This window comes from Artemia sp. Qi Xiang Cuo, chromosome 2, assembly GCF_049724085.1.
Source record: "Artemia sp. Qi Xiang Cuo chromosome 2, ASM4972408v1, whole genome shotgun sequence".
Lineage (NCBI taxonomy): Eukaryota > Metazoa > Arthropoda > Branchiopoda > Anostraca > Artemiidae > Artemia > Artemia sp. Qi Xiang Cuo.
Genome location: NC_142795.1, coordinates 57512227 through 57584315, shown reverse-complemented (window position 1 = coordinate 57584315; position 72089 = coordinate 57512227). Strand labels below are relative to the sequence as shown.

The 72089-nt window shown below is 33.8% G+C and overlaps 1 protein-coding gene and 1 pseudogene across 1 annotated transcript; one reads left to right on the top strand and one right to left on the bottom strand.

Moving 5' to 3' along the window:
• Nucleotides 1-31151: 31151 nt before the first annotated feature.
• Nucleotides 31152-31995, top strand: LOC148955422 (translocation protein SEC62-like). The gene has a single exon (XM_089108185.1). It carries the CDS (start codon nt 31191-31193, stop codon nt 31845-31847), a length of 657 nt encoding a protein of 218 aa, XP_088964311.1. The 5' UTR covers nt 31152-31190; the 3' UTR covers nt 31848-31995.
• Nucleotides 31996-55602: 23607 nt separating this feature from the next.
• LOC148955421 (profilin pseudogene) lies at nt 55603-55983 on the bottom strand (annotated as a pseudogene).
• Between the last annotated feature and the right edge of the window lie 16106 nt (nt 55984-72089).

Below are 72089 nucleotides of genomic sequence, written 5' to 3'. Positions count from 1 at the left end.
ATCGTTAGAAGAACAAACCATTGCATACATTTGACTTAGTTAGCTGCCTGAATCTTTGAGACTCGTCTCTTACTACTCCAAATAAGAAAAAGACATTGGTTTTTTCCTGTTTGTAATCAGGGTTTTATAATAAAGAACGACCTCTTGCCTATACTAAATTTTATACGCCACTTAATTATAGTATAGGTTAGTAATTCCACAGATAGCTTGGCACTGGAACATCGTAGAGAGTTGTTTAATGGCTCATTTTAAAGCAAATTAATGGGGTTAAAATTTTTTTGTAGTTATAAAACAAATTATTTTTAAATAGAATCATTTTTCTCACGAAATTACATTAAAAGAAGATCATTACAATAACAAACCATTGCATACATTGGACTTAGTTAGCTACTTGATTGTTTGAGGTTCGTCTCTTACTATTTCACAAAAGAAAAAGCCGTAGGCTTTTTCCTGTTTGTAATTCGGGTTGCAGTGGTAGCTAGCAACCTAGTCCAGGTTGTAGTGTTTTTACATTAAAGAACGATCTCTCACCAATAGTAACTGATATACGGTGGCTCCAGGGGTAGCTACATCCGGGTTGCAGCGGTAGCTAGCAACCTAGTAAGAGACGATCACGTCCAATGTTAAAAAATATAAAACCCCCCAACTCCTAAGAAAAGAGTCAGATCAAAACAAAAAATACACCATTAGAACCGCCTTATCTGAATCCTCTATAAAGGAAACTTACCGCCCTTTGGCTTGAATAACAAAGAAAATATATTGGCTTGAAAATCAAGAAAATTGACATTTACCACGTTATTCTCCACAAACGGGATATTTTTTTTCTTTCCGCTTGATTTTTCTCCTCAGCTACTGGGCACAGGAAAATCATAGAGAGCTGTATAATAGCTCATTTTAAAGGAAATTGCAACATCTAGTGCCTTTTGTAATTAAAAATAAAATACTTTTTAAAGTAGAATCAATTTCGTCAAAAAAAATGCATTTTTGATGTATTTTCATACTGCAGTCTTTTCAAAGATATTTGAATTTTGAACCAATCAAACAGTTCATGGTAATGAACTCTATAGTAATAATAGCTACTTGTCTCAATAGTATATAATAAAGATCAAACTCTTCCCTATACTAACTTGCATACGCAACTTCACTATAGTTAAGATTACAGTATTTATGTTTTTACATTAAAAGACGATCACTGACATAACAAACCATTCCATACATTGGACTTAGTTAGCTACTTGATTGTTTGAGTTTCGTCTCTTACTATTTAAAAGAAGAAAAAGCCGTAGGCTTTTTCCTGTTTGTATTTATAGTTAAAAAACGAACTCAAGTCCAAAGAAACTGAACACTGTGGTTCATTCATATTATCTTCATTATTTTAGCTAGATACATAAAGGCTCGATCATCGAATTTAAGCTGAAACTAAGTAAAGGACTATTATGCCTACATATATTTATAGTGATGTATAAGATTTCCCATTACATCTGTAAACTGTTCCACAGTTGCCGGTCCATACCTTGGAAGCTTTTCACTAAACATGCAACATTTCTTTTGGATATTACTATGAAATTTTGCGAAAGCATCTCTAGCTGACTTTTCAACAAAATCTATTCTTTCAGAGATAATTTTAATCTTTTATTTTAAATATTCTTCGTAATCCCGGTAAAACATTCGTAAAATTTTTCTCAATTTACAAAGATCAGCCTGTGCGTTCCTTGCAGCTTGTGTAAACTGCAAAAATATCCATGGTATCCGAGCAATAGTTTGATTATAATAAAGAACGACCTCTTGCCTATACTAAATTTTATAGGCCGCACAACTATATTATAGGCTAGTACAGTTATATTTAAGGTCAATATATCGAAATTTTCCATTAAAAGACGATCATTGGAAGTAAAATCCATTACATACATTTGATTTAGTTAGCTGCTTGATTGTTTGAGGCTATTCTCTTTCTATTTCAAAGAAGAAAAAGCCCTAGGCTTATTCCTGTTGGTAATCAATTAGAAAGAGTTCTGCCTTTAAAATGAGTACGTATATAAAGGATTATCCACAGTAATTATAATAAAGTATATCAGGGTTGCAGCGGTAGCTAGCAACCTAGTAAGAGACGATCACGTCCAATGTTAAGAAATATAAAAACCCATAGTTCCTAACAAAGGAGTCAGATCAAAACAAAAAGTACACCATTAGAACCGCCTTGTCCGAAACCCCTGTATAGGAAACTTTCTGTCCCTTGGCTTGAACAGCAAGGGAAATATATTGGCTTGAAAATCAAGAAAATTGACTTTAACCACGTTATTCTCCCCAAACGGGATATTTTTTCTCTTTTCTCTTTTCTTTTGTATCCAGAGATAGCTTGGCACTGGAACATCGTAGAGGGTTGTTCAATAGCTCATTTTAAAGGAAATTAATTGGGTTAAAAATCTATAGTAACTAAAATAAATTATTTCTAAAAGACAAACACCAGTGTCTTGGACCACTCGGCCAGGCTGCCTCTCATAAATAACTATATATGTGAATCTGGGTTGCAGCAGTAGCTAGCAATCTAGTAAGAGACGATCAGTCCTATGCTAAGAAATATAAAAACCCAAAGCTCCTAAAAATAGATAAAGTAAAGAACAATCTCTTGCCCATAGTAAATGATATATGGTGGTTCGAAGGGTAGCTACAAGCTATTCACATTGGAGCGGTTTTACAGCAGCAGCTGTAACCCGGAATCTCTTTACTTAAACAACAAAGAAAATTTGTCGGCTTATTATTGATCCGGGTTGCAGCAATAGCAAGCAACCTAGTAAAAGACGATCACTTCTAATGTTAAGAAATATAATAACCCTTAACTCCAAAAAATAGAGTCAGATCAAAACAAAAAGTTCATCATTAGAACTGCTTTGTCCAAAACCCCCATATAGGAAACTTTCTGTCCCTTGGCTTGAACAGCAAGGGAAATATACTGGCTTGAAAATCAAGAAAAGTGGCAGCTACTAAAGCATTCTGCCTAAAGGTCCTTTTTTTTCTTTTTCTTCTTTTCCACAGATAGCTCGTCCCTGGAACATCGTAGAGAGTTGTTCAATGGCTCATTTTAAAGGAAATTAATGGGGTTTAAAACATTTTGTAATTCAATGAAATTATTTTTAAAATAGATTAAACTTTTTTTTATAAAAAAAATACATATTTTATGTTAAAGATTGATCAATTACGTCATAATTATCAGTTATAGCCAGGTCGTCTCTTACTATTCCAACTAAGAAAAAGCCATAGGCTTTTCCCTGTTTGTAATTTCACATCAAACAAAGAACAGATTAGATCAGACCGAGATAAGATCTGATCAGACTGACAGCAGGTTTTATCAGACCGAGAACAGATCATCCGGGTGGCAGCGGTAGCCAGCAACCTAGTAAGAGACAATCACTTCCAATGTTAAGAAATATAAAAACCCCTAACTCCTAAAAAAAGAGTCAGATCAAAACAAAAAGTATGCCATTAGAACCGCCTTGTCCGAAACCCCTATAAAGGAAATTTACCGCCCTTTGGCTTGAATAACAAAGAAAATATATTGGCTTGAAAATCAAAAAAATTGGCTTTAACCAGGTTATTCTCCACAAACGGGATATTTTTTTCTTTCTTCTTCTTCTTCTTCTTTTCCAGTGGTGGTGGCTACTACAACATTCTACCTAAACGGCGTATTTTTTTCTTTTTTTCTTTTTTCCACAGATTGCTTGGCACTGGAACATCGTAGAGAGTTGTTCAATGGCTCATTTTAAAGGAAATCAATTGGGTTAAAAATCTTTGGTAACTAAATCCGGGTTAAAGCGGTAGCTAGTAACCTAGTAAGAGACGATCACGTCCAATGTTAAGAAATATAAAAACCCATAACTCCTAAAAAAAAGTCAGATCAAAACAAAAAGTACACCATTAGAACAGCCTTGTCCGAAACCCCTGTATAGTAAACTTTCTTTTATTTGGCTTGAAAATAAAGAAAAGTGGTGGTAACTAAAACATTCTGCCTAAACGGCATAATTTTTTATTTCTTTCTCTTCCACAGATAGCTTGGCACTGGAACATCGTAGAGAGTTGTTCAATGGCTCATTGAAAAGGAAATCTCTAGATCTAGTGCGATTTTACTTAATTTTTTTTTAAATTAATTTTTTTTTACGAAAAACTTAATTTTTTGTATACAATATTGATCAATGACGTCATAGTCGTTGGATGTAGTTAGTACATAAAGGCTCGATCATCGAATTTAAGCTGAAACTAAGTAAAGGACAATTATGCCTTCATATATTCACAGTGATGTATAAGATTTCCCATTACATCTGTAAACTGTTCCACAGTTGCCGGTCCATACCTTGGAAGCTTTTCACTAAACATGCAACATTTCTTTTGGATATTACTATGAAGTTTTGCGACAGCATCTCTAGTAAAATTTTAAAATTAGTTTTATTTTTGGTTATGCTCTAACTACCCGACACGGGATTTAATATGTATTTCCAGACCAAAAAATTCAATTTTTTTACATATCTTATTTTTCAGTTTAGAATCGCTAAAGTTATTATGTCAACTGCAAAAGTATTTATGATCTCTGAGCAATAATTTTAATCTTTTCATTCAAACTAACAAAATACCTGAAAATTTAAAAATTACTTTTATTTTTTGTTAGGTTATGGGTACTTGATACGAGACTTAAGAAAAGATAATAGGATAATTAAGATAGTAATAAGATGCCTTCTAAGCGAATTATACGTAATTTAAAAAAACAGTACTACACAAAAAAACGAGATAGCATCTTTAAAAGAGAAAAGCAAATTATATTAAAAGACAATCACTGAAATAACAAACCATTCCATACATTGGACTTAGTTACTTGATTGTTTGAGTTTTTTCTCTTACTATTTAAAAGAAAAAAAAACCCATAGGCTTTTTCCTGTTTGTATTTAAGGTTAGAAAAGGAACTCAAACTTAAAGAAACTGAACCCTGTGGTTCATTCATATTATCTCCATTATTTTAGCTAGGATGTAAATAAACAAGTTTCTTTTTTAAATTTTAAATTTAAAAGATAGTGCTTTTAATTCAACACACTAAAAGTGCTCCCCGAAAGGGAATCGAGCTCCGTTCTTCCATGTAACAAGTTGGCATGCTTACCATTAGACTGTTGAAGACTTATAAAATAAAAGTTACATATAAGTTATAGTAAAGAACGAATCATGAAGCATATATAAGGACCAAAGGTGTAGTATTTTATAGTTACGTTAGTATCTTTTCGAATTTTCAATTTAAGAGATATTTAAATTAAAGATCGAACTTTAGTCCATAGTAATAGAAGCAGCATAGTAAAGATCAACCTCTAGCCTATTTAAATTTTAAATTAAACGATTTTAATCTAACATAATAAAAGTTCTCCCGAACGGGGAATCAAACCCTTTCTCCCGCGTGAAAACTGTTTATGCTCATCAACGGACTATTGAAGACTTATAAAATATGAGCTACATATAAGACATGATAATAATCCGGGTTGCAGCGGTAGCTAGCAATCTGGGTTGCAGCGGTAGCTAGCAACCTAGTAAAAGACGATCACCTCCAATGTTAAGAAATATAAACCCCCCAACTCCTAAAAAAAGAGTCAGATCAAAACAAAAAGTACACCATTAGAACCGCCTTGTCCGAATCCTCTATAAAGGAAACGTACCGCCCTTTGGCTTGAATAACAAAGAAAATATATTGGCTTGAAAATCAAGAAAATTGACTTTTACCACGTTATTCTCCACAAACGGGATATTTTTTTCTTTCCGCTTTTTTTTCCTCCTCAGCTAGGTGGGCACTGGAAAATCATAGAGAGCTGTATAATAGCTAATTTTAAAGGCAATTGCAACATCTAGTGCCTTTTGTAATTAAAAATAAAATACTTTTTAAAGTAGAATCAATTTTTTCAAAGAAATTGTATTTTTGATGTATTTTCATACTGCAGTCTTTTCAAAGATATTTGAATTTTTATGCAATCAAACAGTTCATGGTAATGAACTCTATAGTAATAATAGCTACTTGTCTGAATAGTAACCGACACTCCTGGAAACAAAATTTTCTTTTTTTGCTTAATCGCTGAAATTATTATGTAAACTGCAAAAATATTTATGATGCCTAATCAGTAATAGTAAGTTCTTAATTTAAACAACAAAAATATATGAAAATTTTAGAATTAGTTTTACTTTTTGTCTCCTGGAAGAAAATTTTTTTTCATCTCAGTTCAAACTTATTATTGTATCCTGGAGCCAAACTTTTTTTGGTTTGTAACCCGTAAAGTACGTATCTCCGTATTATTGTCTTATAATTGCAATTATTTTAATTTTCAGTCCAGAATCGCTAAACTTATTATGTAAACTGCAAAAATATTTATGATGTCTAACCAATAATACTAATTTTGTAATTCAAACAAGATAAATACCAGAAAATTTAAAAATTAGTTTTTTTATGCTAGGTTTTAGATATTCGACACGGGATATTATGTACTTAATAATTTTAAACCTTGAAAAAATATGGTCTCAATTTAAATTAAAAAAATAAAGAATAACCAAAAACAATATTAAAATAGAGCAATCCAAATTTCTACTAATAAAAAACTTTACTACACAAAAAATAAAGCTAACATCCTGAAATATCAGAAAAGTTTATTTAAAAGAGATAAAAATGCCACCGAACTCAATAAAGCTCGAGCACGCGTAAGGATTGCTACTAAGATGTCTTGTGATCAAGGATTTAAGAAAATGAAATATGACAGAGCAAAACAGAGGTATCTTACGGATCAGGGGTATCGAGAAGGGAAAATTGAGACAGCCAAACAAAAGAACAAGGAACGGTATGATAACCATATAGATTACCGAAACAAACATAAGAAAAAAGTTGCTACCAGAATAATGGGTAGATACTGGGGTGACAAAAGCTATAATGAAAAAATTAAATTCTCTGCGAGGTTGTACCGAAGAACACATAAGGACAAAGGGAAAAAATACATTCAGAAATACAAGAAGATGGCAAAAATGTAGGCTGATCTTTGTAAATTGAGAAACATTTTACGCATGTTTTATCAGGATCACGAAAAGTATTCAAAATTACAGATTAAAATTCTCTTTGAAAGAGCGGATGCTGTTGAAAAGTCGGCTAGAAATGCTTTGGCAAAGCTTCATAGCAATATCTAAAATAAATGTTGTCAGTTTGACGAAAAGCTTCCAAGGTATGGATTGGCAACTGCGGAACAGTTTATAGATGCAATTGAAAATGTTCGACAACACAGTGAATATCCGGAGGCGTACTTCTTAGAAAATTCGTATATTAATTTTGGAAGGAGCAATTGCAGTTTATGTAGCAGCAATAAAAATATATATACAAGCATACCTATCAACAGCGAAGGAAAAGCAATGTTTTTGAATTATGGCGAAAACGAGCCTGTTAAGGGTTATTAGTAAATTTGTTTGTAATACTAATGATTTAGAACAAATTCCTGGAACACCGACTCAAGAAAAAAGCATTTCTAACTGTGTTTTAAACAGTTCTTTTAGTTCTACTGAATATTTGGCAAAAAATTCTCTGTGTAGTAGAACTAACTGTCCTGAAAAGTACGAGACAACTATTGAAAAATGCTCTAAAACTAGATCTGACAAGGAAATTATGATGGCTGAAGTCATCTATAACAATCTGAGTTAACATTCAAAACCAAAAATTGGGCAGCAGGTTACTTGGCAATGTCACCCTTATATCTGCAAGCTCTATCCGACGGATATTGAATTATGTCAAATTCTTTTTGATATCCTTGAAAATAATATAGCATTAAAATTTTCAACTGACAAAGTGGTTAATTTCTACCTTGGCGGCTTGGATTATTGTGAAATGAATTACAGGGACACAAGAAAGAATGGGCATTCGTTATACTCTAGCCCAAATGAGGGATGTCAGAGCTATTTGCGTTCTCTAAGGGCACTAGCTCCACATTTTCCTGTCTTGAACTGTTTCATTAATAGCGTATATAAGGCAGTATCAAAATGTAAGATTATACAACATATTAATCTACTAAAAGTCGAGGGCTCGTACAAGGAACTAAGCCATTACATAGAAGAAGTGTCAAGTAAACTCTTTCGTAATAATAGTCAAGACTTCATTTACGGTGATAGCAATATTAGAGTTTCTGTGGATGAAAATACAATAATAAAATTATTTTGTGAGAGCCTTGATAAGGTAGCTAACATCAGGGATGTATACCCCACAATGCATTGTGACAGTTGTGAGCAGATAAAGACAAAATACCAATTGAAGAGTCTAAGATCCCTTTCAAATAAGAAAGGTTTTGATATAATGATGGCCACGATTTTAGAACACCTACAACAGGACATACCCAAAGATGACAAAGAACAACTAATTCAATGTACAGGTTGGAAAGAGGATGTCATAAATTCATTCTCTGTCTGTGATTACTGTGCTGGGAAAATGTTGAAAAGTCAGGAGAATGCCCGATCAGTATTAAATAACCTTCATATAGACTGTACACCGGAATGTATAAAGTGTTTAAATAATTTTGAAATGACAATGATTCGATTTGTAATGCCTTGTCTTACGATCGTCAGATTAGGGCAAGTAACTGCATTGAAGAGACCTAGAACAGAACTTGTTGACGCTCTTAAGGGGAGAATAGTATATCTACCTGTTGATGTTCATGCAAATGCAGATATTCAGCCTGAAAAACTTCTTAACATTGATAGTTTTGTAGTCATTGTCAATGGTCAGCCTACTTACAAAAAGAATGTTTGGACTGCACTAATAGATCTTAGAAAATTCCATGAAGCACTGTTGTGGTTAAGAGAGAACAACAGTCTCTATAAAACAATACATGCATACACCCTAGATGATTTAAATAAAATACTTGAAACACGTCTTGCTGAAAAAGCGGTTGGTGTTGATAATTTACCTGAAATACCGGAAGCTGCAATCCTTCAGAAACTGACAGAAAGCGCAAAATCTACATTGGTTGAACATTTTTCTGTCCAGCCTCTCAATTCAGCGGTTCCAAAAGACTTCATTGAAGATTTTAAGCAGATGAAAGATCTTGGTACTGACCAATTTCAAATCAAGAAACTAAAAGGTGAGAGCGAAGACTTATTTCAGGAAGAACTTGATCTAAAAGTGTTTCCAAATCTTTTCCCGAAAGGCAAATATGGCTTGCGTGACAAGGCAAGACCATTTCGGATTAGGAATGCAGAATATTTTAAATCAAGGCTTCTTAGCAGACATACTAAGTTTCGTCTTGACAAACAGTTTCTTTTTCACAGCTTCCAATTGCAAGAATTCTCTTACATGTGTAATAGCGTCGGTCATGTGTTGCGGACTGTGAAACCAAATCAAAATGCTCGTCAATTTATAGACAGGCTTCATTCCCGTGATGGAGAGATGGAAGCGACTTTGTTTTCTGTTCAATCAAAAATCAGAGGATCTCAGCAGTATTTTCAATCTCTTTCCTATAAAGTAAAGTCAATGATTGAGCAATTGGGTCCACCGACTTTGTTTCTGACAGTTTCATGTGCTGAGTGGTACTCTCCTGAATTTATTGACTATTTACGGACTGTCCATAAGAACTTGCCTGATGTAGCAAAAATGACCCCAGCAGAGTTGACGTGTCTAGATGCAGTTGCAGTTTCCATGCACTTTGACAAAAAATCGACACCTATATTTAATGAGCTAGTTTGTTCAAAGACAAATCCTTTTTTTGGTAAAATTAAGGATCATTTCTGGCGTATCGAGTATCAGAAACGAGGTGCGCCATGTACATTGTGTATTGTGGATTGAAGATGCTCCTATCATTGGGAAATCAACAGCGTCTGAAGTGATTCAGTATATCAATAGTATTATAACTTGTGAAATACCAAATAGATTGACTAGTCCAACTCTTCACAAACTGGTCAAAGACCATCAAGTGAACCACTGTAATAAATACTGTCAAAGAAAATATAAGAGAAAAAGAGGGAGATGGGTTACGTATTGTAAGTTTGGCTTTCCTCGTCCTACAAAGGAACGAACAGAATTATATGACATCCTTGACTGCTTGGCTCATGGTACAAACCGTAAAAAGCCAAGAAAAAGAATATATCATCTGCTTCGAAGAGATGACGAGCGTTATATAAATGACTATTCTCCTGCCTTACTTATTGCTAATCAAGCAAACGTTGACGTTCAATATATTGGCCATTTGGGCTCTAAATTACCGTATTACATTACCGATTATATGACTAAAGTAGAGAGTGTCGAAATAGAAGTAATGTGGGAGAAAGTAAATAATGCATGCAAAAGTCTTGGTCAACGAACTATGTCCTACTTGTTGAAGTCCATAAGAACCGGTCAAGTTGGAGCAATTGAAGCTGCTGATAGGCTTCTTGGTACTAAATTGTATAGTATTTCTAGGCAATTTAGATATGTTGACCTTGCAAAAAAGATCGAGGTGAAGAGGACACTGAGAAGGTATGAAGAGCTTGAAAAGCTTGCTAAAAACGATCCACAGAGTAGTGATTTGTACATTGCCCACTGGGTTATTGATATCTACCCTAAAAGACCGGAACATATGGAAAATTTACATTAAAAGACGATCACTGAAATAACAAACCATTCCATACATTGGACTTAGTTAGCTACTTGATTGTTTGAGTTTCGTGTCTTACTATTTAAAAGAAGAAAAAGCCGTAGGCTTTTTCCTGTTTGTATTTATAGTTAAAAAACGAACTCATTATAATAAAGAACAAATATAAAGTTATAAAGATACAAAGGGATTAAATTTTCTCGTATTATATTATAACATATAACGTAAAAAGTGAATGGAGTATTTATACTCGTTTATCTTTCAACAAGAATCCGGGTTGTTATAGTAAAGAACGACATCTAGCCAATGTTAACTGGAAAATAAATGGGGATTATGCAATTTTCATCGGCATCATAAAGCTAATAAAGAACAAACTATGGGACATATTAGACTTAGTTTGATGCCTGACCCTTCAAATTTTGTCTCTTACTATTCCAAATAAGAAAAGGCCATAGGCTTTTTCCTGTTTTTGATTTTTCTGGGCTGCTTTCAATTTCATAAAGAACGAATATTAAGTTACTGTAATCCGGGTTGCAGCGGTAGCTAGCAACCTAGTAAGAGACGATCACGTCCAATGTTAAGAAATATAAAAACCCATAGCTCCTAAGAAAGGAGTCAAATCAAAACAAAAAGTACACCATTAGAACCGCCTTATCCGAAATCCCTGTTTAGTAAACTTTCTGTCCCTTGGCTTGAACAGCAAGGGAAATATATTGGCTTGAAAATCAAGAAAAGTGGCAGCTACTACAACATTCTGCCTAAACGTGATAATTTTTTTTCTTTTTATCCGGGTTGCAGCGGTAGCTAGCAACCTAGTAAGAGACGATCACCTCTACTGTTAAGAAATATAAAAACCCCAAACTCCTAAAAAAAAAGAGTCAGATCAAAACAAAAAGTACACCATTAGAACCTCCTTGTCCGAAACCCCTACAAAGGAAACTTACTGCCCTTTGGCTTGAATAACAAAGAAAATATATTGGCTTGAAAATCATTATAATTAAGAACAATCTCTTGCCTCTACTAAATTTTATAGGCCACTTAACTATAGTATAGGTTATCTGGGTTGGAGCGGTAGCTAGCAACCAAGTAGGAGACGATCACGTCCAATGTTAAGAAATATAAAAATCCATAACTCCAAAAAAAGTACAGATCAAAACAAAAAGTACACCATTAGAACCGCCTTGTTCAAAACCCCTATATAGGAAAATGTCTTTTCCTTGGCTTGAACAGCAAGGGATATATATTTGCTTGAAAATCAAGAAAAGTGGCAGCTACCACAGCATTATTTCTAAACGGTATCTTTTTTTCCTTTTTTCCTTTTTTTTCATCCACAGATAGCTTGACACTGGAACACCGTAGAGAGTTGCTCAATGGCTTGTTTTAAAGGAAATAAATTATGAGACGATCATTGGAATAACAAACCATTGTATTAATTGGACTTAGTTAGCTGCCTGATTCTTTGAGACTCGTCTCTTACTACTTGAAAGAAGAAAAAGCCGTAGGCTTTTACCTGTTTGTAAATAGGGTTTACATAATATGGGTTGTCTAACAGTTCGTTTAAATAACTGATCGATACATACATAAAGGATCGATACTGTAAATGGGAATTTTTATAATAAAGAACGACCTCTTGCCTGTATTAGTTTATATTAAAGTTATTATATTTGGCTAGGAGGTAGCTAAACTGAGTATCTTTTTTAATTTTCAATTTAAGATATATTGCTTTAAATTTAATACATTAAAAGTTCTATCCGACGGGGAATAAAACCGCGGTCTTCCGCGTGACCGGCAAGGATAATTACCACTGTACTATCGGAGATTACTAAAACATAAATCAGATATAAGTGATGATATTAAATTTCTTAATACATCTTTTTATATGTTAATCCGGGTTGCAGCGGTAGATAGCATCCTTCTAGTAAGAGACAATCAGATCCAATGTTAAAGATTTAATAACCGATATCTCCAAAAAATAGAATCAGATCAAAACAAAATTTACACCATTAGAATCACCTCGTCCGAAACCCCTATATAAAGAACTTTCTCTTCCTTGGCTTGAACAGCAAGTGATTCATATTGGCTTGAAAATCAAGAATAGTGGCAGCTGCTATAGCATTCTGCCTGAACGGCATCTTTTTTTTTATATACATCCGGGTTGTAGCGGTACCTAGCAACCTATTAAGAGACGATCAAACCCCATAGTAAAAACTAAAGTAACCCATAGCTCCTGAAAAAAGATTCAGATTAAAACAAGAAGTACACTATTAGAACCACCTTCTAATAGTGTAGTATATAGGTTCGTCCCATATAGTACGTAAAGGTTCGATCATCGAATAAAGCTGAAATTAAGTAAAGGACAATTATGCTTCCATATATTCACAGTGATGTCTGATATTTTCCATTCGTTGCAGCGGTAGCTAGCAACCTAGCAAGAGACGATCACGTCCAATGTTAAGAACTATAAAAACCCATAACTCCTAAAAAAAGAGTCAGATCAAAACAAAAAGTAATCAATTCAAATCAATTTTTTACGAAAAACTTAATTTTTTATGTACAATATTGATCAAGGACATCATAGTCGTTTAATGTAGTTAGTACATAATAACTACCTGACGTGAGATTTAATATGCATTTCCTGACCGAGAAATTCAATTTTTTTATATATCTTATTTTTCAGTTTAGAATCGCTAAAGTTATTATGTAAACTGCAAAAATATTTATGATATCCGAGCAATAATTTTAATCTTTCATTCAAACGAACAAAATACCTGAAAATTTAAAAATTAGCTTTATTTTCTGTTAGGTTATTGGTACTTGATACGAGAAAATTATAATAGGTTAATTAAAATGAGCTTGTTACTTGCAGTAGGTGCACGTGTAATGCTCCAAAAAAATATTTGTGTTGCTAAGGGGCTAGTAAATGGATCAATAGGAACAGTAACAAGCTTCAAGTTGCTACCAAACGGAGAAATAATTGGAGTTCTTGTAAAATTTGATGGACTAGAATTTCCGTTTGAAATTGGCAGAGAACAGTGCGCTTTGAAGTTTTGAAGCATGTCTGTTACCAGCGAAGACTGTTTCCTTTTCAACTGACCTTTGCCATTACAATACACAAGTCCCAAGGACTAAGTTTACAGTATGCAATTGTTGACGCGGGTAAACAGTGTGCTTCGGTCCAGGTATGATGTACGTTGCTCTTTCCCGTTTGACCACTAGTGCAGGTTTACATCTAGTAGAATTTGATAAGACAAAGATTTATTGCGATGTTGATGCTTTAATTGAGTACAACCGTTTGAGACAAATTTTTATAATAAAGAACGACCTCTTGCCTATACTAAATTTTATAGGCCGCACAACTATATTATAGGCTAGTACAGTTATATTTAAGGTCAATATATCAAAATTTTCCATTAAAAGACGATCATTGGAATAAAAATCCATTACATACATTTGATTTAGTTAGCTGCTTGATTGTTTGAGGCTATTCTCTTTCTATTTCAAAGAAGAAAAAGCCCTAGGCTTATTCCTGTTGGTAATCAATTAGAAAGAGTTCTTCCTTTAAAATGAGTACGTATATTAAGGATTATCCACAGTAATTATAATAAAGTATAGTAAAGAACAATCTCTTGCCCATAGTAAATGATATATGGTGGTTCGAAGGGTAGCTACAAGCTATTCACATTGGAGCGGTTTTACAGCAGCAGCTGTAACCCGGAGTCTCTTTACTTAAACAACAAAGAAAATTTGTCGGCTTATTATTGATCTGGGTTGCAGCGAAAGCAAGCAACCTAGTAAAATACGATCACTTCTAATGTTAAGAAATATAATAACCCTTAACTCCAAAAAATAGAGTCAGATCAAAACAAAAAGTTCATCATTAGAACTGCTTTGTCCAAAACCCCCATATAGGAAACTTTCTGTCCCTTGGCTTGAACAGCAAGGGAAATATACTGGCTTGAAAATCAAGAGAAGTGGCAGTTACTAAAGCATTCTGCCTAAAGGGCCTTTTTTCTGTTTTCTTCTTTTCCACAGATAGCTCGTCCCTGGAACATCGTAGAGAGATGTTCAATGGCTCATTTTAAAGGAAATTAATGGGGTTAAAAACTTTTTGTAATTCAATGAAATTATTTTTAAAATAGATTAAACTTGTTTTTATAAAAAAAATACATATTTCACGTTAAAGATTGAAAAATGACGTCATAATTATGAGTTATAGCCATGTCGTCTCTTACTATTCCAACTAAGAAAAAGCCATAGGCTTTTTCCTGTTTGTAATTTCACAGCAAACAAAGAACAGATTAGATCAGACTGAGATAAGATCTGATCAGACTGACAGCAGGTCATATCAGACCGAGAACAGATCATCCGGGTTGCAGCGGTAGCTAGCAACCTAGTAAGAGACGATCACGCCCCTTAGTAAATAATGAAATAGTTACATTGAAAGACGATCATTGGAATAAAAAACTATTGTATGCATTGGAATAAGTTGGCTACTTAATCATTGGAGGTTCGTCTCTTACTATTTCAAAGAAGAAAAAGCAGTAGGCTTTTTCCTGTTTGTCAGGTTGCATCCGGGTTGCAGCGGTAGATAGCAACTTAGTAAGAGACGATCACGTCCAATGTTAAGAATATAAAAACACCTAACTCCTAAAATAAGAGTCAGATCAAAACAAAAAGTACACAATTAGAACCGCCTTGTCCGAAACCCCTATAAATGAAACTTACCGCGCTTTGGCTTGAATAGCAAAGAAAATATATTGGCTTCAAAATCAAGAAAATTGACTTTAACCACACTATTCTCCAAAAACGGCATATTTTTCCTTTCTTCTTTTCCACAGATAGCTTGGCACTAGGACATCGTAGAGAATTGTTCAATGGCTCATTTTAAAGGAAATTTCTAGATCTAGAGCCATTTGTAATTAAATGTGTTTTAAATAGAATCAATTTTTTTAGAAAAACTTAATTTTTCATGTACAATATTGATCAATGACATCATAGTCGTTTAATGTAGTTAGTACATAATAACTACCTGACGTGAGATTTAATATGCATTTCCTGACCGAGAAATTCAATTTTTTTATATATCTTATTTTTCAGTTTAGAATCGCTAAAGTTATTATGTAAACTGCAAAAATATTTATGATATCCGAGCAATAATTTTAATCTTTCATTCAAACGAACAAAATACCTGAAAATTTAAAAATTAGCTTTATTTTCTGTTAGGTTATTGGTACTTGATACGAGAAAATTATAATAGGTTAATTAAAATAGTAATAAGATGCCTTCTAAGCGAGTTATACATAATTTTAAAAAATAGTACTACACAAAAACAGAGATAGCATCTAGAAAAGAGAAAAGCAAAGGTATTGAACCGACAATCCGGTTTGAGTAGCTAGCAACCTAGTAAGAGACCATCACGTCCAATGTTAAGAAATATAAAACCCATCCGGGTTGCAACTGTGGCTAGCAATTATAATAAAGAACGACCTCTTGCCTATACTAAATATTATACGCCACTTAATCCGGGTTGCAGCGGTAGCTAGCAACCTAGTAAGAGACGATCACGTCCAATGTTAAGAAATATAAAAATCCATAGTTCCTAACAAAGGAGTCAGATCAAAACAAAAAGTTCACCATTAGAGCCGCCTTGTCCGAAACCCCTGTATAGGAAACTTTCTGTCCCATGGCTTGAACAGCAAAATCCAGAATATTGGCTTGAAAATCCAGAAAAGTGGCAGCTACTACAACATTCTGCCTAAACGGGATATTTTTTTCTATCTTCTTTTCCACAGATAGCTTGGCACTGGAACATCGTAGAGAGTTGTTCAATGGCTCATTTTAAAGGAAATCTCTAGATCTAGCATCTTTTGAACTTAATTTATTTTTTCAATTAATTATTTTTTACGAAAAACTTAATTTTTTATATACAATATTGATCAATGACGTCATAGTCGTTGGATGTATTAATATTACATAATCTGGGTTGCAGCGGTAGCTAGCAACCTAGTAAGAGACGATCACCTCCAATGTTAAGAAATATAAAAACCCCTAACTCCTAAGAAAAGAGTCAGATCAAAACAAAAAGTACACCATTAGAACCGCCTTGTCCGAATCCTCTATAAAGGAAACTTACCGCCCTTTGGTTTGAATAACAAAGAAAATATATTGGCTTGAAAATCAAGAAAATAGACTTTTACCACGTTATTCTCCACAAACGGGATATTTTTTTCTTTCCGCTTGATTTTTCTGCTCAGCTAGCTGGGCACTGGAAAATCATAGAGATCTTTATAATATCTCATTTTAAATGAAATTGCAACATCTAGTCACTTTTGTAATTAAAAATAAAATACTTTTTAAAGTAGAATCAATTTTTTCAAAAAAATTGCATTTTTGATGTATTTTCATACTGCAGTCTTTTCAAATTATAATAAAGAACGACCTCTTTCCTATAATAAATTCTATAGGCCACTTAACTATAGTATAGGCTAGAACAGTTATTATATTTAAGGTCAATATATTAAAATTTTCCACTAAAAGACGGTCATTGGAATAAAAACCCAATACATCCATTTGATTTAGATAGCTACTTGATTGTTTGAGGCTAGTCTCTTACTATTTCAAAGAAGAAAAAGCCGTAGGCTTTTTCCTGTTTGTAATCAATTAGAAAGAGTTCTACCTTTAAAATGTTTTACGTAGTTACATTAAAGGACGATCATTTGAATAACAAACCATTGCATACATTAGACTTTGTTTACATTAAAGAACAAACTTCCAGCCCATTGTAGCTAAAATAAGATTATAATTAATGTTAAATTATAATAAAGAACGACCTCTTTCCTATAATAAATTTTATAGGCCACTTAACTATAGTATAGGCTAGTACAGTTATTTTATTTAAGGCCAATATATTAAAATTTTCCACCAAAAGACGGTCATTGGAATAAAAACCCAATACATAGATTTGATTTAGTTAGCTACTTGATTGTTAGAGGCTAGTCTCTTTCTAATTCAAAGAAGAAAAAGCCGTAGGCTTTTTCCTGTTTATAATCAATTAGAAAGAGTTCTACCTTTAAAATGAGTTACGTAGTTACATTAAAGGACGATCATTTGAATAACAAACCATTGCATACATTAGACTTTGTTTACATTAAAGAACAAACTTCCAGGCCATTGTAGCTAAAATAAGATTATAATTAATGTTAAATTATAATAAAGAACGACCTCTTTCCTATACTAAATTTTATAGGCCACTTAACTATAGTATAGGCTAGTACAGTTATTATATTTAAGGTCAATATATTAAAATTTTCCACTAAAAGACGGTCATTGGAATAAAAACCCAATACATAGATTTGATTTAGTTAGCTACTTGATTGTTAGAGGCTAGTCTCTTTCTAATTCAAAGAAGAAAAAGCCGTAGGCTTTTTCCTGTTTATAATCAATTAGAAAGAGTTCTACCTTTAAAATGAGTTACGTAGTTACATTAAAGGACGATCATTTGAATAACAAACCATTGCATACATTAGACTTTGTTTACATTAAAGAACAAACTTCCAGCCCATTGTAGCTAAAATAAGATTATAATTAATGTTAAAGATTGATCAATGTTACAGTAAAGAACGATCTCTGGCCAATAGTAACTGATATAAGGTGGTTTATATTATCTACAGTAAAGAACGATCTTTCACCCTTAGTAACTGATATATGAAGGTTCCAGGGGTAGTTACATAAAGGACCGATATAGCTCATCATAATCCGGGTTGCAGCGGTAGCTAGCAACCTAGTAAGAGACGATCACGTCCAATGTTAAGAAATGTAAAAACCCATAGTTCCTAACAAAGGAATCAGATCAAAACAAAAAGTACACCATTAGAACCGCCTTCTCCGAAACCCCTGTATAGTAAACTTTCTGTCCCTTGGCTTGAACAGAAAGGGAAATATATTGGCTTGAAAATCAAGAAAAGTGGCAGCTACTACAAAATTATGCCTAAACGGGATATTTTTTTTTTTTTTTTACAGAGATAGCTTGGCACTGGAACATCGTAGATAGTGGTTCAATGGCTCATTTTAAAGGAAATCTCTAGATCTAGCACCTTTTGCACTTGATTTTTTTTAATTAATTATTTTTTACGAAAAACTTAATTTTTTATATACAATATTGATCAATGATTACAATAAAAGACGATCATTGGAATAACAAACAATTGCATACATTGGAATTAGCTAGCTACTTGATTGTTTGAGACTCGTCTCTTACTATTTCAAAGAAGAAAAAGCCGTAGGCTTTTTCCTGTGTGTAATCAGTTTATTATCATAGGCAGCGCGCTAGTACTGCCTGAGTAAAGAACGTTGTAGGCACAATGTGGTTTTTCTTCTTCAGTCAGGCACTTCGTATCGAAGGAGTTGTCGTATCCGGTTTGCAGCGGTTTTACAGTGAAGAACGAACCTTAGCTCATAGTAACAGAAATACGAATATCTAGGTTGAAGCGGTAGCTAGCAACCTATTAATTACATAATACGGGTTGCAGCGGTAGAAATACAGATTGCAGCGGTGGAAACACCAAATTAAAAGATGATCATTAGAAGCACAAACCATTGCTTATATTGGATTTAGTTTTATAATAAGGATCCGGGTTGCAGCGGTAGCTAGCAACCTAGTAAGAGACGATCACGTCCTATGTTAAGAAATATAAAAACCCATAGCTCCTAAAAAAGGAGTCAAATCAAAACAAAAAATACACCATTAGAACCGCCTTGTCCGAAACTCCTGTATAGGAAACTTTCTGTCATTTGGCTTTAACAGCAAGGGAAAAATATTGGCTTAAAAATCATGAAAATTGTTACAATAAGGAATGAATTGTAACCCATAGTAATTGAATTATTAAATCAAACAAATCTTGGTCATAATAAGGAGCTGTCTAATGGCTCATTTTAATGGAAATTGCTGTATATAGAAACCTTTTGTAATTAACAAAAATGATTATTATCATAGAATAAATTGTTACAATATTGTAAACATCTAACTCTAGGCCATAGTAAGCAATTTAATTTTGACAATAAAGAATTACGACAGAAACCTAAATGGTAGTATAAGTAAGCTACATTTTGTTACAGTAAAGAACTATCTCTCGCCCATAGTAACTGATATATGGTGGTTCCAGGGGTAGCAGCAATCCTGGTTGCAGCGGTAGCTAGCATCCGGGTTGCAGCGGTAGCTAGCAACCTAGTAAGAGACGATCACGTCCAATTTTAAGAAATATAAAATTATAATAAAGAACGAATATTTTACCGATTATCTACTAATAACCATATATGACGTAATAAGTGACATGAAGTAATATCTAAAACCTATTGTGCACTAATAACCATATATGACTTAATGAGCGACGTGACGTAAAAATTGAAAAAAATAATTTTTATTTTATTTTCGTTTTTAGTTCAGAATAGCTAAAGTTATAAACTGCAAAAATATTTATGGTGTCTGAACAATAGTTTTAAGCTTTTAATTTAGACTAGAAAAATACGTGAAAATTTAAAAATTAGTTAATTTTTTTGTTAGGTTCTTGATACTTGATACGTGACATAAACATTCAACTAATGGTTACATAATGGTTTCAATGAAGCAAGCTACACGCAAGTTAAAAAAACAATACTACCAAAAAAACAGAGATAGCATCTTGAAAAGAGAAAAGCAAAGGTATTCAACCGACCAGGCGTATCGAGATGCAAAAATTGATAGTGACAAACAGCGTTATTATAATGATGTAGTTTATTATAATAAAGAACAACTTCTTGCCTATACTAAAGTTTATACGCCACTTAATTATAGTATAGGTTAGTAATTTTTACATTAAAAGACGATCATTAGAATAATAAAAAACCATCGCATACATTGGACTTAGTTACCTACTTGATTGTTTGAGGTTCGTCTCTTACTACTTCAAAGGAGAAAAAGCCAAAGGCTTTTTCCTGTTTGTAATCATATAGCATAGTATGAACCCCAGTTGCAACTGACATTATCATCCGAGTTGCAGCTTTAGCTAGCAATCTAGTAAGAGACGATAACGTCCAATGTTAAGACATATAATTATAGCAAAGAACAAACATTAGCCCATGGTATCCGAAACATTAAATACACAGCAGATTTCGATAAATGTATTATAAAAATAGATATAAGTTGAACAGGAACCGTATTTCAATTGAGTTTTATAATAAGTTTAATCACATCCAATGTTAAGAAATATAATAACCCATAACTCCTAAAAATAGAGTCAGATCAAAACAAAAAGTACACCATTAGACCGCCATGTCTGAAACCCACATATAGGAAACTTTCTGTACCTTGGCTTGAACAACAAGGGAAATTTATAATAAAGTTTTAGCTAGAATGTAAATAAACAAGTTTCTTTTTTAAATTTTAAATTGAAAAGATAGTGCTTTTAATTCAACATATTAAAAGTTCTCCCTGACGGGGAATCGAACTCCCTTCTCCCAGGTAACAAGTGGGCATACTTACCATTAGACTTTCGAAGACTTATAAAATAATAGTTACATATGAGATATGATAATAATTTTTTAATCCGGGTTACATAAAGGCTCGATCATCGAACTTTTATCCGGGTTGCAGCGGTAGCTATCAACCTAGTAAGTGACGATCACGTCCAATGTTAAGAAATATAAAAACCTATAGTTCCTAACAGAGGAGTCAGATCAAAACAAAAAGTACACCATTAGAACCGCCTTGTCCAAAACCCCTGTATAGGAAACTTTCTGTCCCTTGGCTTGAACAGCAAGGAAAATATATTGGCTTGAAAATCAAAAAAAGTGGCAGCTACTACAACATTCTGCCTAAACGAGATATTTTTTTCTTTTTTTCTTTTTTCTTTTCCACAGATAGCTTGGCACTGGAACATCGTAGAGGATTGTTCAATAGCTCATTTTAAAGGAAATTAATTGGGTTAAAAATTTATAGTAACTAAAATAAATTATTTCTAAAAGAGAATAAATTTTTCCACCAAAAACTGCATTTTTGATGTCTTTTCACACTGCAGTCTTTCAAACATAATCGTATACCAGCGGTAATATTTGAACCCACGCCTCCAAAGAGACTGGTGGCTAACACCAGTTTCTTGGACCACTCGGCCAGGCTGCCTCTTATAATTTGGGTTGCAGCAGTAGCTAGCAACCTAGTAAGAGACGATCAGTCCCATGCTAAGAAATATAAAAACCCAAAACTCCTAAAAATAGAGTAAAATCAACACAAAAGTACATCATTAGAACTACCTTGTCTGATCCGGGTTGCAGCGGTAGCTAGCAACCTAGTAAGAGACGATCACGTCCAATGTTAAGAAATATAAAAACCCATAGTTCCTAAAAAAGGAGTCAGATCAAAACAAAAAGTACACCCTTAGAACTGCCTTGTCCGAAACCCCTGTAGAGGAAACTTTCTGTCCCTTGGCTTGAACAGCAAGGGAAATATATTGGCTTGAAAATCAAGAAAAGTGGCAGCTACTATCCGGGTTGCAGCGGTAGCTAGCAACCTAGTAAGAGACGATCACGTCCAATGTTAAGAAATATAAAAACCCATAGTTCCTAAAAAAGGAGTCAGATCAAAACAAAAAGTACACCATTAGAACCCCTGTATAGGAAACTTTCTGTCCCTTGGCTTGAACAGTAAGGGAAATATATTTGCTTGAACATCAAGAAAATGGCAACTACTACAGCATTCTGCCTAAAAGGCATTTTTTTTCTTCTTTTCCATAGATAGCTTGGCACTGGATCATCGTAGAGAGTTGTTCAGTGGCTCATTTTAAAGGAAATCTCTAGATCTAGCATCTTTTGCACTTAATTTTTTTTTTCAATCAATTGTTTTTTACGAAAAACTTAATTTTTTATATACAATATTGACCAATGACGTCATAGTCGTTGGATGTAGTTAGTATTACATAATCCGGGTTGCAGCGGTAGCTAGCAACCTAGTAAGAGACGATCACCTCCAATGTCAAGAAATATAAAACCCCCCAACTCCTAAAAAAAGAGTCAGATCAAAACAAAAAGTACACCATTAGAACCGCCTTGTCCGAATCTTCTATAAAGGAAACTTACCGCCCTTTGGCTTGAATAACAAAGAAAATATATTGGCTTGAAAATCAAGAAAACTGACTTTTACCACGTTATTCTCCACAAACGGGATATTTTTTTCTTTCCGCTTTTTTTTCCTGCTCAGCTAGCTGGGCACTGGAAAATCATAGAGAGCTGTATAATAGCTCATTTTAAAGGCAATTGCAACATCTAGTGCCTTTTGTAATTAAAAATAAAATACTTTTTTAAGTGGAATCAATTTTTTCAAAAAAATTGCATTTTTGATGTATTTTCATACTGCAGTCTTTTCAAAGATATTTGAATTTTGAAGCAATCAAACAGTTCATGGTAATGAACTCTATAGTAATAATTTACATGAAGTTATTATATTTAAGGTCAATATATTAAAATTTTCCACTAAAAGACGGTCATTGGAATAAAACCCAATACATACATTTGATTTAGTTAGCTACTTGATTGTTTGAGGCTAGTCTCTTACTATTTCATTATAATAAAGAACGACCTCTTTCCTATAATAATTTTATAGGCCACTTAACTATAGTATAGGCTAGTACAATTAATATATTTAAGGTCATTATCCGGGTTGCAGCGGTAGCTAGCAACCTAGTAAGAGAAGATCACCTCCAATGTTAAGAAATATAAAACCCACCAACTCCTAAAAAAAGAGTCAGATCAAAACAAAAAGTACACCATTAGAACTGCCTTGTCCGAAACCTCTATAAAGAAAACTTACCGCCCTTTGGCTTTGAATAACAATTGAAAATATATTGGCTTGAAAATCAAGAAAATTGACTTTTACCACGTTATTCTCCACAAACAGGATATTTTTTTTCTTTCCGCTTGATTTTCCTCCTCAGCTAGCTGGGCACTGAAAAATCATAGAGAGCTGTATAATAGCTCATTTTAAAGGAAATTGCAACATCTAGTGCCTTTTGTAATTAAATTATAATAAAGAACGAATATTTTACCGATTATCTACTAATAACCATATATGACGTAATAAGTGACATGACGTAATATCTAAAACCTATTGTGTACTAATAACCATATATGACTTAATGAGCGACGTGACGTAAAAATTGAAAAAATTAATTTTTATTTTATTTTCGTTTTTAGTTCAGAATAGCTAAAGTTATAAACTGCAAAAATATTTATGGTGTCTGAACAATAGTTTTAATCTTTTAATTTAGACTAGAAAAATACGTGAAAATTTAAAAATTAGTTTAATTTTTTGTTAGGTTCTTGATACTTGATACGTGACATAAACATTCAACTAATGGTTACATAATGGTTTCAATGAAGCAAGCTAAACGCAAGTTAAAAAAACAGTACTACCCAAAAAACAGAGATAGCATCTTGAAAAGAGAAAAGCAAAGGTATTCAACCGACCAGGCGTATCGAGATGCGAAAATTGATAGTGACAAACAGCGTTATTATAATGATGTAGTTTATTATAATAAAGAACAACTTCTTGCCTATACTAAAGTTTATACGCCACTTAATTATAGTATAGGTTAGTAATTTAACAGATAGCTTGGTTATAATAAAGAACGAATATTTATCCGGGTTGCAGCGGTAGCTAGCAACCTAGTAAGAGACGATCACGTCCAATGTTAAGAAATATAAAAACCCATAGCTCCTAAAAAAGGAGTCAGATCAAAACAAAAAGTACACCATTAGAACCGACTTGTCCGAAACCCCTGTATAGGAAACTTTCTGTCCCTTGGCTTGAACAGCATGGGAAATATATTGGCTTGAAAATCAAGAAAATTGACTTTAACCACGTTATTCTCCCCAAACGGGATATTTTTCTCTTTTTTTTTCTTTTTTTTTTTCTTTTGTATCCAGAGATAGCTGTGCACTGGAACATCGTAGAGGGTTGTTCAATAGCTCATTTTAAAGGAAATTAATTGGGTTAAAAATCTATAGTAACTAAAATAAATTATTTCTAAAAGAGAATAAATTTTTCCAATAAAAACTGTATTTTTGATGCAGTGACGTCATAATTACTATATAAGAAACGTCAAAACTGTAAATGGTCTCATTCATGAATACATAATCCGGGTTGCACCAGTAGCTAGCAACCTAGTAAGAGACGATCACGTCCAATGTTAAGAAATATAAAACCCATAGCTCCTAAAAAAGGAGTCAGATCAAAACAAAATGTACACCATTAGAACCGCCTTGTCCAAAACCCCTGTATAGGAAATCCGGGTTGCAGCGGTAGCTAGCAACCTAGTAAGAGACGATCACGTCCAATGTTAAGAAATATAAAAACCCGTAGTTCCTAAAAAAGGAGTCAGATCAAAACAAAAAGTACACCATTAGAACCGCCTTGTCCAAAACCCCTGTATAGGAAACTTTCTGTCCCTTGGCTTGAACAGCAAGGAATATATATTGGCTTGAAAATCAAGAAAATTGACTTTAACCACGTTATTCTCCCCAAACGGGATATTTTTTCTTTTTTTTTCTTTTTTTTTTCTTTTGTATCCAGAGATAGCTTGGCACTGGAACATCGTAGAGGGTTGTTCAATAGCTCATTTTAAAGGAAATTAATTGGGTTAAAAATCTATAGTAACTAAAATAAATTATTTCTAAAAGAGAATAAATTTTTCCAATAAAAACTGTATTTTTGATGCAGTGACGTCATAATTACTATATAAGAAACGTCAAAACTGTAAATGGTCTCATTCATGAATACATAATCCGGGTTGCACCGGTAGCTAGCAACCTAGTAAGAGACGATCACGTCCAATGTTAAGAAATATAAAAACCCATAGCTCCTAAAAAAGGAGTCAGATCAAAACAAAAAGTACACCATTAGAACCGCCTTGTCCGAAACCCCTGTATAGGAAATATAATAAAGAACGACCTCTTGCCTATACTAAATTTTATACGCCACTTAATTATAGTATAGGTTAGTAATTCAACAGATAGCATGGCACTGGAACATCGTAGAGAGTTGTTCAATGGCTCATTTTAAAGGAAATTAATTGGGTTAAAAACCTTTTGTAATTAAAACAAATTATTTTTATTATTACAGTAAAGAACGATCTTTCACCCGTAGTAACTGATATATGGTGGTTCCAGGGGTAGTCCGGGTTGCAGCGGTAGTATAATAAGGATCAAACTCTTCCCTATACTAACTTCCATACGCAACTTCACTATAGTTAAGATTAAAGTATTTATATTTTTACATTAAAAGACGATCACTCAAATAACAAACCAGTCCATACATTGGACTTAGTTAGCTACTTGAATGTTTGAGTTTCGTCTCTTACTATTTAAAAGAAGAAAAAGCCGTAGGCTTTTTCCTGTTTTTTCCGGGTTGCAGCGGTAGCTAGCAATCTAGTAAGAGACGATCACGTCCAATGTTAAGAAATATAAAAACCCCTAACTCCTAGAAAAATAGTCAGATCAAAACAAAAAGTACACCATTAGAACCGCCTTGTCCGAAACCCCTATAAAGGAAACTTACCACCCTTTGGCTTGAATAACAAAGAAAATATATTGGCTTGAAAATCAAGAAAATTGACTTTAACCACGTTATTCTGCACAAACGGGATATTTTTTTCTTTCTTTTGTTTCCAGAGATAGCTTGGCACTGGAACATCGTAGAGAGTTGTTCAATGGCTCATTGTAAAGGAAATCTCTAGATCTAGCGCCTTTTGCACTTAATTTTTTTTATTAATTATTTTTCACGAAAAACTTAATTTTGTATATACAATATTGATCAATGACGTCAAAGTCGTTGGATGTAGTAAATAAAGGCTCGATCATCGAATTTAAGCTGAAACTAAGTAAAGGACAATTATGCCTCCATATATTCACAGTGATGTATAAGATTTCCCATTACATCTGTAAACTGTTCCACAGTTGCCGGTCCATACCTTGGAAGCTTTTCACTAAACATGCAACATTTCTTTTGGATATTACTACGAAGTTTTGCGAAAGCATCTCTAGCTGACTTTTCAATAAAATCTATTCTTTCAGAGATAATTTTAATCTTTAATTTTGAATATTTTTCGTAATCCCGGTAAAACATTCGTAAAATTTTTCTCAGTTTACAAAGATCAGCCTGTGCGTTCTTTGCAGCTTGTGTAAACTGCAAAAATATCCATGGTATTTGAGCAATAGTTAGAATATTTCAATACAAGCTGGAAAAATACCTTAAAATGTTAAAATTAGTTTTATTTTTGGTTAGGTTCTAACTACCCAATGTGGGATTGACTATGTATTTTCAGACCAAAAAATTACATTTTTTAATATATATTTTATTTTTCAGTTTATCCGGGTTGCAGCGGTAGCTAGTCCGGGTTGCAGCGGTAGCTAGCAACCTAGTAAGAGACGATCACGTCCAATTTTAAGAAATATAAAAACCCCTAACTCCTAGAAAAATAGTCAGATCAAAACAAAAAGTACACCATTAGAACCGCCTTGTCCGAAACCCCTATAAAGGAAACTTACCACCCTTTGGCTTGAATAACAAAGAAAATATATTGGCTTGAAAATCAAGAAAATTGACTTTAACCACGTTATTCTGCACAAACGGGATATTTTTTTCTTTCTTTTGTTTCCAGAGATAGCTTGGCACGGGAACATCGTAGAGAGTTGTTCAATGGCTCATTTGAAAGGAAATCTCTAGATCTAGCGCCTTTTGCACTTAATTTTTTTTAATAATTATTTTTCACGAAAAACTTAATTTTGCATATACAATATTGATCAATGACGTCATAGTCGCTGGATGTAGTACATAAAGGTTCGATCATTGAATTTAAGCTGAAACTAAGTAAAGGACAATTATGCCTCCATATATTCACAGTGATGTATAAGATTTCCCATTACATCTGTAAACTGTTCCACAGTTGCTGGTCCATACCTTGGAAGCTTTTCACTAAACAAGCAACATTTCTTTTGGATATTACTATGAAGTTTTGCGAAAGCATCTCTAGCTGACTTTTCAACGAAATCTATTCTTTTAGAGATAATTTTAATCTTTAATTTTGAATATTTTTCGTAATCCCGGTAAAACATTCGTAAAATTTTTCTCAGTTTACAAAGATCAGCCTGTGCGTTCTTTGCAGCTTGTGTAAACTGCAAAAATATCCATGGTATCCGAGCAATAGTTTGAATATTTCAATACAAGCTGGAAAAATACCTTAAAATGTTATAAGCTTAAGGATAAACAGAAGGACACGTGAAACCTCAGTCCATTATTAATATCCGGGTTGCAGCGGAAGCTAGCAACCTAGTAAGAGACGATCACGTCCAATGTTAAGAAATATAAAAACCCATAGTTCTTAAAAAAAAGAGTCAGATCAAAACAAAAAGTACACCATTAGAACCGCCTTGTCCGAAACCCCTGCATAGTAAAATTTCTGTCCCTTGGCTTGAACAGCAAGGGAAATATATTGGCTTGAAAATCAAGAAAAGTGGCAGCTACTACAACATTCTGCCTAAACGGGATATTTTTTTTCTTTTTTTCTTTTTTTTTCTTTTTTATCCAGAGATAGCTTGGCACTGGAACATCGTAGAGGGTTGTTCAATAGCTCATTTTAAAGGAAATTAATTGGGTTAAAAATCTATAGTAACTAAAATAAATTATTTCTAAAAGAGAATAAATTTTTCCACCAAAAACTGCATTTTGATGTCTTTTCACACTGCAGTCTTTCAAACATAATCGTATACCAGCGGTAAGAATTGAACCCACGCCTCTGAAGAGACTGGTGGCTAACACCAGTGCCTTGGACCACTCGGCCAGGCTGCCTCTCATAAATAAATATATATGTGAATTTGGGTTGCAGCAGTAGCTAGCAACCTAGTAAGAGACGATCAGTCCAATGCTAAGAAATATAAAAACCCAAAACTCCTAAAAATAGAGTCAGATCAAAACAAAAGTACATCATTAGAAATACCTTGTCTGAAACCCTACTAGATAAATAATGAACGTCATCATAGTTTTATATTAGAGTTATGACGTGAATAGAGTGACGTCATAATTAGTATATATCCGGGTTGCAGCGGTAGCTAGCAACCTAGTAAGAGACGATCACGTCCAATGTTAAGAAATATAAAAACCCATAGTTCTTAAAAAAAGAGTCAGATCAAAACAAAAAGTACACCATTAGAACCGCCTTGTCCGAAACCCCTGCATAGTAAAATTTCTGTCCCTTGGCTTGAACAGCAAGGGAAATATATTGGCTTGAAAATCAAGAAAAGTGGCAGCTACTACAACATTCTGCCTAAACGGGATATTTTTTTCTTTTTTTCTTTTTTTTTTCTTTTGTATCCAGAGATAGCTTGGCACTGGAACATCGTAGAGGGTTGTTCAATAGCTCATTTTAAAGGAAATTAATTGGGTTAAAAATCTATAGTAACTAAAATAAATTATTTCTAAAAGAGAATAAATTTTTCCACCAAAAACTGCATTTTGATGTCTTTTCACACTGCAGTCTTTCAAACATAATCGTATACCAGCGGTAAGAATTGAACCCACGCCTCTGAAGAGACTGGTGGCTAACACCAGTGCCTTGGACCACTCGGCCAGGCTGCCTCTCATAAATAAATATATATGTGAATTTGGGTTGCAGCAGTAGCTAGCAACCTAGTAAGAGACGATCAGTCCAATGCTAAGAAATATAAAAACCCAAAACTCCTAAAAATAGAGTCAGATCAAAACAAAAGTACATCATTAGAAATACCTTGTCTGAAACCCTACTAGATAAATAATGAACGTCATCATAGTTTTATATTAGAGTTATGACGTGAATAGAGTGACGTCATAATTAGTATATAAGGAAAGTCAAAACTGAAAATTCTCTCATTCTTGATTAGAATAATGGTTAGATCAAAGCAGGCTATACGCAAGTTGAAGAAAGAGTACTACACAAACAACAGAGATAGTAACTTGAAAAGAAAAAAGCAAAGGTATTCAACCGACCAGGCGTATCGAGAAGTAATAATTGAGAGAGCAAAAGAAAACAGCAAGATGTGTTATCACAATTATACAGTAAAGAACGATCTCTCATCCATAGTAACTGATAAATGGGGGTTCCAGGGGTAGTTACTTGAGGTTCGTCTCTTACTATTTCAAAGAAGAAAAAGCCATAGGCTTTTTCCTGTTTGTAATGATTTTTTTAAAGATCGATATATTTTTTAAAGTCATAACTATAAAGAACAAACACTAGCTATAGTGACTAAAATAATAATTAATAGTAATAGTATAATCCGGTTTGCATCGGTAGCTAGCAATCCAGTAAGAGACAATCACGTCCAATACTATGAAATATCATAACCCATTATTATAATAATATAAATATAAGAAACAATCGCGTCCAATGCTAAGAAATATAAAAACCCACAACTTCAAAAAAAAAAGTCAGATCAAAACAAAAAGTATGCCGTTAGAACTGCCTTGTCCAAAACCCCTATATAGGAAATTTTTGGTCATTTGGCTTGAACAGCAAGGGAAATATATTGGTTTGAAAATCAAGAAAAGTGTTAGTACTTAAGATCGAAAAATACAATAAAGAACGACACCTTGCCCATGTTAACTAAAACATAAATAGGGATTGTGTAATTTCCAATAGTATCATGGCTGTAGAGATGGCTGAAACCTAGTTACAATAAAAAACGATCATTGGAATAACAAAAATTGCATACCTTTGGAATTAGCTAGCTACTTGATTATTTGAGACTCGTCTCTTACTATTTAAAAGAAGAAAAAGCCGTAGGCTTTTTCCTGTGTGTAATCAGTTTATTATCATAGGCAGCGCGCTAGCACTGCCTGAGTAAAGAACGATGTGGGCACAATGTGTTTTTTTTCCGGGTTGCAGCGATAGCTAGCAACCTAGTAAGAGACGATCACGTCCAATGTTAAGAAATATAAAAATTACATAAAGGCTCGATCATCGAATTTAAGCTGAAACTAAGTAAAGGACAATTATTCCTCCATATATTCACAGTGATGTATAAGATTTCCCATTACATCTGTAAACTGTTCCACAGTTGCCGGTCCATACCTTGGAAACTTTTCACTAAACATGAAACATTTCTTTTAGATATTACTATGAAGTTTTGCGAAAGCTTCTCTAGCTGACTTTTCAACAAAATCTATTCTTTCAGAGATAATTTTAATCTTTAATTTCGAATATTTTTCGTAATCCCGGTAAAACATTCGTAAAATTTTTCTCAATTTACAAAGATCAGCCTGTGCGTTCTTTGCAGCTTGTGTAAACTGCAAAAATATCCATGGTATCCGAGCAATAGTTCGAACATTTCAATTCAAGCTAGAAAAATACCTTAAAATGTTAAAATTAGTTTTATTTTTGGTTAGGTTCTAACTACCCGATGTGGGATTGACTATGTAGTTTCAGACCAAAAGAAAATATTTAATTTTAAAATGGCGGACAAGAAGAAATTAAAAAAGAAAAAGAAGTTGATGAGGGACCATTTTATCCTAAGGATAAACCACCAAAAGTAATGACACAGATTGCAAAGTGGATGAAGAAGAATGTACCCACAAAGCGAACGAAGTTTCTTTACCATCAAGTAGATTACTTTATTGGGTCGAAAGCAGTTGATGCTCTCATGGAATCAAAATGGGCCCAAGAAAAAAAAGAGGGAGAACTTCCAACCTTTCCTGATAGAACCGCTGTTACTGATTACCTAGACCTCATGCTACGTTACAAGTTTTTTCATAGAGCAAAAAAAATTGCCGTCTCCAACGTTCATACAAAAAAGAAAAGGAAAGACGAGAAAAAGGAAGATATAAAAGAAGAGAAAAAAGTTGAAAAGGAGGAGAAAAAAGAGGAAAATAAGGGATTGAAAAGGAGATCCAAAAGTGAGGCGGAGGAAGAAGAAAAGAAGGGCGAAGATGCAGAAAGCAGTCAAGGAGAAGGGAAACCAAAAGAAGGGTATAAGAAGGAAGGGGGAGGAAAAACCGAAACAAAGAAGAGGAAGATCCGATTAGACATGCATCTTGAGCAAATTTTCCTAGATTCTTCTGATGCCTATGTATGGATCTACGATCCCATCCCGCTGTGGTATTGGGCCGCCGGAACCTTGGTAGTTTTAGCCACTATTGGATTTTGCCTTTTCCCCCTGTGGCCACCTACATTGAGGAAGGGAGTTTACTAACTTAGCTTAGCTGGTGCTGGATTTTTATTGTTTATTCTTGGACTAGCCGTGTTGAGATTTATTTTGTTCTGCTTGATATGGATCTTAAGCTTAGGAAAATATCATTTCTGGTTACTGCCGAATCTAACTGAAGACGTTGGATTTTTTGCCTCGTTTTGGCCACTTTACCAGTATGAATACAAAGGAAAGAGTAAGAGCAAGTCAAAAAAGATCCGGGTTGCAGCGGTAGCTAGCAACCTAGTAAGAGACGATCACGTCCAATGTTAAGAAATATAAAAACCCATAGTTCTTAAAAAAAGAGTCAGATCAAAACAAAAAGTACACCATTAGAACCGCCTTGTCCGAAACCCCTGTATAGTAAAATTTCTGTCCCTTGGCTTGAACAGCAAGGGAAATATATTGGCTTGAAAATCAAGAAAAGTGGCAGCTACTACAACATTCTTCCTAAACGGGATATTTTTTTCTTTTTTTCTTTTTTTTTTCTTTTGTATCCAGCAAATTTTTCCATAAAAAACTGCATTTTGATGTCTTTTCACACTGCAGTCTTTCAAACATAATCGTATACCAGCGGTAAGAATCGAACCCACGCCTCTGAAGAGACTGGTGGCTAACACCAGTGCCTTGGACCACTCGGCCAGGCTGCCTCTCATAAATAAATATATATGTGAATTTGGGTTGCAGCAGTAGCTAGCAACCTAGTAAGAGACGATCAGTCCAATGCTAAGAAATATAAAAACCCAAAACTCCTAAAAATAGAGTCAGATCAAAACAGAAGTACATCATTAGAAATACCTTGTCTGAAACCCTACTAGATAAATAATGAACGTCATCATAGTTTTATATTAGAGTTATGACGTGAATAGAGTGACGTCATAATTAGTCCGGGTTGCAGCGGTAGCTAGCAACCTAGTAAGAGACGATATAATAAAGATCGAACTCTTCCCTATACTAACTTGCATACGCAACTTCACTATAGTTAAGATTACAGTATTTATATTATGCATCATTATAAATTATAAAAGGTTCAAATGTTCGAAGATTTTGCAATAAAGAACGAGCTCAAGCCTATACTAACTGAAAATTTTTAATATAATCCGGGTTGCATATACATTAAAAGACGATCATTGGAATAAAAAAATTATTGCACACATTGGACTTAGTTATATAATAAAGAATGACCTCTTGCCTATACTAAATTTTATACGCCACTTAATTATAGTATAGGTTAGTAATTCAACAGATAGCATGGCACTGGAACATCGTAGAGAGTTGTTCAATGGCTCATTTTAAAGGAAATTAATTGGGTTAAAAACCTTTTGTAATTAAAACAAATTATTTTTATTATTACAGTAAAGAACGATCTTTCACCCGTAGTAACTGATATATGGTGGTTCCAGGGGTAGTCCGGGTTGCAGCGGTAGTATAATAAGGATCAAACTCTTCCCTATACTAACTTCCATACGCAACTTCACTATAGTTAAGATTAAAGTATTTATATTTTTACATTAAAAGACGATCACTGAAATAACAAACCATTCCATACATTGGACTTAGTTAGCTACTTGATTGTTTGAGTTTCGTCTCTTACTATTTAAAAGAAGAAAAAGCCGTAGGCTTTTTCCTGTTTTTTCCGGGTTGCAGCGGTAGCTAGCAACCTAGTAAGAGACGATCACGTCCAATGTTAAGAAATATAAAAACCCCTAACTCCTAGACAAATAGTCAGATCAAAACAAAAAGTACACCATTAGAACCGCCTTGTCCGAAACCCCTATAAAGGAAACTTACCACCCTTTGGCTTGAATAACAAAGAAAATATATTGGCTTGAAAATCAAGAAAATTGACTTTAACCACGTTATTCTGCACAAACGGGATATTTTTTTCTTTCTTTTGTTTCCAGAGATAGCTTGGCACTGGAACATCGTAGAGAGTTGTTCAATGGCTCATTTTAAAGGAAATCTCTAGATCTAGCGCCTTTTGCACTTAATTTTTTTTATTAATTATTTTTCACGAAAAACTTAATTTTGTATATACAATATTGATCAATGACGTCATAGTCGTTGGATGTAGTACATAAAGGCTCGATCATCGAATTTAAGCTGAAACTAAGTAAAGGACAATTATGCCTCCATATATTCACAGTGATGTATAAGATTTCCCATTACATCTGTAAACTGTTCCACAGTTGCCGGTCCATACCTTGGAAGCTTTTCACTAAACATGCAACATTTCTTTTGGATATTACTACGAAGTTTTGCGAAAGCATCTCTAGCTTACTTTTCAATAAAATCTATTCTTTCAGAGATAATTTTAATCTTTAATTTTGAATATTTTTCGTAATCCCGGTAAAACATTCGTAAAATTTTTCTCAGTTTACAAAGATCAGCCTGTGCGTTCTTTGCAGCTTGTGTAAACTGCAAAAATATCCATGGTATCCGAGCAATAGTTAGAATATTTCAATACAAGCTGGAAAAATACCTTAAAATGTTAAAATTAGTTTTATTTTTGGTTAGGTTCTAACTACCCAATGTGGGATTGACTATGTATTTTCAGACCAAAAAATTACATTTTTTAATATATATTTTATTTTTCAGTTTATCCGGGTTGCAGCGGTAGCTAGTCCGGGTTGCAGCGGTAGCTAGCAACCTAGTAAGAGAAGATCACGTCCAATGTTAAGAAATATAAAAACCCCTAACTCCTAGAAAAATAGTCAGATCAAAACAAAAAGTACACCATTAGAACCGCCTTGTCCGAAACCCCTATAAAGGAAACTTACCACCCTTTGACTTGAATAACAAAGAAAATATATTGGCTTGAAAATCAAGAAAATTGACTTTAACCACGTTATTCTGCACAAACGGGATATTTTTTTCTTTCTTTTGTTTCCAGAGATAGCTTGGCACGGGAACATCGTAGAGAGTTGTTCAATGGCTCATTTTAAAGGGAATCTCTAGATCTAGCGCCTTTTGCACTTAATTTTTTTTAATAATTATTTTTCACGAAAAACTTAATTTTGCATATACAATATTGATCAATGACGTCATAGTCGTTGGATGTAGTACATAAAGGCTCGATCATTGAATTTAAGCTGAAACTAAGTAAAGGACAATTATGCCTCCATATATTCACAGTGATGTATAAGATTTCCCATTACATCTGTAAACTGTTCCACAGTTGCTGGTCCATACCTTGGAAGCTTTTCACTAAACAAGCAACATTTCTTTTGGATATTACTATGAAGTTTTGCGAAAGCATCTCTAGCTGACTTTTCAACAAAATCTATTCTTTTAGAGATAATTTTAATCTTTAATTTTGAATATTTTTCGTAATCCCGGTAAAACATTCGTAAAATTTTTCTCAGTTTACAAAGATCAGTCTGTGCGTTCTTTGCAGCTTGTGTAAACTGCAAAAATATCCATGGTATCCGAGCAATAGTTTGAATATTTCAATACAAGCTGGAAAAATACCTTAAAATGTTATAAGCTTAAGGATAAACAGAAGGACACGTGAAACCTCAGTCCATTATTAATATCCGGGTTGCAGCGGAAGCTAGCAACCTAGTAAGAGACGATCACGTCCAATGTTAAGAAATATAAAAACCCATAGTTCTTAAAAAAAAGAGTCAGATCAAAACAAAAAGTACACCATTAGAACCGCCTTGTCCGAAACCCCTGCATAGTAAAATTTCTGTCCCTTGGCTTGAACAGCAAGGGAAATATATTGGCTTGAAAATCAAGAAAAGTGGCAGCTACTACAACATTCTGCCTAAACGGGATATTTTTTTCTTTTTTTTCTTTTTTTTTTCTTTTGTATCCAGAGATAGCTTGGCACTGGAACATCGTAGAGGGTTGTTCAATAGCTCATTTTAAAGGAAATTAATTGGGTTGAAAATCTATAGTAACTAAAATAAATTATTTCTAAAAGAGAATAAATTTGTCCACCAAAAACTGCATTTTGATGTCTTTTCACACTGCAGTCTTTCAAACATAATCGTATACCAGCGGTAAGAATTGAACCCACGCCTCTGAAGAGACTGGTGGCTAACACCAGTGCCTTGGACCACTCGGCCAGGCTGCCTCTCATAAATAAATATATATGTGAATTTGGGTTGCAGCAGTAGCTAGCAACCTAGTAAGAGACGATCAGTCCAATGCTAAGAAATATAAAAACCCAAAACTCCTAAAAATAGAGTCAGATCAAAACAAAAGTACATCATTAGAAATACCTTGTCTGAAACCCTACTAGATAAATAATGAACGTCATCATAGTTTTATATTAGAGTTATGACGTGAATAGAGTGACGTCATAATTAGTATATAAGGAAAGTCAAAACTGAAAATTCTCTCATTCTTGATTAGAATAATGGTTAGATCAAAGCAGGCTATACGCAAGTTGAAGAAAGAGTACTACACAAACAACAGAGATAGTAACTTGAAAAGAAAAAAGCAAAGGTATTCAACCGACCAGGTGTATCGAGAAGTAATAATTGAGAGAGCAAAACAAAACAGCAAGATGTGTTATCACAATGATGAAGATTATAGACATGCAAAAATTGAGACAGCCAAACAAAAGATCAAGGAACGGTATGGTAATGATGAACATTACAGAGAAGCAAGAATTGAGCAGGCTAAACAAAAGATCAAGGAGCGTTATCACAATGATAAACTTTATAGAGAAGCAACAATTGAGCAGGCTAGACAAAAGAGCAGGGAACGTTATCACAATGATGAAGATTATAGACATGCAAAAATTGAGACAGCCAAACAAAAGATCAAGGAACGGTATGGTAATGATGAACATTACAGAGAAGCAAGAATTGAGCAGGCTAGACAAAAGATCAAGGAGCGTTATCACAATGATAAACTTTATAGAGAAGCAACAATTGAGCAGGCTAGACAAAAGAGCAGGGAACGGTATGATAATGATGAAGATTACCGAAACAAACATAAGAAAAAAGTTGCTACCAGAATAATGGGTAGATACTGGGGTGACAAAAGCTATAATGAAAAAATTAAATTCTCTGCGAGGTTGTACCGAAGAACGCATAAGGACAAACGGAAAAATTACATTCAGAAATACAAGAAGATGGCAAAAATGCAGGCTGATCTTCGTAAATTGAGAAACATTTTACGCATGTTTTACCAGGATCACGAAAAGTATTCAAAATTACAGATTAAAATTCTCTTTGAAAGAGCGGATGCTGTTGAAAAGTCGGCTAGAAATTCCTTGGCAAAGCTTCATAGTAATATCCAAAAGAAATGTTGTCAGTTTAATGAAAAGCTTCCAAGGTATGGATTGGCAACTGCGGAACAGTTTACAGATGCAATGGAAAATGTTCGACAACACAGTGAATATACGGAGGCGTACTTCTTTGAAAATTCGTATATTAATTTTGGAAGGAGCAATTGCAGTTTATGTAGCAGCAATAAAAACATATATACAAGCATACCTATCAACAGCGAAGGAAAAGCAATGTTTTTTAATTATGGCGAAAACGAGCCTGTTAGGGTTATTAGTAAATGTGTTTGTAAGACTAATGATTTAGAACAAATTCCTGGAGCACCGACTCAAGAAAAAAGCATTTCTAACTGTGTTTTAAACAGTTCTTTTAGTTCTACTGAATATTTGGCAAAAAATTCTCTGTGTAGTAGAACAAACTGTCCTGAAAAGTACGAGACAACTATTGAAGAATGCTCTGAATCTAGATCTGACAAGGAAATTATGATGGCTGATTTATAATTAAGAACGACCTCTTGCCTATACTAAATTTTATACGCCACTTAATTATAGTATAGGTTAGTAATTCCACAGATAGCTTGGCACTGGAACATCGTAGACAGTTGTTCAATGGCTCATTTTAAAGGAAATTAATGGGGTTAAAAATGTTTTATAATTAAAAAAATTATTTTTAAAATAGAATCAGTTTTTTATGTTTACATTAAAAGACGATCATTGGAATAACAAACAATTGCATACATTGGAATTAGTTAGCAACTTGATTGTTTGAGGTTCGTCTCTTACTATTTCAAAGAAGAAAAAGCCGTAGGCTTTTTCCTGGTTGTAATCAGTTTATTATCCGGGTTGCAGCGGTAGCTAGCAACTTACATAAAGGAGCGATATAGTTCATCATAAATCCGGGTTGCAGCGGTAGCTAGCAACCTAGTAAGAGACGATCACGTCCAATGTTAAGAAATATAAAAACCCATAGTTCCTAAATAAAGGAGTCAGATCAAATTCATAATAAAGAACGACCTCTTGCATATACTAAATTTTATAGGCAACTTAACAATATCCGGGTTGCAGCGGTAGCTGGCAACCTAGTAAGAGACGATCACGTCCAATGTTAAGAAATAAAAAAACCATAGCTCCTAAAAAACAGAGTCATATCAAAACAAAAAGTACACCATTAGAACCGCCATGTCCGAAACCCCTGTATATTAAACTTTCTGTCATTTGTCTTGAATAACAAAGAAAATATATTGGCTTGAAAATCAAAAAAATTGACTCTAACCACGTTATTCTCCACAAATGGCATAATTTTTTTTCTCTTTTTTTTTTGTTTCTTTTCCAAAGATAGCTTGGCACTGGAACCTCGTAGAGAGTGGTTCAATAGCTCATTTTAAAGGAAATTAATTGGGTTAAAAATCTTTAGTAACTAAAATAAATTATTTCTAAAAGAGAATAAATTTTTCCACCAAAAACTGCATTTTTGATGTCTTTTCATGCTCAAAAACACGAAATTATGTTGTTGTTTCTGAAGACGTCATGAAATAATATCGCAACGCGATGACGTCATGAAATAACATTATTACGCCATTCTTTGTCGTTCTTAAATAGTAATTGATTTTCAAGCCAATATATTTCCCTTGCTGTTCAAGCCAAGGGACAGAAATTTTACTATGCAGGGGTTTCGGACAAGGCGGTTCTAATGGTGTACTTTTTGTTTTGATCTGACTCTTTTTTTAAGAACTATGGGTTTTTATATTTCTTAACATTGGACGTGATCGTCTCTTACTAGGTTGCTAGCTACCGCTGCAACCCGGATTACGACGAACCCTATTGATCCTTTTATGTACTTGTAGCTACCCCTGGCGCCACTGTATATCAGTTACTATTGGCGAGAGATTGTTCTTTACTGTAATTAAGCCAAAAAAGAAAATTTTGGTTCCAGTAGTTTCGGTTACTATTGAGACAAGTAGCTATTATTACTATAGAGTTCATTACCATGAACTGTTTGATTGCTTCAAAATTCAAATATCTTTGAAAAGACTGCAGCATGAAAATACATCAAAAATGCAGTTTTTTGACAAAATTGATTCTACTTTAAAAAGTATTTTATTTTTAGTTACAAAAGTGACTAGATGTTGCAATTTCCTTTAAAATGAGCTATTATACAGCTCTCTATGATTCCCCAGTGCCCAGCTAGCTGAGAAGAAAAATCAAGCGGAAAGAAAAAAATATCCCGTTTGTGGAGAATAACGTGGTAAAAGTCAATTTTCTTGATTTTTAAGCCAATATATTTTCTTTGTTATTCAAGCCAAAGGGCGGTAAGTTTGCTTAACAGGGGTTTCGGACAAGCTGGTTCTAATGGTATACTTTTTGTTTTGATCTGATTCTTTTTTTAGGAGTTAGGGGTTTTATATTTTTTTACATTGGAGGTGATCGTCTCTTGCTAAGTTGCTAGCTACCGCTGCAACCCGGATTAAAGGTAGAACTCTTTCTAATTGATTACAAACAGGAAAAAGCCTACGGCTTTTTCTTCTTTGAAATAGTAAGAGACTAGCCTCAAACAATCAAGTAGCTAACTAAATCAAATGTATGTATTGGGTTTTTATTCCAATGACCGTCTTTTAGTGGAAAATTTTAATATATTGACCTTAAATATAATAACTGTACTAGCCTATACTATAGTTAAGTGGTCTATAAAATTTAGTATAGGCAAGAGGTCGTTCTTTATTATAATTAATTCCCTATAAAATGAGCTATTGAACAACCCTCTACGATGTTTCTGTGCCAATCTATCTCTGGATACAAAAAAAGAAAAAAAAAATCTCCCGTTTGGTAAGACTAACGTGGTTAAAGTAAATTTTCTTGATTTTCAAGACCATATATTTCCCTTGCTGTTCAAGCCAAGGGATAGACTGTTTCCTATACAGGGGTTTTGGACAAGGCGGTTCTAATGGTGTACTTTTTGTTTTGATCTGACTCCTTTTTTAGGAGCTATGGGTTTTTATATTTCTTAACATTGGACGTGATCGTCTCTTACTAGGTTGCTAGCTACCGCTGCAACCCGGATGATATTGCAGGATGTTAGCTTTATTTTTTGTGTAGTAAAGTTTTTTATTAGTAGAAATTTGGATTGCTCTATTTTGATATTGTTTTTGGTTATTCTTTCTTTTTTTCCACTCGCGTGAGACCATATTTTTTCAAGGTTTAAAATTATTAAGTACACAAAATCCCATGTCGAGTATCTAAAACCTAGCATAAAACAAAACTAATTTTAAAATTTTCAGGTATTTATCTTGTTTGAATTACAAAATTAGTATTATTGGTTAGACACCATAAATATTTTTGCAGTTTACATAATAAGTTTAGCGATTCTGGACTGAAAACTAAAATAATTGCATTTATGAGACAATAATATGGAGATATGTACTTTAAGGGTTACAAACCAAAAAAAGTTTGGTTCCAGGATACAATAATAAATTTGAACTGAGATGAAAAAAATTTTCTTCCAGGAGACAAAAAGCAAAACTAATTTTAGAATTTTCATGTATCTTCGAACATTTGAACCTTTTATAATTTATAATGATGTATAATATAAATACTGTAATCTTAAGTATAGTGAAGTTGCGTATGCAAGTTAGTATAGGGAAGAGTTCGTTCTTTATTATAAAAGCGGAAAGAAAAAAATATCCCGTTTGTGGAGAATAACGTGGTAAAAGTCAATTTTCTTGATTTTCAAGCCAATATATTTTCTTTGTTATTCAAGCCAAAGGGAGGTAAGTTTCCTTTATAGAGGATTCGGACAAGGCGGTTCTAATGGTGTACTTTTTGTTTTGATCTGATTTTTTTTTTAGGAGTTGAGGGGTTTTATATTTCTTGACATTGGAGGTGATCGTCTCTTACTAGGTTGCTAGCTACCGCTGCAACCCGGATAATTTCGAATACTTTTCGTGATCCCGATAAAACATGCGTAAAATGTTTCTCAATTTACGAAGATCAGCCTGCATTTTTGCCATCTTCTTGTATTTCTGAATGTAATTTTTTCCTTTGTCCTTATGCGATCTTCGGTACAACCTCGCAGAGAATTTAATTTTTTCATTATAGCTTTTGTCACCCCAGTATCTACCCATTATTCTGGTAGCAACTTTTTTCTTATGTTTGTTTCGGTAATCTATATCGTTATCATACCGTTCCTTGCTCTTTTGTTTCGCTGTCTCAATTTTCCCTTCTCGATACCCCTGATCCGTAAGATACCTCTGTTTTGCTCTGTCATATTTCATTTTCTTAAATCCTGGATCACAAGACATCTTAGTAGCAATCCTTACGCGTGCTCGAGCTTTATTGCGTTTGGTGGCATTTTTATCTCTTTTAAATAAACTTTTCTTATATTTCAGGATGTTAGCTTTATTTTTTGTGTAGTAAAGTTTTCTATTAGTAGAAATTTGGATTGTTCTATTTTGATATTGTTTTTGGTTATTCTTTCTTTTTTTCCACTCGCGTGAGACCATATTTTTTCAAGATTTAAAATTATTAAGCACACAAAATCCCGTGTCGAGTATCTAAAACCTAGCATAAAACAAAACTAATTTTAAAATTTTCAGGTATTTATCTTGTTTGAATTACAAAATTAGTATTATTGGTTAGACACCATAAATATTTTTGCAGTTTAAATAATAAGTTTAGTGATTCTGGACTGAAAACTAAAATAATTGCAATTATGAGACAATAATATGGAGATATGTACTTTACGGGTTACAGGATACAATAATAAATTTGAACTGAGATGAAAAAAAAATTTCTTCCAGGAGACAAAAAGCAAAACTAATTTTAGAATTTTCATGTATTTTTGTTGTTTAAATTAAAAAATTACTATTACTGATTAGGTATCATAAATATTTTTGCAGTTTACATAATAATTTTAGCGATTAAGCCAAAAAAGAAAATTTTGGTTCCAGGAGTTTCGGTTACTATTGAGACAAGTAGCTATTATTATTATAGAGTTCATTACATGGACTGTTTTATTGCTTCAAAATTCAAATATCTTTGAAAAGACTGCAGTATGAAAATACATCAAAAATGCAATTTTTTTGACAAAATTGATTCTACTTTAAAAAGTATTTTATTTTTAAATACAAAAGTGACTAGATGTTGCAATTTCCTTTAAAATGAGCTATTATACAGCTCTCTATGATTTTCCAGTGCCCAGCTAGCTGAGCAGAAAGAAAAAGCGGAAAGAAAAAAATATCCCGTTTGTGGAGAATAACGTGGTAAAAGTCAATTTTCTTGATTTTCAAGCCAATATATTTTCTTTGTTATTCAAGCCAAAGGGAGGTAAGTTTCCTTTATAGAGGATTCGGACAAGGCGGTTCTAATGGTGTACTTTTTGTTTTGATCTGACTCTTTTTTTAGGAGTTGGGGGGTTTTATATTTCTTGACATTGGAGGTGATCGTCTCTTACTAGGTTGCTAGCTACCGCTGCAACCCGGATCAGCCTGCATTTTTGCCATCTTCTTGTATTTCTGAATGTAATTTTTCCCTTTGTCCTTATGCGTTCTTCGGTACAACCTCGCAGAGAATTTAATTTTTTCATTATAGCTTTTGTCACCCCAGTATCTACCCATTATTCTGGTAGCAACTTTTTTCTTATGTTTGTTTCAGTAATCTATATCGTTATCATACCGTTCCTTGCTCTTTTGTTTGGCTGTCTCAATTTTTGCATGTCTATAAACTACATCATTATAATAACGCTGTTATTCACTATCAATTTTCGCATCTCGATACGCCTGGTCGGTTGAATACCTTTGCTTTTCTCTTTTCAAGATGCTATCTCTGTTTTTTTGGTAGTACTCTTTTTTTAACTTGCGTGTAGCTTGCTTGATTGAAACCATTATGTAACCATTAGTTGAATTTTTATGTCCCGTATCAAGTATCAAGAACCTAACAAAAACTTAAACTAATTTTTTAATTTTCAGATATTTTTCTAGTCTAAATTAAAAGATTAAAACTATTGTTCAGATACCATAAATATTTTTGAAGTTTATAACTTTATTGATTCTGAACTAAAAACGAAAATAAAATAAAAATTAATTTTTTCAATTTTTACGTCACGTCGCTCATTAAGTCATATATGGTTATTAGTACAAAATAGGTTTTAGATATTACGTCATGTCACGTATTACGTCATATATGGTTATTAGTAGATAATCGGTAAAATATTCGTTCTTTATTATAACTTAACATTGGACGTGATCGTCTCTTACTAGGTTGCTAGCTACCGCTGCAACCCGGATACACCTGGAACCACCATATATCAGTTAGTATGGGAGAGAGATCGTTCTTTACTGTAAATAGCTGTCACCCAGCAGGCTTGAGTTCAATTTCCGTACGGGAAATTTTTACTTATGATGATTTCTTAAGGAACATAATTAAAATTTCTTAATGTAATAAAAATAATTTGTTTTAATTACAAAAGGTTTTTAACCCTATTAATTCCCTTTAAAATGAGCCATTGAACAACTCTCTACGATGTTCCAGTGCCATGCTATCTGTTGAATTACTAACCTATACTATAATTAAGTGGCGTATAAAATTTAGTATAGGCAAGAGGTCGTTCTTTATTATAAAATCTTAACTATAGTGAAGCTGCGCATGCAAGTTAGTATAGGGAAGAGTTTGATCTTTATTATATATGTTTCAGTTAACATGGGCAAAATGTCGTTCTTTATTGTAATTCTATTTTAAAGATAATTTGTTTTAATTAAAAAAAAATTTTAACCCCATTAGTTTCCTTTAAAATGAGAAATTGAACAACTCTCTACGATGTTCCAGTGCCAAGCTATCTGTGAAATTACTAACCTATACTATCGTTAAGTGGCGTATAAAATTTAGTATAGGCAAGAGGTCGTTCTTTACTATAAAATTCCTAACCTATACTATAATTAAGTGGCGTATAAGATTTAGTATAGGCAAGAGGTCATTCTTTATTATAATTTATCAGTTACTATGGTTGAGAGATCGTTCTTTACTGTAGCACGTCGACGATTTTGTTTTGGCCTTATTATAATTGGTATGGTGAAATAATAATATGCATATGGCTCTTAAATCATACTTCTTTATGGTTCCATATGGTCTAGTGGCTAGGATAGTTAACTTTCACTTAACAGGCTCGGGTTCGATTCTAGGTGTGGGAAAATTTTTAACTCTATAATCTTCAATTTGAACCTTTTATAATCTATAATGATGTATAATATAAATACTGTAATCTTAACTACAGTGAAGTTGGGTATGCAAGTTAGTATAGGGAAGAGTTCGATCTTTATTATAATTTTGCTCTCTCAATTATTACTTCTCGATACGCCTGGTCGGTTGAATACTTTTGTTTTGCTCTCTCAATTTTTACTTCTCGATACGCCTGGTCGGTTGAATACCTTTGCTTTTCTCTTTTCAAGATACTAGCTCTGTTGTTTGTGTAGTACTCTTTCTTCAAATTGCGTATAGCTTGCTTCGATCTAACCATTATTCTAATCAAGAATGAGAGAATTTTCAGTTTTGACTTTCCTTATATACTAATTATGACGTCACTCTATTCACGTCATAGCTCTAATATAAAACTATGATGACGTTCATTATTTATCTAGTAGGGTTTCAGACAAGGTATTTCTAATGATGTACTTTTGTTTTGATCTGACTCTATTTTTAGGAGTTTTGGGTTTTTATATTTCTTAGCATTGGACTGATCGTCTCTTACTAGGTTGCTAGCTACTGCTGCAACCCAAATTCACATATATATTTATTTATGAGAGGCAGCCTGGCCGAGTGGTCCAAGGCACTGGTGTTAGCCACCAGTCTCTTCAGAGGCTTGGGTTCAATTCTTACCGCTGGTATACGATTATGTTTGAAAGACTGCAGTGTGAAAAGACATCAAAAATGCAGTTTTTGGTGGAAAAATTTATTCTCTTTTAGAAATAATTTATTTTAGTTACTATAGATTTTTAACCCAATTAATTTCCTTTAAAATGCGCTATTGAACAACCCTTTACGATGTTCCAGTGCCAAAAGAAAAAATAAAAAAAAAACAAAAAAAAAAGAAAAACATATCCCGTTTAGGCAGAATGTTGTAGTAGCTGCCACTTTTCTTGATTTTCAAGCCAATATATTTCCCTTGCTGTTCAAGCCAAGGGACAGAAATTTTACTATGCAGGGGTTTCGGACAAGGCGGTTCTAATGGTGTACTTTTTGTTTTGATCTGACTCTTTTTTTAAGAACTATGGGTTTTTATATTTCTTAACATTGGACGTGATCGTCTCTTACTAGGTTGCTAGCTACCGCTGCAACCCGGATTACGACGAACCCTATTGATCCTTTTATGTACTTTTAGCTACCCCTGGCGCCACTGTATATCATTTACTATTGGCGAGAGATCGTTCTTTACTGTAACTTGATTGAAACCATTATGTAACCATTAGTTGAATTTTTATGTCCCGTATCAAGTATCAAGAACCTAACAAAAACTTAAACTAATTTTTAAATTTTCAGATATTTTTCTAGTCTAAATTAAAAGATTAAAACTATTGTTCAGATACCATAAATATTTTAGCAGTTTATAACTTTATTGATTCTGAACTAAAAACGAAAATAAAATAAAAATTAATTTTTTCAATTTTTACGTCACGTCGCTCATTAAGTCATATATGGTTATTAGTACAAAATATGTTTTAGATATTACGTCATGTCACGTATTACGTCATATATGGTTATTAGTAGATAATCGGTAAAATATTCGTTCTTTATTATAACTTAATATTGGACGTAATCGTCTCTTACTAGGTTGCTAGCTACCGCTGCAACCCGGATACACCTGGAACCACCATATATCAGTTAGTATGGGAGAGAGATCGTTCTTTACTGTAAATTCTTTGAAATAGTAAGAGACTAGTCTCAAACAATCAAGTAGCTAACTAAATCAAATGTATGTATTGGGTTTTTATTCCAATGACCGTCTTTAAGTGGAAAATTTTAATATATTGACCTTAAATATAACTGCACTAGCCTATACTATAGTTAAGTGGCCTATAAAATTTAGTATAGGCAAGAGGTCGTTCTTTATTATAATCTATTCACGTCATAGCTCTAATATAAAACTATGATGACGTTCATTATTTATCTAGTAGGGTTTCAGACAAGGTATTTCTAATGATGTACTTTTGTTTTGATCTGACTCTATTTTTAGGAGTTTTGGGTTTTTATATTTCTTAGCATTGGACTGATCGTCTATTACTAGGTTGCTAGCTACTGCTGCAACCCAAATTCACATATATATTTATTTATGAGAGGCAGCCTAGCCGAGTGGTCCAAGGCACTGGTGTTAGCCACCAGTCTCTTCAGAGGCGTGGGTTCAATTCTTACCGCTGGTATACGATTATGTTTGAAAGACTGCAGTGTGAAAAGACATCAAAAATGCAGTTTTTGGTGGAAAAATTTATTCTCTTTTAGAAATAATTTATTTTAGTTACTATAGATTTTTAACCCAATTAATTTCCTTTAAAATGCGCTATTGAACAACCCTTTACGATGTTCCAGTGCCAAGCTATCTGTGGAAAATAAAAAATAAAAAAAAAGAAAAAAAAAAGAAAAAAATATCCCGTTTAGGCAGAATGTTGTAGTAGCTGCCACTTTTCTTGATTTTCAAGCCAATATATTTCCCTTGCTGTTCAAGCCAAGGGACAGAAATTTTACTATGCAGGGGTTTCGGACAAGGCGGTTCTAATGGTGTACTTTTTGTTTTGATCTGACTCTTTTTTTAAGAACTATGGGTTTTTATATTTCTTAACATTGGACGTGATCGTCTCTTACTAGGTTGCTAGCTACCGCTGCAACCCGGATTATGACTTCATGGCGTAATGATGTTATTTCATGACAGCGGTAGCTAGCAACCTAGTAAGAGACGATCACTTCCAATGTTAATCCGGGTTGCAGCGGTAGCTAGCAACCTAGTAAGAAACGATCACCTCCAATGTTAAGAAATATAAAACCCCCCAACTCCTAAAAAAGAGTCAGATCAAAACAAAAAGTACACCATTAGAACCGCCTTGTCCGAATCCTCTATAAAGGAAACTTACCGCCCTTTGGCCTGAATAACAAAGAAAATATATTGGCTTGAAAATCAGGAAAATAGACTTTTACCACGTTATTCTCCACAAACGGGATATTTTTTTCTTTCCGCTTTTTTTTCCTGCTCAGCTAGCTGGGCACTGGAAAATCATAGAGAGTTGTATAATAGCTCATTTTAAAGGCAATTGCAACATCTAGTCACTTTAGTAATTAAAAATAAAATACTTTTTAAAGTAGAATCAATTTTGTCAAAAAAATTGCATTTTTGATGTATTTTCATACTGCAGTCTTTTCAAAGATATTTGAATTTTGAAGCAATAAAACAGTTCATGGTAATGAACTCTATAGTAATAATAGCTACTTGTCTCAATAGTAACCGAAACTCCTGGAACCTAAATTTTCTTTTTTGGCTTAATCGCTAAAATTATTATGTAAACTGCTAAAATATTTATGATGCCTAATCAGTAATAGTAATGTTATAATAAAGATCGAACTCTTCCCTATACTAACTTGCATAGGCAACTTCACTATAGTTAAGATTACAGTATTTATATTATACATCATTATAAATTATAAAAGGTTCAAATTGTTCGAAGATTATAGAGTTAAAAATTTTCCACACCGGGAGTCGAACCCAGGCCTTTTGAGTGAAAATGAACTATCCTTGCCACTAGACCATATGGGACCATAAAGAAGTATGATTTAAGAACCATATGCATATTATTATTTCACCATACCAATTATAATAAGGCCAAAACAAAATCTTCGACTTGCAACCTTACTTTTGACACATTACTTAAATCTTCATCAGACTTAAAAAATGTTTCGCTAGTTTTACATGAAAGAACGAACCTTAGCCCATAGTAGCAGAAATAAGAATATCTAGGTTCCAGCGGTAGCTAGCAACTTATTAATTATATAATCCGGGTTTAAGTGGTAGCTAGCAACCTAGTAAGAAACGCCAAACTAAAAGATGATCATTAGAAGAACAAACAATAGCTTATATTGGACTTAGTTAGCTGCCTGATTCTTTGAGGTTCGTCTCATACTATTCCAAAGAAGAAAAAGCCTTAGGCTTTTTCCTGTTTGTAATCCGGGTTGCAGCGGTAGCTAGCAACCTAGTAAGAGACGATCACGTCCAATATTCAAAAATGTAAAAACCCATAGTTCCTAAAAAGGAGTCAGATCAAAACAAAAAGTACACCATTAGAACCGCCTTGTCCGAAACTCCTTGAAAGGAAACTTACCGCCCTTTGGCTTGAACAGCAAGGGAAATATTTATAATAAAGATTACAGTAAAGAACGATCTCTCTCCTATACTAACTGATATATGATGGTTCCAGGTGTAGTTACATAAGGGACGAATATAGCTCATCATAAATGGTGTTTTTCAATTATCCGGGTTGCGGCAGTAGCTAGCAACCTAGTCTGGGTTGCAGCGGTAGCTAGCAACCTAGTAAGAGACGATCACGTCCAATGTTACGAAATATAAAAACTCATAGTTCCTAAAAAAAAGTCAGATCAAAACAAAAAGTACACCATTAGAACCGCCTTGTCCGAAATCCCTGTATAGAATACTTTCAGTCCCTTGGCTTGAACAGCAAAGAAAATATATTGGCTTGAAAATCAAGAAAATTGACTTTTACCACGTTATTCTCCACAAACGGGATATTTTTTTCTTTCCGCTTGATTTTCCTCCTCAGCTAGCTGGGCACTGAAAAATCATAGAGAGCTGTATAATAGCTCATTTTAAAGGAAATTGCAACATCTAGTGCCTTTTGTAATTAAATTATAATAAAGAACGAATATTTTACCGATTATCTACTAATAACCATATATGAAGTAATAAGTGACATGACGTAATATCTAAAACCTATTGTGTACTAATAACCATATATGACTTAATGAGCGACGTGACGTAAAAATTGAAAAAATTAATTTTTATTTTATTTTCGTTTTTAGTTCAGAATTGCTAAGGTTATAAACTGCAAAAATATTTATGGTGTCTGAACAATAGTTTTAATCTTTTAATTTAGACTAGAAAAATACGTGAAAATTTAAAAATTAGTTTAATTTTTTGTTAGATTCTTGATACTTGATACGTGACATAAACATTCAACTAATGGTTACATAATGGTTTCAATGAAGCAAGCTACACGCAAGTTAAAAAAACAGTACTACCGAAAAAACAGAGATAGCATCTTGAAAAGAGAAAAGCAAAGGTATTCAACCGACCAGGCGTATCGAGATGCGAAAATTGATAGTGACAAACAGTGTTATTATAATGATGTAGTTTATTATAATAAAGAACAACTCCTTGCCTATACTAAAGTTTATACGCCACTTAATTATAGTATAGGTTAGTAATTTAACAGATAGCTTGGTTATAATAAAGAACGAATATTTTATCATAATAAAGAACGACCTCTTGCATATACTAAATTTTATAGGCAACTTAACAATATCCGGGTTGCAGCGGTAGCTGGCAACCTAGTAAGAGACGATCACGTCCAATGTTAAGAAATAAAAAAACCATATCTCCTAAAAAAAGGAGTCATATCAAAACAAAAAGTACACCATTAGAACCGCCATGTCCGAAACCCCTGTATATTAAACTTTCTGTCATTTGTCTTGAATAACAAAGAAAATATATTGGCTTGAAAATCAAAAAAATTGACTCTAACCACGTTATTCTCCACAAATGGCATAATTTATTTTCTCTTTTTTTTTGTTTCTTTTCCAAAGATAGCTTGGCACTGGAACCTCGTAGAGAGTGGTTCAATAGCTCATTTTAAAGGAAATTAATTGGGTTAAAAATCTTTAGTAACTAAAATAAATTATTTCTAAAAGAGAATAAATTTTTCCAACAAAAACTGCATTTTTGATGTCTTTTCATGCTCAAAAACACGACATTATGTTGTTGTTTCTGAAGACGTCATGAAATAATATCGCAACGCGATGACGTCATGAAATAACATTATTACGCCATTCTTTGTCGTTCTTAAATAGTAATTATGACTTCATGGCGTAATGATGTTATTTCATGACAGCGGTAGCTAGCAACCTAGTAAGAGACGATCACGTCCAATGTTAATCCGGGTTGCAGCGGTAGCTAGCAACCTAGTAAGAAACGATCACCTCCAATGTTAAGAAATATAAAACCCCCCAACTCCTAAAAAAGAGTCAGATCAAAACAAAAAGTACACCATTAGAACCGCCTTGTCCGAATCCTCTATAAAGGAAACTTACCGCCCTTTGGCTTAAATAACAAAGAAAATATATTGGCTTGAAAATCAGGAAAATAGACTTTTACCACGTTATTCTCCACAAACGGGATATTTTTTTCTTTCCGCTTTTTTTTCCTGCTCAGCTAGCTGGGAGCTGGAAAATCATAGAGAGTTGTATAATAGCTCATTTTAAAGGCAGTTGCAACATCTAGTCACTTTTGTAATTAAAAATAAAATACTTTTTAAAGTAGAATCAATTTTGTCAAAAAAATTGCATTTTTGATGTATTTTCATACTGCAGTCTTTTCAAAGATATTTGAATTTTGAAGCAATAAAACAGTTCATGGTAATGAACTCTATAGTAGTAATAGCTACTTGTCTCAATAGTAACCGAAACTCCTGGAACCTAAATTTTCTTTTTTGGCTTAATCGCTAAAATTATTATGTAAACTGCAAAAATATTTATGATGCCTAATCAGTAATAGTAATGTTATAATAAAGATCGAACTCTTCCCTATACTAACTTGCATAGGCAACTTCACAGTATTTATATTATACATCATTATAAATTATAAAAGGTTCAAATTGTTCGAAGATTATAGAGTTAAAAATTTTCCACACCGGGAATCGAACCCGGGCCTATTGAGTGAAAGTGAACTATCCTTGCCACTAGACCATATGGGACCATAAAGAAGTATGATTTAAGAACCATATGCATATTATTATTTCACCATACCAATTATAATAAGGCCAAAACAAAATCGTCGACTTGCAACCTTACTTTTGACACATTAGTTAAATCTTCATCAGACTTAAAAAATGTTTCGCTAGTTTTACATGAAAGAACGAACCTTAGCCCATAGTAGCAGAAATAAGAATATCTAGGTTCCAGCGGTAGCTAGCAACTTATTAATTATATAATCCGGGTTTAAGTGGTAGCTAGCAACCTAGTAAGAAACGCCAAACTAAAAGACGATTATTAGAAGAACAACCCATTGCGTATACTGGACTTAGTTAGCTGCCTGATTCTTTGAGGTTCGTCTCATACTATTCCAAAGAAGAAAAAGCCTTAGGCTTTTTCCTGTTTGTAATCCGGGTTGCAGCGGTAGCTAGCAACCTAGTAAGAGACGATCACGTCCAATATTCAAAAATGTAAAAACCCATAGTTCCTAAAAAAAAGGAGTCAGATCAAAACAAAAAGTACACCATTAGAACCGCCTTGTCCGAAACTCCTTGAAAGGAAACTTACCGCCCTTTGGCTTGAACAGCAAGGGAAATATTTATAATAAAGTTTACAGTAAAGAACGATCTCTCTCCCATACTAACTGATATATGGTGGTTCCAGGTGTAGTTACATAAAGGACGAATATAGCTCATCATAAATGGTGTTTGTCAATTATCCGTGTTGCAGCAGTAGCTAGCAACCTAGTCTGGGTTGCAGCGGTAGCTAGCAACCTAGTAAGAGATGATCACGTCCAAATGTTACGAAATATAAAAACTCATAGTTCCTAAAAAAAAGTCAGATCAAAACAAAAAGTACACCATTAGAACCGCCTTGTCCAAAATCCCTGTATAGAATACTTTCAGTCCCTTGGCTTGAACAGCAAAGGAAATATATTGGCTTGAAAATCGAGAAAATTACATTACAATACGATCATTGGAATAACATACCACTGCATACATTGGACTTAGATAGCTACTTGATTGCTTTAGGATCGTCTCTTACTATTTCAAAGAAGAAAAAGCCGTAGGATTTTTCCTGTTTGTAATGATATTTACAGTAAAGAACGATCGCTCATGCATAGTAACTGATATATGGTGGTTCCAGGGGTACTTACTTGTGGTTCGTCTCTTACTATTTCAAAGAAGAAAAAGCCGTAGGCTTTTTCCTGTTGGTAATGATATAGCATAAAACGAATTCCAAGTTGTAACTGACGTTATCCTGGTTGTTATAGTAAAGAACGAACTCTTGCCCTTAGTTACCTACTATGTCATGTCAAATTAGCTAATTAATTTCATCTAATTTTGTTTAAAAAAAATTACCACACCGGGATTCGAACCCAAGACAATTAATTGAAAGTCAACTACCCTAAACCACTAAACCATATGAGATATATATAAAAAGCTAATTAATTGTTTTATGATCTCTTATAGCATAAATTTCATCGGATATAGCTGAAACCTAGTAAAGAACAAACCACGGCACATAGTAACTATTTCTGGGTTGAAGCGGTAGTTAGCAACCTAGTAAGAGAAGATCACGTCCAATGTTAAGAAATATAAAAACCCCTAACTCCTCAAAAAAGATTCAGATCAAAACAAAAATTACCCCATTAGAACTGCCTTCTCCAAAACCCATATAAAGGAAACTTACCGCTCTTTGGCTTGAATAACAAAGAAAATATATTGGCTTGAAAATCAAGAAAATTGACTTTAACCACGTTATTCTCCACAAACGGGATATTTTTTTCTTTCCGTTTTTTTTTCTCCTCACCTAGCTGGGCACTGGAAAATCATAGAGAGCTCTAAAACAGCTCATTTTAAAGGAAATTGCAACATCTAGTCACTTTTGTAATTAAAAATAAAATACTTTTTAAAGTATTTTATTTTTAATTACAAAAGTAATTAATTTTGCAGAAAATTGTACCTTCTTTACTAAGTTACCTGTAGTTTTTATAAAATCATATTACTTTCATAACAACATTTTTTACTATCCGGGTTGCAGCGGTAGCTAGCAACCTAGTAAGAGACGATCACGTCCAATGTTAAGAAATAAAAAAAACCATAGTTCCTAAAAAAGGAGTCAGATCAAAACAAAAAGTACACCTTTAGAACCGCCTTGTCCGAAACCCCTGTATAGGAAACTTTCTGTCCCTTGGCTTGAACTTCAAGGGAAATATATTGGCTTTAAAATCAAGAAAATTGACTTTAACCACGTTATTCTCCCCAAACGGGATATTTTTTTCTTTCTTTCTTTTGTTTCCACAGATAGCTTGGCACTGGAACATCGTAGCCATTTGTTCAATGGCTAATCCTGAAGGAAATTAATTGGGTTAAAAACCTTTTGTAACTAAAATAAATTATTTCTAAAAGAGAATAAATTTTTCCACTAAAAACTGTATTTTTGATGCAGTGACGTCATAATTACTATATAAGAAACGTCAAAACTGTAAATGGTCTCATTCATGAATGCATAATGGTTAGATCAAAGCAAGCTACACGCAAGTTAAAAAATCAGTACTACAAAAAAACAGAGATAGTAATCCGGGTTGCAGCGGTAGCTAGCAACCTAGTAAGAGACGATCACGTCCAATGTTAAGAAATGTAAAAACCCATAGTTCCTAGAAAAGGAGTCAGATCAAATTCAAAAGTACACCATTAGAACCGCCTTGTCCGAAACCTATGTATAGTAAAATTTCTGTCCCTTGACTTGAACAGCAAGGGAAATATATTGGCTTGAAAATCAAGGAAAGTGGCAGCTACTACAACATTCTGCCTAAACAGGATATTTTTTTTCTTTCCGCTTCTTTTTCCTCCTCAGCTAGCTGGGCACTGGAAAATCATAGAGAGCTGTATAATAGCTCATTTTAAAGGAAATTGCTACATCTAGTCACTTTTGTAATTAAAAAGAAAATATCTTTTAAAGTAGAATCAATTTTGTCAAAAAAATTGCATTTTTGATGTATTTTCATACTGTAGTCTTTTCAAAGATATTTGATTACATTAAAGAACGATTCTGGGTTGTACACAAAGGATCGATACTATAAAAGGGATTTTATAATAAAGAACGAATATTTTACCGATTATCTACTAATAACCATATATGACGTAATAAGTGACATGACGTAATACATTAAAAGACGATCACTGAAATAACAAACCATTTAGTACATTGCACTTAGTTAGCTACTTGATTTTTTGAGTTTCGTCTCTTACTATTTAAAAGAAGAAAAAGCCGTAGGCTTTTTCCTGTTTGTATTTATAGTTAAAAAACGAACTCAAGTCCAAAGAAACTGAACCCTGTGGTTCATTCATATTATCTTCATTATTTCAGCTAGAATGTAAATAAACAAGTTTCTTTTTTAAATTTTAAATTGAAAAGATAGTGCTTTTAATTCAACATATTAAAAGTTCTCCCTGACGGGGAATCGAACCCCCTTCTCCTAGGTGAAAAATAATGAAAAATAATTTTGATGTCTTTTCATAGTGTTATAGTAAGGAACGACATCTAGCCCATGTTAATTGAAATCCGGGTTTCTTCTTCTTCTTCTCTTCCAGAGATAGCTTGGCACTGGAACATCGTAGAGAGCTGTTCAATGGCTTATTTTAAAGGAAATTAATAGGGTTAAAAACCTTTTGTAACTAAAACAAATTATTTTTAAAACATTATAATAAAGAAAGAATATAAAGTTGTAAAGATACAAAGATATTAAATTTTCTCGTATTATATTATAATATATAACGTAAAAAGTGATCCGGGTTGCAGCGGTAGCTAGCAACCTCTTAAGAGACGATCGAGTCCATTGTTAAGAAATATAAAAACCCATTGCTCCTAAAAAAGGAGTCAGGTCAAAACAAAAAGTACACCATTAGAACCACCTTGTCTGAAACCCCTGTATAGGAAACTTTCCGTCATTTGACTTGAACAGCAAGGGAAATATATTGGCTTGAAAATCAAGAAAATTGAGTTTAACCACGTTACTCTCTACAAATAGCATATTTTTTTCTTTTTTCTTTCTTTTCAACAGATAGCTTGGCATTACATTAAAGAATTAACTTTTGTCCATAGTAACTGAAGTATTATAAGTTATCCGAGTTGCAGCGGTAGCTATCCGGGTTGCAGCGGTAGCTAGCAACCTAGTTAGAGACGATCAGGTCCAATGTTAAGAAATATAAAAACCCCTAAATCCTAAAAAAAGAGTCAGATCAAAACAAAAAGTACACCATTGAACTGCCTTTTCCAAAACCCCTGTATAGTAAACTTTCTGTTATTTGGTTTGAGGATGACGCTCTCTCCACAGTCAATGCAAGGGTTTTAAGTGATTGTAGTTTTTGTTATGGAGACGCGATCGTCCTTCACTATATTACTACCACCAAAACCCATGGTTCTCATTTAAAATCCTTACAACTTCCATTTCAAACAATTTCATGCTGTTTCATTTTCCTTTCAGATTTCTATGCTTAAAGTGCTTTTTCAATACCCACTTTTAGATAAATAATTACCATAATTTTCCACTGTAATTGCAGCTTCAGGTGGTGGGCAGTTTATCACATCATACAGAGCTATAATATACAATTGTTTCAGCTTCATTGCATGAAAGCCATTTTGTCCCTTTTTTGCCCGTACAACACCATGATCCCTTAAAAGGTAAAAATACTTCATTCCTCCCATCATAATACCGTTTCCAGAAAATTCATGTGAACCATATTTTGATATAAACGCTTTCAATTCAGCTGCTGTGGCAGAAAAATCCCTAGACTTTGCCCAAACTGACCCATCAACACCAATAATAGCAGCTTCCGAAATACCTTTTGATAGCAATTGACTTTTAATATGATCAATCCAAGAATTCATCTTAATAATTATTCAATTCAATAATATATTTTCACCCCATAAACTAACGTAACGAGTCACTTGAAGCAAAACGAAAAGTATACTAATTTAAAAAATTTTAGGTATTTTTCTGATTTGAATTAGAAAATTAAAATTATTTCTCAGACACGATAAAAATTTTTGCAGTTTGCAGTTAAATAAAATCATTTTGTTTAAAATTTTTAGATATTATTTTAGTTTCAAATGACGAATTAGATTTTAGTAGTTAGAAACTAACAAAAAACAAAACTAATTTTAATTTTTTATTTTTTTTTTTGAATTAAAAAATAAAAACTATTCCTCAGACATCATAAATAATTTTGCAGTTAGCAGCTAAATAAAATTATTTTATTTAAAATTTTCAGGAATTAATCTAATTTCAGTTGGCGAATCGGAATTTTGTTAAAACCCTAAAACAAGCAGGTTTTTTTTCAAACCCTAAAAGAATTGTATTTTTTGTTACAACCCTAAAAGAAATACTGCATTTTACATAAAAATATCTACATACGTTTTATAATGTTAAAAATAATATTTTTATTTTTTCATGCAATAGGATGTTAATAAGAATATCTACTATAGCTATATCTGATGACTCGATGAATCCGATGATTCCTGATGTTATTTTAATTACAAAAGACACTAATATAGTAATGTCGTTTAAAATTAACAATTATTAAGCTCTCTATAATTTTCCAGTGACCCGCTAGCTGAGGAGAAAAAAAACGGAAAGAAATTACATGCCTCATGTGGAGAATATTGTGGTTCCGGGTTGCAGCGGTAGCTAGCAACCTAGTAAGAGACGATCACCTCCAATGTCAAGAAATATAAAACCCCCCAACTCCTAAAAAAAGAGTCAGATCATAACAAAAAGTACACCATTAGAACCGCCTTGTCCGAATCCTCTATAAAGGAAACTTACCGCCCTTTGGCTTGAATAACAAAGAAAATATATTGGCTTGAAAATCAAGAAAATTGACTTTTACCAAGTTTTTCTCCAAAAACGGTATTTTTTTTTCTTTCCGCTTTTTTTTTCTGCTCAGCTAGCTGGGCACTGGAAAATCATAGAGAGCTGTATAATAGCTCATTTTAAAGGAAATTGCAACATCTAGTCACTTTTGTATTTAAAATTAAAATAATTTTTAAAGTAGAATCAATTTTGTCAAAAAAATTGCATTTTTGATGTATTTTCATACTGCAGTCTTTTCAAAGATATTTGAATTTTGAAGCAATAAAACAGTCCATGTAATGAACTCTATAGTAATAATAGCTACTTGTCTCAATAGTAACCGAAACTCCTGGAACCAAAATTTTCTTTTTTGGCTTAATCGCTAAAATTATTATGTAAACTGCAAAAATATTTATGATACCTAATCAGTAATAGTAATTTTTTAATTTAAACAACAAAAATACATGAAAATTCTAAAATTAGTTTTGCTTTTTGTCTCCTGGAAGAAATTTTTTTTTCATCTCAGTTCAAATTTATTATTGTATCCTGGAACCAAGCTTTTTTTGGTTTGTAACCCGTAAAGTACATATCTCCATATTATTGTCTCATAATTGCAATTATTTTAGTTTTCAGTCCAGAATCACTAAACTTATTATGTAAACTGCAAAAATATTTATGGTGTCTAACCAATAATACTAATTTTGTAATTCAAACAAGATAAATACCTGAAAATTTTAAAATTAGTTTTGTTTTATGCTAGGTTTTAGATACTCGACACGGGATTTTGTGTGCTTAATAATTTTAAACCTTGAAAAAATATGGTCTCACGCGAGTGGAAAAAAAGAAAGAATAACCAAAAACAATATCAAAATAGAACAATCCAAATTTCTACTAATAGAAAACTTTACTACACAAAAAATAAAGCTAACATCCTGAAATATCAGAAAAGTTTATTTAAAAGAGATAAAAATGCCACCAAACGCAATAAAGCTCGAGCACGCGTAAGGATTGCTACTAAGATGTCTTGTGATCCAGGATTTAAGAAAATGAAATATGACAGAGCAAAACAGAGGTATCTTACGGATCAGGGGTATCGAGAAGGGAAAATTGAGACAGCGAAACAAAAGAGCAAGGAAAGGTATGATAACGATATAGATTACCGAAACAAACATAAGAAAAAAGTTGCTACCAGAATAATGGGTAGATACTGGGGTGACAAAAGCTATAATGAAAAAATTAAATTCTCTGCGAGGTTGTACCGAAGAACGCATAAGGACAAAGGGAAAAATTACATTCAGAAATACAAGAAGATGGCAAAAATGCAGGCTGATCTTTGTAAATTGAGAAACATTTTACGCATGTTTTATCGGGATCACGAAAAGTATTCGAAATTACAGATTAAAATTCTCTTTGAAAGAGCGGATGCTGTTGAAAAGTCGGCTAGAAATGCTTTGGCAAAGCTTCATAGCAATATCCAAAAGAAATGTTGTCAGTTTAACGAAAAGCTTCCAAGGTATGGATTGGCAACTGCGGAACAGTTTATAGATGCAATGGAAAATGTTCGACAACACAGTGAATATACGGAGGCGTACTTCTTAGAAAATTCGTATATTAATTTTGGAAGGAGCAATTGCAGTTTATGTAGCAGCAATAAAAATATATATACAAGCATACCTATCAACAGCGAAGGAAAAGCAATGTTTTTCAATTATGGCGAAAACGAGCCTGTTAGGGTTATTAGTAAATGTGTTTGTAAGATAACAATTAAGAAATACTAAAACATATTTCAGTAGCACAATGAAATTTCCATAAAAATAACCAATAGCGTCTAAAGACTTTTAATATGCTCCATATTTACCCCTTGGAATCTCTCCAGGCACTTGATACATAGTAAGTTTAATATTGGCCGATTTTACAACACCAATTTCCATAAACTCTTTTGATGGGACGCATAGAGGAGTCCCTGTTTTAATAACACCAGCTTCAACCACTACACGAACAACAATGGGGTCACAATTATAGTAAATATGATGAGGGAGAATACGAAGTTTGCACAAAAACAGCAATATTTTTAAATTGCTCGCGCCCTTTCTGTTTTAGCTCTTCTTTATATCCTGTAAAGTCATGCAAAAAATGATGCCATAATAACCGCTTCAAAGATTCTAGAGGCACAAAACGAATCCAATGAAACTGATGAACGTCCTACTATGGAGGAGGAGGAGACTAAAACAAAAAAGAGGAAGGGTGAGCCAACGGCTAAACTTAGTTGGGAAGATTTGGATAATAATAATAATAACAATAATAATATATTGCAAAAACAGGCTTGCGCCTCTATCTACAAAAATTTAAATAATCAAATGCTTTATCACTATAATGTTTGTCAATTTTGTTCTTAAATGCATTGACTGAATCTGAGTTAACAGTGTCTGATGATAGTGCATTCCACTCGGAGACAATGCGGTTGCTGAATGCCCATCTCCCAACATCTCTTCTGAAACGTTCTTCAGTTAGCTTAAACTCGTGACCTCTCAGGTTATTATTCTTGAATGTTATTATCTCTTCTGGAGGGATGTTGTCGTAGTGTCTGTTGCATATTTTGTATACTTCAATAAGATCTCCTTTAAAAATCGGTATGAGAGGCTTGGGAGCGACAGTTTTTTCGAACGATCTTGGTATGATAAGTCTCTAAGTGATTGGAACAAATTTAGTAGCCCTCCTTTGGATTTTTTCTATTGCATTGCAACTTAGAACTTCGTGAACTCAAAAAGAAAAGAACAGCCGGTTTTTCCCGATCTTAGAAACTCAGCAACAAATTTAACAATCAGTGACCCAATAGCTAAAGCCAACCTACTAAATCAGCAGTTTTCCACAGTCTTCACAACAGAGAGGGACAAAGATGAAAGTCAAGAGGAATGTCAGCCACTAGACGCAGGCAAATTTGAAGAAATAGAACTAACAATACAAATGGTCTACATAAAACTAAAAAATCTAAACCCTTACAAATCAGAAGGTCCAGATGGCCTATATCCTAGAGTACCATACTCAAATAGCTGACACAAGAAATTGCAGCGCCATTGCACTACATTTTTCTCAAGTCTCTACAAACAGGGAACCTGCCTGATAAATGGAAGCAAGCAGCAGTGATTCCCCTCTTTAAAAAAGAAAGCAAATCAGATCCAAGTAATTACAGACCTATCAGTTTAACCTGTATCACATGCAAAATAAATATATATTGTTATATATATTTATATATATAATAACATAATATATATCAAATAGACATAATATATATTAAATACGTAACCTAACCTAGGTACCTTTTTTTGCCCCTTCAATCCCAAAAAACTAAAATTTAAATTTTTGTCACGGAGTGAGCATTTAAAGAGCGGAGTGAGCACAAGAGCGTATCCTCCCTGGATACGGTCTTGTCCTCAGAGGAACATAATTAATTAGCTTTTTGGATCAAAGTTCGTTCTGATTTTGTGGCTTGAAAATAAAAGCTTGTGTAGCTAAAGCTAAATAAAGAGCCGTGAACATAGAAAGATAAACTTTTAATTAAAGTTGGTTTAAATCCAGCTTTGATTACGGTCATCATGGGTGCCCATAAGGGGGCAAAGGAGGGGGCGCCATCCCCCTGGCTGAATGATGGTGTCATATTTGTATTAATTTGAAAAACTTTCCACAAAATAAGTTTTCAAAGAAAAGTAAAGAGCTCTATTAATCCAAATTAAACCACTGGATAAGAAATGTGATAAGAGTGAGTGTGGTAATTATCGAGGCATTATTCTGGTCTCTCTAGGTAAAACATTACTTAGTAATATGATACTTTTTAGACTGAGAGATGCTGTAGACAGAGTTTAAAGAGAAGAACAGTGTGGTTTTAGAAAAGGTAGAGAATATGTCGACCAAAGACAGCAATGGAAGTGTAGTTTTCCTATTTCTAGAGATAGACTAATAATATGATTTTGACAACTGATATATTTGATCAATTCAACGTCCATCCATTTGGATTGCAGCAGTTGAGGTTGTGTTTAAGCTTCTTATTGCTATTGCTATTATTTGTTTTTTTTTCAGCTAAGTTGCTGCATTAGATAGATAGTTAATGTCATTGCCCATTTGAAGATCGGTACAAGACCACAAATGGAAGGAATAGACACAAAAAACACTACGCACTACAAAAACAACAAGAATGAACGAAAACTGAGTTACTATGTACACAAACACAGGTACTTAAGGACGAATTTCAACGGCAAGGCTACTAGTCTCGACTGACATTGAGAATTCTGTCAGACGCTTATTAAGGGCTGCAATAGGGTCGACACCGACGAATTCTTTGTCTACGGTCGTAAATTAAACAAAATTTAGCATACTAAACACATCTTTCAAAATATAAACGCATCTATCTTTTATCACTTGCGAAAAAAATATTCAAAATGGAGACTTGGCTAAAAAAATGCAATATAACCATAGCATTATACAATCGGGCTCGAATTTGTTAAATTTGAATTCGTTAAATCAGGTTCAAATTCGAATTTATTAAATTCCTTTTTGTTGATGACAGAGCTCATACTTTTTTCTCACCTTTTCGCCAAAAGGGCATATCTGCAGGGCACGTGTCAAAATCATACTCGACCCAATAGGCATTCCTAAATAAATAATATAATCCGATACCACAACGTCATGATCAACAAACTTAACAATGTAATTTTTTGAATTCACTACTCTTCTACAAGACGCAAACAACTTCACTTTTGCTAGGATGAAATGCAAGACAATCTGTTCATACGCTGAGCAAAGTATATCAGAATTTTCTTCCTTTCGAAAAAATCAATGGCTCGAGTCGAAAGTTATACCTGCAAGAGATCATTTCACGGAAAACAAAATCATTTTTAACGATGACTGGCTCTTAAGGACGCCATTATTATGCAATGGCGGGGAATAAATAACCTCCTGTTGGATCCCTTTCCTCACTGGTACTGACATACACAAGAAAATCGATCCACTAATAGAAGGTACTTTAACTTGGACACAAAGCCTTCGATACATATTATGAAAACTTAGAATAAACAACTGGTCAGCGCCACATTTATGCGCTGAAAATATCATCTGAGTGCATATTCCAGAGTCGAATGCCCTACAGACGTCATGACCTCCCAGGCAAAGGCACTCATTCAACTCAATTCTGATACGGGCCAAACTGTGCTTCATAACTCTACTAAGTTAACCCAAAACCTGTTACGTTTGAAACGTTTCTTCTAAGCTGTAGCTTTTCAGTACCGGTTTCCGTTTTTCCGTCTAATAACTGTAGGATTTTCGTTTGGACACAGATTGATGGCCAGAAAGCACAATCTTTGTCAATTTTACCTGTATCAGCCCAAAAACGAGGCTATTGTTAGTTGGAAAAGCTCAACCAGTGACGAATTATAATAAAATGCTACTATATAGTGGCGCCATCTATTGAACCTAGCAGTGGAACCACCTCAGGAAAATGTGAGGGGGCAAGGATTTTTTGTTAATTTTTTTAACGAAGACACGCGAAAAGGTGTTTTACAATCTAGGAGTGTTATTCTCCCCTCCCAATTAAATCCCCTGTCTCGTAAAACTGTGTGCACCCCCTGTCCAATAAAAGGCCCATGTCTCCAAGGCCGTGTTTAGTAGGGGGAGGTGAGTGGTTTGAATCTCCCCCCCCCCCCAAAAAAAAATCCGGCTCATAAAACACAACAAAAATGAATACCAGGAAATTCTTGATGTATTTTTTTTAAACGTAAAACCTTAAAAAAAATCCTTTTGCGACCCCCACCCACCCACCGAAGAAAAAACCTGGATACGGCCCTACTTGTCTCTGTAGTTTCATTATCAGTTTTTGTCCCCAAAAATCAATTGAACAGAAGTTAAGTTCAATCTATTTCTCTCTTGCTTCTAGGAAGGAATAATCCAGTCATTCGTTGAGGACTCAGAAGAAAATAGCACGGTTCTGATGGCCAATTCAACAATAATAAACCCAGATGGCTCATTCACAGTTATGCTTGAGGGCAGTGAAACCTATACTATAATACCTGCTGATTCTTATCGGTATACTGAAGATGGCTCTCTACAGATTTTTCAGGGCTTAATTTCTGTTTTATTCATGTGAATGAGACTTAACTTAGTATATTTTCTGGTAATTAGTCTTATAGGATCTAATATATTGAAGAAACAAATTGACTATGTTGAACTGGCGATAATATTCAGAATTTTATTTTGAGTGACTGAACATTTCAGACACACCTGGGGTAGATCCAGAATTTTTTTTGGGGGGAGGGGGAATAGGCTGATCTGATAAACTTGCGTTAGGAGCAAATTTAATTAACGCAAACCTGAGTTAAATAATACTACTTTAGACTACGCTAGGGGGCGCTCCCTTGCCCCCTCCCCCCGGATCTGTCACAGAGACCCACCTTTCAAAATTCTTAGACGACTTATTATAGTAGCAAATGTATTTTCCTGGCCTGTCAGTCTCTTTAATGAAATTCAAAAAATAATGATTGTTCAACCATAATTAACCTCCTTGTTATCAAAAACATTTCAACTAGTACTCGGCTGTGTGTGTTCTGAACATCAAAAGCCAAATTCTCCCAAAAATTTAATGTCAAAGAGGAGATTTTCTTATTTTAATGGCTCGTTTTCAAAATTTTCACACCACTCCTCATGCTCCTCATGCTGTATCTTTCCACATTTTCGACAGAGACACCTAAACTTCCAGCTCATTTCTAGTATTTGAGCTTCATCCGGAAAATCTGGAAGTATCAATTTCCATACTTCAATCAATTTTTTTCTCGGGAAATTATACATCCCATCTCCGGAGATTTTTGGACCATTTCCAAAAACTCATTACGTGAGGAATGGTATTCCCAGTCACATATTATTGTTACGGACGTATATTCTGCATGTTCTTCCTTCTGAGTTGTTTGGTTTTCTTTTTCGTACTTTCCTTTTTCCATAAACAATTTTTTTACTCCAGCGAAGAGTGATGTTTTCTGTTCTTTTGTTTTTTCCAGATCGTACTTATTTTCAGTTCTTTTTGACGATTGGTGGCTTAATTTTATACCCCCATAATGATACATATTCTCGGGGGCAGGGAAGTGTGACCCGTATTTCTCCAGGAACGCCCATGCGTCTTCGATACTTTCTAGCTTTTGCAGTTCTTCTTTTACTGATTCTTTTATTTTTCTCATCGCCCTTGGAAGATAAAACATGCCAACTGGACAAAATTCATATTCAATTGACCATGTTTTTTGGTATTCTTGAATTTTTGACGAAGCTCTGTCATTTTTCGTTTCTCTGGAAATTTCAGAAGCAATATCAAACCCTTCGATGTCAATGACTGCATCAAAGCAATATTTACTTTCCAGGAATTGTTGAACAATCTTGAATTGTTCCAGATTTTCTACATCTTCTCTAATGTACAAGGGTTGAAAAAAACTGGATTTTCGTTCTATTTCACCAATTAATTCGAACAATGGTCTTAGGCAATGTTGAAGGTTTTCCATTTTTGTGTCATCTTTATAGTCCTTTTGGCGGAGTCCGCAGAAGGCCATTCCTCTGGACATATTTTTTATTTCTTGATATGATATCTTTTTCGGGATTTTAAAAGAGTTTAAACTCTTTTTTTTCACGGTAGTTGAGTTTACAGCCATAGGAATAGACTGATCACTAACTATTTGTTCGTCATTTTTATCAGACATTTTTGTTTGCTTTGTTGTTTACAACTGATTTGAAATTGGATCTTATAACTCGTACTGAGGTTCCATAACCTAACAAAAAATAAAACTAATTTTTATATTTTCAGGTATTTTGTTAGTTTGAATGAAAAGATTAAAATTATTGCTCAGATATCATAAATATTTTTGCAGTTTACATAATATCTTTAGCGATTCTAAACTGAAAAATAAAATATATAAAAAATGGAATTTTTTGGTCTGAAAATACATAGTCAATCCCACATCGGGTAGTTAGAACCTAACCAAAAATACAAATAATTTTAACATTTTAAGGTATTTTTCTAGCTTGTATTGAAATATTGAAACTATTGCCCGGATACTATGGATATTTTTGCAGATTACACAAGCTGCAAAGAACGCACAGGCTGATCTTTGTAAATTGAGAATACAGTAAAGAACGATCTCTGGCCCATAGTAACTGATATATGGTGGTTGCAGGGGTAGCTGCAAGCTATCCGGATTGGAGCGATACCTGGGTTTTAGCGGTACCTGCAAACAAAATTCAAAGAAAATATGTCGGCTTCTTATTAATTAAAAATCATCCCTGGTAATTACAAAAGCTGGACCTATCCGGGACTTGAAGCTGGGACCTCTTTCACCCAAAGTTTACATTAAATTACATAAAATATCGATATAGTTCATCATAAATGGAATTATCCAGGTAGTTACTAATAAAAATTTTGTTTAGACTTTTACTTGACAATTTTTTGACGATCAGTCCAATGCTAAGAAATATAAAACCCAAAACTCCTAAAAATAGAGTCAGATCAAAACAAAAGTACATCATTAAAACTAAATTGCCTGAAACCCTACTAGGTAAATAATGAATGTCATCATAGTTTTATATTAGAGCTATGACGTGAATAGAAAAACACAAAATTATATTGTTGTTTCTGAAGACGTCATGAAATAATACCATTGCGCCATGACGTCATGAAATAAAATCAATACGCCGTGACGTCATAATTACTATATAAGAAACGTCAAATCTGTAAATGGTCTAATTCATGAATACATAATGGTTAGATAAAAGCAAGCTACACGCAAGTTAAAAAAACGGTACTACAAAAAAAACAGAGATAGTATCTCGAAAAGAAAAAATCAAAGGCATTCAACCGACCAGGCGTATCGAGAAGTTATCAAACAAAACAGCAAGATGTGTTATCACAATGATGAAGATTATAGACATGCGAAAATTGAAACATCCAAACAAAAGGACAAGGAGCGTTATCACAATGATGAAGTTTATAGAGAATCAACAATTGAGCAGGCTAGACAAAAGATCAAGGAGCGTTATCACAATGATGAAGATTACCGAAAAATATATATGAAAAAAGTTGCTACCAGAATAATGGGTAGATACTGGGGTGACAAAAGCTATAATGAAAAAATTAAATTCTCTGCGAGGTTGTACCGAAGAACGCATAAGGACAAAGGGAAAAATTACATTCAGAAATACAAGAAGATGGCAAAAATGCAGGCTGATCTTCGTAAATTGAGAAACATTTTACGCATGTTTTACCAGGATCACGAAAAGTATTCAAAATTACAGATTAAAATTCTCTTTGAAAGAGCGGATGCTGTTGAAAAGTCGGCTAGAAATGCTTTGGCAAAGCTTCATAGTAATATCCAAAAGAAATGTTGTCAGTTTAATGAAAAGCTTCCAAGGTATGGATTGGCAATTGCGGAACAGTTTATAGATGCAATGGAAAATGTTCGACAACACAGTGAAGATACGGAGGCATACTTCTTAGAAAATTCGTATATTAATTTTGGAAGGAGCAATTGCAGTTTATGTAGCAGCAATAAAAATATATATACAAGCATACCTATCAATAGCGAAGGAAAAGCAATGTTTTTCAATTATGGTGAAAACGAGCCTGCTAGGGTTATTTGTATATGTGTTTGTAAGACTACTGATTTAGAACAAATTCCTGGAACACTGACCCCAAGAAAAAAGTATTTCTAACTGTGTTTTAAACAGTTCTCTTAGTTCTACTGAATATTTGGCAAAAAATTATCTGTGTAGTAGAACAAACTGTCCTGGAAAGTACGAGACAACTATTGAAAAATGCTCTGAAACTAGATCTGACAAGGAAATCATGATGGCTGGAGTCACCTATAACAATTTGAGTAGACATTCAAAACCAAAAATTGGGCAGCAGGTTACTTGGCAATGTCACCCTGATATCTGCAAGCTCTATCTGACGGATATTGAATTATGTCAAATTCTTTTTGATATCCTTGAAAATAATATAGCATTAAAATTTTCAACTGACAAAGTGGTTAATTTCTACCTTGGCGAATTTGATTATTGTAAAATCAATTACAGGGACACAAGAAAGAATGGGCATTCGTTATACTGTAGCCCAAATGAGGGATGTCAGAGCTATTTGCGTTGTCTAAGGGCACTATCTCCAAATTTTCCTGTCTTGACCTGTTTCATTAATAGCGTATATAAGGCAGTATCAAAATATAAGAGTATACAAAATATTAATCTACTAAAAGTCGAGGGCTCGTACATGGAATTAAGTAATTATTTAGAAGAAGTGTCAATTAGACTCTGTCGTAATAGTCAAGACATCATCTACGGTGATAGCAATATTAGAGTTTCTGTGGATGAAAATACAATAATAAAATTATTTGGTGAGAGCCTTGATAAGGTAGCTAACATCAGGGATGTATACCCCACAATGCATTGTGACAGCTGCGAGCAGATAAAGAAAAAATACCAATTGAAGAGTCTAGGATCCCTTTCAAATAAGAAAGGTTTTGATGTAATGTTGGCCACAATTTTAGAACACCTCCAATAGGACGAACCCAAAGATGACAGAGAACAGCTAATTCATTGTACAGGTTGGAAAGAGGATGTCTTAGATTCATTCTCTGTCTGTGATTACTGTGCTGGGAAAATTTTTAAAAGTCAGGAGAATGTCCGATCAGTATTAAATAACCTTCATATCGGCTGTACACTGGAATTCATAAAGTGTCTAAATAAGTTTGAAATGGCTGAGATTCGATTGGTAATGCATTGCCTTACACTCACCAGATTGGGGGAAGTAATGACGTTGAAGGGACCTGGAATAGGCCTTGTTACTGTTCTTAATGGTAGAATAGTATATCTACCTGTTGATGTACAAAAAAATGCAGATATTCAGCCTGAAAAAATTCTTAACATTGATAGTTTTGTAGTCATTGTCAATGGTCATCCCACTAACAACAAGAATGTTTGGACTGCACTAATCGATCTGAGAAAAGTCCATGAAGCACTGTTGTGGTCAAGAGAGAACAACAGTCTCTATAAAACAATACGCGCATACACCCTAGAAGATTTAAATAAAATACTTGAAGCGCGTCTTGCTGAAAAAGCGGTTGGTGTTGATAATTTACCTGAAATACCGGAAGCTGCAATCCTTCAGAAACTGACAGAAAGTGCAAAATCTACATTGGTTGAACATTTTTCTGTTCAATCTCTCAATTCAGCGGCTCCAAAAGACTTCCTAAGAGATTTTACGCATATGAAAGATCTTGGTACTGACCAATTTCAAATGAAGAAGCTAAAAGGTGAGAGCAAAGACTTATTTCAGGAAGAACTTGATCTAAAAGTGTTTCCAAATCTTTTCCCGAAAGGCAAATTTGGCTTGCGTGAATAGGCAAGACCTTTTCAGATTAGGAATGCAGAATATTTTAAATCAAGGTTTCTTAGCAGACATACTAAGTTTTGTCTTGACATACAGTATCTTTTTCACAGCTTCCAATTGCAAGAATTCTCTTACATGTGTAATAGCGTCGGTCATATGTTGCGGACTGTGAAACCAAATCAAAATGATCGTCAATTTATAGACAGGCTTCATTCCCGTGATGGAGAGATGGAAGCGACTTTGTTTTCTGTTCAGTCAAAAATCAGAGGATCTCAGCAGTATTTTCAATCTCTTTCCTATAAAGTAAAGTCAATGATTGAGCAATTGGGTCCACTGACTTTGTTTCTGACAGTTTCATGTGCTGAGTGGTACTCTCCTGAATTTATTGACTATTTACGGACTGTCCATAAGAACTTACCTGGTGTAGCAAAAATGACCCCAGCAGAGTTGACGTGTCTAGATCCAGTTTCAGTTTCCATGCACTTTGACAAAGAATGGACACCTATATTTAATTAACTAATTTGTTCAAAGACAAATCCTTTGTTTGGTAAAATTAAGGATCATTTCTGGCGTATCGAGTATCAGAAACAAGGTGCGCCTCATGTACACTGTGTGTTGTGGATTGAAGATACACCTATTATTGGAAAATCAACAGCATCTGAAGTGATTCAGTATATCAATAGTATTATAACTTGTGAAATGCCAAATAGATCGACTAGTCCAACTCTTCGCAAACTGGTCAAAGACCATCACGTGCACCACTGTAATAAATACTGTCAAAGAAAATATAAGAGCAAAAGAGGAAGATGGGTTACGCATTGTAAGTTTGGCTTTCCTCGTCCTACAAAGGAACGAAAAGAATTATATGACATCCTTGACTGCTTGGCTCTTGGTACAGACCGTAAAAAGCCAAGAAAAAGAATATATAATCTGCTTCGAAGAGATGACGAGCGTTATATAAATGACTATTCTCCTGCGTTACTTATTGCTAATCGAGCAAACATTGATGTTCAATATATTGGCCATTTGGGCTCTAAATTACCGTATTACATTACCGATTATATGACTAAAGCAGAGATTGTCGAAATAGAAGTAATGGGGGAGAAAGTAAATAATGCATGCAAAAGTCTTGGTCAACGAATTATGTCCTACTTGTTGAAGCCCATAAAAACCCGTCAAGTTGGAGCAGTTGAAGCTGCTGATAGGCTTCTTGGTACTAAATTGTATATTATTTTTAGGCAATTAGATATATTGACCACAGAGTAGTGATTTGTACATTGCCCACTGGGTTATTGATATCTACCCTAAAAGACCGGAACATATGGAAATTATCAGTCTTTTTCAGTTATTGTCTTGGTATGAACGGGAGCGTAATGGTACTGATGATAATATGATGTTAACTGACGGGTCCTTCTACCTCAGAAAAAGGCTTTTTAAACCATATATCATACAGCACAGAAAGGTAAACCCATTTGAAACTGACGAGAAGAAAAATGCTTACTATGGAGATCTTTCAAAATTGTTTAAACCTTGGTGAAATGACAATGAACTAGTAGTCAGTGGAAATAGCAACTACAAAACCTACTGTGTTGAATGTGTAAACTATCCAGAGATGGTAGCACGAAAAATTTGTTGTTAAGAGGAAAAGCGATATAGAATTTGTAGAAAGGGTCCGAGAACGTGCAAAAGAAATTCAGAAGGGAGAAAATATTTATGAAAACATTGAAGATGACCCAGAAAATGAAATTCAGGGAGGAATCATTGACAGAGCAGCAGATGCTATGGAGTATTTGTTAGACGCAAAAAAACAGATTTCAAATGGTGACACCGAAGACAGGCTGAAAAATGATTATGAGTCGCTCAATATTGATCAAAAGAGAGTAGTTGACAAAATTTTGACTCAGTTACCAAGCGCAATGGTGCAACACCTTTGAAGTTGATTGTATCTGGATGTGGGGGTACAGGAAAATCTAGGGTTATCAGTGTCATGAGAAGACTACTTTGCAACAAGTTCAAGAATAAAGATTGTACCGTTGTAGTTATGGCACCTAATGGTATGGCTGCACATAGCATAAATGGTTTAAAAATACATAGTTGTTTAACTTTAGCTATTGATAAGGAAAACACCACAAAATACACCCCTCTCTCCACTGAAAAACTTCTTACTTTGAGAAAGACACTTAAGGAGACAAGACATTTTATTATTAATGAAATTTGTATGGTTTCGTCTCTTCTTTTAACCTATATTCATTTAAGACTATCAGAAATAATGGCAGCTGATTTGCCAATGGGTAATGCTAACTGCGTATTTTTGGGAGATTTTCTTCAATTAAGACCAGTAAGTGTCTTAATTGATTAAGACCAGTAAGAAATCCTCCTTATATACCTCTCACACGACTAGAAGTAAGAAACGGGATCGGATCAGTTAGTACTTTCAACCTCTGGCATCTATTTGAGTATGAGGAACTAAGCATAAATGTGAGACAAAATATGGATAAGAGTTACGCTAATGCACTTGCTGAAATTAGACAGGGGTTTTGCACAGGTGAAAATTTGAATAGTCTTTACAAGAGAAAAATTGGGAACTCCTACAGAGCTTCAAATGACGAAATTATAGATCTTTACTCAAAATTGTATGAAGAGTGAAATTACAGTAAGAGACGATCACGTCCAATGTTAAGAAATATAAAAACCCCTAACTCCTAAAAAAAGAGTTAGATCAAAACGAGAAGTACACTATTAGAACCGCCATGTCTGAAAACCCTACAAAGGAAACTAACCGTCCTTTGGCTTGAATAACAAAGAAAATATATTGGCTTGAAAATCAAGGAAATTGACTTTAACAACGTTATTCTCCACAAAGGGGATATTTTTTTTCTTTCTTTATCTTTTCCACAGATAGCTTGGCACTGGAACATCGTAGAGAGTTGTTCAATGGCTCATTTTAAAGGAAATCTCTAGATCTAGTGCTATTTGTACTTAATTTTCTTTTTAATTAATTATTTTTACGAAAAACTTAATTTTTTCTATACAATATTGATCAATGACGTCATAGTCGTTGGATGTAGTTAGTATCCGGGTTGCAGCGGTAGCTAGCAACCTAGTAAGAGACGATCACGTCCAATGCTATTACATAAAGGCTCGATCATCGAATTTAAGCTGAAACTAAGTAAAGGACAATTATGCCTCCATATATTCACAGTGATGTATAAGATTTCCCATTACATCTGTAAACTGTTCCACAGTTGCCGGTCCATACCTTGGAAGCTTTTCACTAAACATGCAACATTTCTTTTGGATATTACTATGAAGTTTTGCGAAAGCATCTCTAGTCCGGGTTGCAGTGGTAGCTAGCAACCTAGTAAGAGACGATCACGTCCAATGTTCAGAAATAGAAAAACCCCTAACTCCTAAAAAAATATAGAATAACAAAAAAAATAGAATAACAAAGAAAATATATTGGCTTGAAAATCAAGAAAATTGACTTCAACGATCACGATCACGTCCAATGTTAAGAAATATAAAAACCCATAGTTCCTAACAAAGGAGTCAGATCAAAACAAAAAGTAAACCATTAGAACCGCCTTGTCCGAAACCCCTGTATAGAAAACTTTCTGTCCCTTGGCTTGAACAGCAAGGGAAATATATTGGCTTGAAAATCAAGAAAATTGACTTTAACCACGTTATTCTCCCCACACGGGATATTTTTTTCTCTTTTCTTTTTTTTTGTATCCAGAGATA

Coding starts and splice junctions, on each gene's coding strand:
- LOC148955422 (XM_089108185.1), top strand. CDS start 31,191: ATGACACAGATTGCAAAGTGGATGAAGAAGAATGTACCCACAAAGCGA.